Source organism: Xenopus laevis, chromosome 7S, assembly GCF_017654675.1.
Source record: "Xenopus laevis strain J_2021 chromosome 7S, Xenopus_laevis_v10.1, whole genome shotgun sequence".
Lineage (NCBI taxonomy): Eukaryota > Metazoa > Chordata > Amphibia > Anura > Pipidae > Xenopus > Xenopus laevis.
The window spans coordinates 46448539-46520627 of record NC_054384.1 but is presented as its reverse complement, the minus strand read 5'-3'; the positions used below and the strand labels follow the sequence as shown (position 1 = coordinate 46520627).

At 42.1% G+C, this 72089-nt stretch overlaps 2 protein-coding genes across 3 annotated transcripts; one reads left to right on the top strand and one right to left on the bottom strand.

Moving 5' to 3' along the window:
- The first annotated feature begins 22168 nt into the window (after positions 1–22168).
- On the top strand, positions 22169–25609 carry LOC121396334 (P2X purinoceptor 7-like). 2 transcript variants are annotated; one of them, XM_041571174.1, is made up of 4 exons: positions 22174–22217; positions 24282–24347; positions 24439–24792; positions 25325–25609. In XM_041571174.1, the coding sequence occupies exons 2-4, from the start codon at positions 24313–24315 to the stop codon at positions 25512–25514; spliced, it is 579 nt and encodes a 192-aa protein (XP_041427108.1). In that variant the 5' UTR covers positions 22174–22217; positions 24282–24312; the 3' UTR covers positions 25515–25609. The 2 variants fall into 2 exon arrangements, with proteins under 2 accessions (XP_041427107.1, XP_041427108.1); XM_041571173.1 differs by having other exon boundaries at positions 22169–22217; positions 24439–25609.
- A 1953-nt stretch (positions 25610–27562) lies between these two features.
- LOC121396333 lies at positions 27563–32651 on the bottom strand. Its single transcript, XM_041571172.1, has 2 exons — positions 32219–32651; positions 27563–31908 (listed from the first exon to the last, which is right to left on the bottom strand). Exon 2 carries the CDS (start codon positions 30629–30631, stop codon positions 28754–28756), a length of 1878 nt encoding a protein of 625 aa, XP_041427106.1. The 5' UTR covers positions 30632–31908; positions 32219–32651; the 3' UTR covers positions 27563–28753.
- Between the last annotated feature and the right edge of the window lie 39438 nt (positions 32652–72089).

Sequence of the window (72089 nt, the reverse complement as noted above, 5' to 3'; positions counted from 1 at the left end):
GGCTTCTATATTTTACATCCAAGGTGCATGACTTTACATTTTTCAACATTGAATCTCATTTGCCGCTTAGCTGCCCAGATTGACAGTTTGTCAAGATCCCGTTGAAAGGATGCCGCATCCTGGATGTAATTGATTGGGCTGGATAGTTTTGTGTCATCTGAATAAGCAGATTGAATATAATTATTCTTTAATTTTTAGTATGATGTAGAGAGTTATATTCTGGGACAACTTGCAATTGTTTTTTTATAGCAACTATGCATTAAGAGACTGGAATATGAATAGGAGAGGCCCTGAATAGAAAGATAATACATAGTAGCAATAACTATAAATTTGTAATAGAAACAGTCAGAAGAAATCAAATAATGCTATAAAAGAAAAAAATGAAGGGCAATTTAAAAGTTAAGTCATTCTAATAACATACTATAAGTTAATTTAGAGGTGATTCAACCCTTTAAGTGAAAGAAGTTTTTTTTCTTAACTATTACTATTGAACTGTATTAAAATGAAAATAGTATAGGTTATTTACAAAATTTTAAGAGTAATACAAAAGACTACAGGCGAGGAAAAAGGGTATATATACTAAATGTGAGAGACACATACTAGATGTTTGCACCACTAAAACCATTAGGTAATATATTTGGTTACTACTGTATGTTATTGTATGCTTTTTCTATTTCTATTTTTATGTTTGATGAATGATGGTTTTGTGGGGAACTCCACAAAAACATAACTTGAGCTTTTTGAAAAGTAAACATAATTTCAAGCAACTTTTCTATATACATCAATTAAAAAATATGCAGACTTTTCATAATTTTTAATAGTTTCTGGCAGTTCCCTAAGCCTAGTCCCCTGATCTTTTGCTGATCTTTCTTTGCGGAGCTGGCGGACTACTGTTACTTTGTATCAACAGCCAGCTGTCCTAAACCCCACAATTTCCTGCACATGTGATTTCAATAAGGAATGGAACATCACAGTACAATGCATTGTGGGTTATGTACTGTAGTTCCTGTATGCTGTGTGGAGAAGTTGTTACAATTTGTAACATCAGTGTTTTAGTCCCACCTTCCCTGCAAAGATTTCAAATGATGCAGAAAGAGAAGAACTTTTAACCAGCTGGATTGCAGCATAGAAAAGACATTTATTCATACTATTTAATATGAATCATTAGATCCTACCGGGCAGCGATGTAACAATACCTAGCCAGGCCCCTGCTTAAAATCTTTGAAGGGCCTGGCTCAGACTGCAACTTCCCTGGCTCTGCCTGGTCTCTCCCCACCCGCTTGAGCACACACAAGTCTGGATGAAAGGAATTTATGTATATTATGAAAAAAGATGTCACTTTTTGTTGGTGTGTAAGGTATACATGTTTCCTCCTACCTCCATTACATCCTGGTCTTTGTACAGGCTGCACATCCTGACACGTCCAACTTGCACATCTGAATGAGACTGGGAATAGTGGTCAGGTAGAATGATGTCTACGTGCCTGCCCTATCCACCCCTTTTGGATAAAGCACTGCAGTGCAGGCAGTGTTCTATTAAGCAGGCATACCACAGGTCTTTGCACTCCAAATAGGAATGCAAAGGCCTATGGCTATTTACACCATGCAGGACATGTACAAAATGCAAAATAATGGCTGATTTGCACAATGTGTTCTGCGCTGCAAAATTAATAACAAGTTTATAGTTGTTTACTTTTTCTAGAGCTAAAATCAAATAATTTTATTTTGCAAGCCCTAGCTGTGAATGCCTGGGAGTTAAATAAACTGTCAGTGCTCTGTTTTTTACTGATTTTTACAGATTTGATTGAAGCAGCTTAAAGGATCAGTATTAACACCAAAAATAGTGACGACTGAATCTGTCCTGTTTTGCTGTAGTAAAAATTTGTAAAACTATGAGAAAATTCACGAAACTGTGAAAATTTGTGAAACACATTCAAGTCTATGGGCGACATTTGTACTGTGGCAACTTTTTGTAGCAAAATATATTAAAGTCTATGGGTGACTTTTTGTCCACCATGCATCATTTTTGTTGCATGCAAAACTTACAGTGTCGAGAAATTTTGGTGCCATTCCATGAAACTTTTCATGTTTGGGACCCTCCAATCACCCTCCAATCTGTCAGTTCAGGCAAAATCCAGATGTGGGCCGCAGTGGCATAACTACCAGGGGCATGCCAGAGCCGTGATAACTGCTACCACAGACAGCTGGGCAATGGGAGGTGAGGAGCAGGATGTGATGTGAGCCTTGTCCCAGAGTGGCTGATTTTGGGAGAGAGAGAGGTGGGGCTAAAGACAGAGGAAGGAAGGGAGGGGGCAGCAAATGAGAAGGGAGAGAGCCTTGAACACTACTCCTGCAATTCCCTAACTCTTGTCCTTGCCCCTAGTGTCGGACTGGCCCACCTGGAAAAAAAACAGTTGGCCCCTGGACCTTGTGGGCACTAGGACATACTGCTTTGGTTTTGTGAGGTGTACGGTTTCTCCAGTTTGGCTTGGACCCGGACTTTGTGGACCTCAGCATTATCTCCATGCTGCTTCCCTGCACAGCTGCTTTTTTCCCGGTTCTGAAATGATTTTAAAGTTTAGTGAGGGGAGAGTGGGCTGTTCAATATGTGCCTGTTGGGATCCTGATTTTATATGCATCTTTGCTCACGTATATACAGTAGGTTAGAGAACTTGCCACTCTCTCTCCATTCCACTCTACGGTATTAGCTTCTCTTTTGCTCTCACTTTTTCCTCATCACATATCAGTGCAGAGAGTTCTGTCAAAATAAAAGCAATCAGATAAGACACACCGGGTCTGCATGTTTCCCATTAACCAATCACACATTAGCTGATCACCAGTACTCTGAAGGAGCTCTCTGCCTGTGATATGCAGTGTGCAATGAGCAAGACAAATGAAAAAACAGTCAAGCAAGTAATAAATCTAGTGGGGAGGTAGACACATTCCACAAAGGCACAGAGAAGAGGATAAAATGCCCAGCAAGACAAGATAGAAGCAATAAATATTTATTTAAAGGAACAGCAGTGCTTTGATTTGCTTTGTTTAACAGATTAACACTGAGCAAAAGAAAAATGGTGGGTGAGGTGGAGTAGTAAAGTGTGTAGAACCTGAGATTGACAGCACAGAATGTAAATACAGAAGGGAATATTGGGTGCATTAGGAAGGGAAAGAGGCATTAGGAAGGGAAAGAGGCAACATTTTGGAATGTATGGGGTTGGTTTGCTGCTATCTGCAAAGATCTTTTACTAGCATGTAGGGGGTTAATGCAATTGTCCAAATGCATTTTCTGCAGTGACCATACTGGCATATCTGGATTATGGAATGCTCATTACTGGCTAAAGAAAGTCTCAAATTGAATGGGGACAGGTACATGATAAAGAGGACATTGTTGAGACAGCCGTGCCATTTGCACTGGCCATTACATACTGCACCTAATAATCAGCTATCAGCTTATATAGTTATGCAGGGGGCCCTCTGAGTCAGGTCCTCTGGTGAGTCCCATGTGCCCCAGTCCGACACTGCTTCCCCCAATGCCTGGACTTGTCCTGACAACTTGGATACAACTTTCCTCCTTGTGTGGAATTCTCTCTCTCTCTCTCTCTCTCTCTACCTATACACCTAGGTATGCCCTTGGGGTAACTAATAATAATAGTTAATTAATAACTGTAATATTTTACATTAATCACAGTTAATCGAGAAAGGCAGCTTTTTTTGCACATAATTTTTGCAGTTTTACACCAATATATGTGTGGATGAGTACAAAACCATTGTGTTTACATGTGGGCTGCTTTGATTTTTTTGCCTAGGCTGCTTTTTACTCCCAGTCCGGCCCTGCCTCCAGTGATCTGAACCCTACAGATATCTGTCTGAAAATCCTTTTGCCTGTAATCAGTATGTAATATTGCGTAAAGTAGTTCAGCTTGGAAAGAAAATGTTAAATTCTACTTACATTATAGCACATTAATAAATTGCTAGTTGAGAAAATGCATCTGCCAAAAAATGCTCTGTAAGTGTAAGAGAAAGGCATTAGCAGAGGCAAAGTAAACAGATGTGTTGAAGTATATAAATATATTAAATCAGGACATATAATATGAGAAACCACAGAACACTAATAAAGCTTGTATAACAAAATAAATTGTAAAAATTATGTGGTGACAACAGGAGTTTAAAAAGAGTGTAGCTGTGAAGCGTGGAGAAAAAATGTTATTCATAAATCCTTTTCTGCATCAGAATTCCAAAATATGTTTTCAATTTAGTTCTGTGTTTTATGTAGTTTTGTATTACAATAAAATTTGCCAAAACAGCTCTTGAATCTTAAATCAGTTTCAATCATTGTTTGTTGAAATTAACAACAAATATCCGAATGACTAAATTCCTGATAAACAGCTGAATTGTAGCACATTTAATCAATTTTCTGAATAGAGACTTCATTAATGTGTGAACACAGCTGCATCATTTCTTCAATCTACATTATTTAATATACTACATTATCTAATATATTAGTATAATTCCACAAGCTCTAATTTCCTGCAGAATGATTGACACCAAAAACATCTTATTTTGGAAATGCCTACATGCTGAGAACTCACTGTGAAGTTTACTCTCCCTTGGAGTTCCTCTTGAAGCAGACCATATGCTGTTGCCTCAGAAGAACCCACTTGCCTTGGCACTCAATCAGTCTGTCCATCTCTTGAAGAGTTTCAGTGCTGTAGAAGAACTGTCAAAACACCTATTAACTTGATGTCTTTTTTTGACCAAGCATCTGTGCCCAACGAGGAATTGGAGAGACAGCCAGTATGTCACTCTGAGAAAGTGCCTTCTCCCTTGCAAGAAATGTCAAATTCTGGAATTGGGGAAGGAAGGACACATACAAAATGACCTGTCCAACACCAGCAGATGTGAGGTCCCCAGCACTTCAGAATAAATGTCAACTCCTGGGACTAATTAAGAAAAAATAAAGAGCACACAGAAAGAAGATTTGTGCCATATTATCAACAACTTTGTGCCATATTGTCAACGGGACATCTGCCAACGACTTCTACATGAACTCAGCTGGTCTGAGTTGGAGTACTTTTTTTATTCTGACTTTTAACAACATTGGGCTTTAATGAATCCCCCTTTAAAAGTCTGAGAAAAAAAATCTAAATTTATATGCATATGTCATTATAAAGAATAATAGTAAACAAGGACTAAAAGTCATAACTAGTGATGATCGAAGTTTTTCACCAAGTTTTTTCTCTAAAATTACGCCCATAGACTTGCATAGACAATACATTTCGACAATTTTTTGTAGTCATAACTGCTTACCTTAAAGAAGAGTTGACATGGTTTTCCTTTCAAAATGCAAGCTAACAATAAGTGGGAAGATCCACTCATCTGGTGAGGTCCCACAACAGGCAATAGTTGTATGCCAAATTGTGCTGTTAAAATCATTTCCCAACCCAACAGGGACTTCAAATCATTTGGTCTTAGGCCTCATAGAGGCACACTGTGATCCAATAGAAGACAACCCTGCTGAATGCAGTCTTCAACCAAAAGGATATTTTTACTTCTCAATTAATTTTTGCCAGGGCTTTGAATTTGTCAGGAAGGCCATGATTAGATCAGTAGGCTGCTGAAATCGATTAGGGGTGGCTGAATACATGAATTAATCAGATCTATAAGCATGAATCTAGTTGGACTAGACCACAATTAGCAAACCCATGGGCAGGGGGTACAGCAGTCTGCACTGCTGCATGCAGCTATTTAGTTTTGGCTTTAAAGCATGTAATTAAAAAATATATCTGGAACGGTCCAATTCCTATGACGGACGAATGGCTAGTGTCAAGGGGTTGATATTTGTCACCCCCGCCCTCTATGACGCCATAACGCTATAGGGCCCAAGGCAGGATGGACTATAAGGGCTAATGGTCTACTGTGGACAATGTTCACTCATATAGCTTATACTAGGCCATACAAACAAAAGATCATCACTCTGTTACTTAAATTCCAGAGTGTCAGCATAACGCCAGCCTGTCTGGTGGGGCCCCTTCTTGCAGAAGTGCTGCTTAAATTACTGGAAATACCACAATGGCCTTGGTTAGCCAATAGCTGATTGCGAGGTTGTGGACCGTTGGAGCTAGGCACAGTATGTTACAACATTCCTTTGATAACATGTAAGACTAAGTAAATCATTTAGACATTAATTGTACAAGGAGGAATCAGACTATGTATGGTATTGGCATACTCCCATTTGTTATCACCCCCATCTATGACATCAAAATAGATATATAAACTTATGTTATATGGGAGTATCCTTGGAAAGCATTCGGGTACCACCCAGGTGACACACGACTGTTTCCCCAGGCAAAACCTATTGTCTTGTATTTTGGACACAATAAACTACCTCATTGTATTTGAACTTGCACTATTTCGTGGTTTTGCTTTACGTACGAGGTCATAGAGGTACGAATATAACAACATTTGGTGACCCGCCGACGTGATATTCCCGGATGCTGGACGCCCAAGTTTTTCAGTCGGATCTTCAGGCAAGTTGAGAGCTCCTGCTTCTACAGGTGACAGGAGACTACCCGTGAAGCTTTACTCACGGATGGATGATACCCGCGCGGAAGGCTCTGATATAAGGTGAGCATCAATGTACTTTTCTAGTCTATTTTTACTGCTTATTATTGTGTTAAGTGTTGTACTAACCAGTTCTGATATTCTGCCGTTCATGATAGGAATACGCTTTTTTCCTTACTGTTTTTGTAATTTGTACGTACCTAGTTCCTTATCATGAGCAGTTAGATTAAGAAGAAAAAAAAATTCTGTCATAGCAATTACACATGCATGTTGATGTATGAATGACAAAGGATCCCTGACTGTTGTGATTGAATGATTGTGGTTGAAACTGGAACCCACACCCTCCGGAATCAACCGAGTGCGTGAATAACTTTAGCTTAATCGTAAATTGTGTGATAGTGTCCATAAGGGAATCCGTGACTCTATCTCAGAGTCTGCTTGCTGTTTAGGAGTTTTTCTGCGGTTCCTGTTTATAGGGCGACCTAACAGGCCAGAAAACGGAAAACTAGGTTTTCTGAAGGAAATTCTTTAGTGTGTGGTGTGTGAATCACTTTCCTGTCTGTTTGAATCTGCATATGTCAAAGAGAGCCCTAGAAGCATCTAGGTGTCAAACATCTGCAGCTTCAAATCTATTTTCTCCCCTTACACTCTTTTTGTAAGTCCCACACTGTAAAAACACTACAGACACACTCCCACTTTCTTTGTTAGGGAGATTTCTTATGCTTTCAACAGAAGAAGATAGTAATTCTTCCAAGTACCACCTAGCGTTTGAAGCAATCTTATTTTTTTCGCCTTGTTAAATTTGGTTTTTCTTATTTACTATTGGAGGCGATATGTTTAATATGCTTAAACCTAAACCTCCCCCAGAACTTCTGGCTAAGGTGTGTGCCCAAAACCCCTTATGTCGTAAGGCTCTTGTAACATGTCACAAAGCATGGGTTAAGTGGGGTACAAGTAAGGATGCCACGTTTTCCTGGCCAGAAAACTGCAGCATTCTCCCTACAGATCTAGCTAGCCTGTTAGAACAGATCAATGTTAAATGTAAGGGCAAAGAATTAATAGCACATACCGCATGCCATGATGTCTGGCAAGCATATGCTCAGCAATACCCAGAAAAACCACCTGCATATGCCCTAGCTGAACAAGCCAACATAGACACTGCTCCGAGTTCAGCCAAAATAATATCCCGTCCTTAACATGGACGCACAGGAGCAATTACAGACTGCCCTAAACACGCCTATTGGCAATCCTAGGGTAGCACAGGGCTATACTGCCCCGGCACTTCCCCCACCAACAAACTTGCAGACAGTGCCACATGCCAGTAATGAGGACTCATACTGGTCAGACGTCTCAGGGCGTCTTAAGCTTAGCAAAACCAACCCCTTTCGTCCTATTGAGGATGCTGCACACCAAACCCCCGTTAACACAGCACCTCCTTGTCAGGGTTTTCAGACTCCTACGGGAAATCGCCCTGAAGTCAGGGCACCTACACCTCTCGCTAGCATGTCTTTTGACGAGGAAGAGGATGAAATGCCCATATTAGAAGATGCGGAAGCCCCGACAACTAGAGTCTTGGCAACTATTGTTACAAGACCAAAAAACACCACTCCAAAACAAAATTCCTTCTCCCCAAAGGATGTAGTAATCCGAGGAGAAGGGGGGATAGCACTTTTGTAGATCCATGGGTTGACAATCTGGCCGGCTGGTCAGAATCTTTGAAACCTAATGTTACCCCATTTCCTAGAGAGGGAGCTCTGGACACCCGTAACTTGAATACAGCACGCCTCTGTATCCGAGGAGGCATGGGAGATCCAAATTGGGATAGACAATACATGATTAATGGTCTTAGCATTTGGGAGAAATATGAAAATCTGAGCGCACTTGCTAACATTGTCTCACCCTCACCCAAACAGATGTATCCTCTTATGCATACTACCAAAGGACTTAAATATGTCCCTTGGAACTTTGCCGATGTGGAAGGGATAATCAGGGCTCTGCCGCCTCTGTTAAGGGGGGCAGACCCCTGGATATCTAAATTTGAAAGACTAACTGCCGGCATGTCTCTATGCTTAGGCGATCTAAAAGCATTACTAGCTCAAATTCTTGGACGCTCAGCGCAGTCCATATGGAACGAGGCAGGACTTCCTTATATTGTTCTGTCCTCAGATTCTCACGACGGAGCTGAATATAACCCTTACAGACCTAGAATTTTTGCAGCTCTCAGAGTTTGTTATCCCACTCACAAGGATTTCGGGAAACTAATGAATACTTCTCTCCCTGAAAGTGCAGACATAACTAAACACATTTCAGAATTCTTAGATCAATGGGCACAAGAAACAGGAATGGATCCTTACAAACCAAATGTAGTGCCACTTGTTTATCAGGCCCTCCATAAAAGGTTTCCCAGCCGCCTTACAGAAAAAACTAGATGCTATAGTCGGCTTAGATGCCAAATCATGGAAGGAGATTTATACTCATATCCTTCACTACCATAAAATCTATGAGGAAGTAAAAGGGCAGAGGAAGGATTTCAAAAACACCCAGCATAAACTCATGTCCTTGCAAATTAAGGAACTCCAAGAGGGAGAAATCAAGCCCGAAAGCAAGCCCGCAGAACAAACACCAGAACCAACACCCACCACTGAGTCCTATTCTTTCAGGGAATTTTTAAAAGATTTCCCTACCTTTTTTGCAAATGTTCAGTCCGGTGGTCAATTTAACAACCCTAATAGAGGGAAATCTGGTGATTTTAAAGCTAATAACACACCCAAGGGTGTCTGTTTCAACTGTCACAAGCCAGGACATTATGCCCGTGTATGCCGTAGTCCAAAACGATTTGGCAATCAGTATAACTCTCCTAACTTTCAATCTCGCAACAATTCCAATGTTCAATCTTTTCCTAATTGGTCTCCACCCAGGAACCAATCTCAATGACTGTCTATGCTTTTACGGGTTCCCATGTCCACGGAAGAACCTTTTCTCACTGTTTCTATAGCAGAAATGCCTACATGTTTTTTGCTTGACTCAGGCGCTACAGTATCTGTTCTCTCTGTACTTCCTGCTGGTTTAACCCTTTCTTCCCAAACAGTCTCCACTACAGGATTTGATGGTAAGCCTCAGCTAAACCAATTCACCTCTGAAGTTCCAGTGACAATTGGGAATATCACCTGTTTACATGCTTTTGTCTATGCACCTGCATGTCCTGTCAATTTGCTAGGCAGAGACCTGTTAACCAAAGCTAACATCATTCTTGATTTTGCTGTCTCACGTCCAACTGTATTGTTTGCAACTACTGTCCCTTCTCCTGCAGATTCAGTTGATCCATTTGAAGATATACCTAAAGCAGTCTGGGCCACACCCGAGTCACCTTTTGGTAAGGCCGTTTCAGTTGAAGAGGTGCAAATTAATTTACGTCCAGGGTGTGATGGCCCCAAGGTACCACAGTACCCACTTAAAGCCCAGTCCATTCAGGGTGTGGCAGATGAAATTAACCTACTTTTGCAACACGGCATAATTGAACCAAGCGACTCTCCTTATAACACTCCTTTGTACCCAGTACAGAAGCCAAATGGCTCCTACCGTATAGTCCATGACTTACGGAAGTTAAATGAAGTAGTCGCAGCAGAGTTCCCCGTTGTTGCCAACCCTGCCACTCTCTTACAAGACAACCCCTTAAAGGAATATAATTCAGTTTTGGATTTATCCCAAGCATTTTATTGCATTCCTTTATCTCAACAATCCAGACCACTTTTTGCATTCAACTACAACAATAACAGTTACCAGTGGACCCGCCTCGTAATGGGCGGAGCTGACAGTCCCTCGATCTTCAGCCGTGTACTCGCGACTGATCTGCAAACTTTCACTGACCTTTTACCTACTTCTGTTTTTCTAATACAGTATGTTGACGACCTTCTGCTTTCTGCAGACACTGCTGAACTGTGCCAACACTACACTCATGCCTTACTTTTGCATTTGCATACATGTGGTTATAAGGTCAATCGTTCAAAGCTGCAATTTTGTCAAACCTCAGTTACTTTTCTAGGCATGACACTCAGCAAGGGAGCCAAACTCATGGGTCCCCAGTGTAAGGCCCAAAGGCCTCAGAGGTAGTGAGGACCATGGGAGGAAATAACAATGTCCAAGTTCGCAGTACAGATAAGGATGAGACGAAAGAATGGTCAAACAGGCAACAAGATCAGTCCAGGCAGAAGAGGTTCAAGGTCGAGGAATTCAGGCAAAGGTCGGTACACGGATAACAAGGATTTTCACAAGATCACACCCAGGAGTAGCAAGCTAAAACCTATAATTGGGCACAGGTGAATTCCCAGAGCTCCTTAATATAGTCCCAGATTTGGCGCCAATTTGGACGCATCGGCGTCATAACGTGAGCGCGGACGCGCTGGCGTCAGCGACCGACGCGCTGACGTGTGCGACTGACGCCGGCGCCAATTATTGACGCCGACGTCCATTCCGTCGCCGGCGACCAATCAGAGTGCGGGAAGAGGTCAACATCATCTGGCTGCGTCCGTGAGGAACCAGGGAGCCGCCATCTTGGACGCCATCTTGGCCACCATCTTGTAAAGCGATTTCGGACTCCATTACAGTACCCCCCTCCCTAGGGGGGGCCTCAGGACCACCTGGGTTAGAAGGAAACTGCAGATGAAATTTTCGGACCAGGAGAGGAGCATGGACATCCGAACTTCTTACCCAGGAACACTCCTCAGGGCCGAACCCCTTCCATTCAATGAGGTATTGTAGGGTACCCCTCGAAAGCCGGGAGTCCAGGATTCTTTTCACCTCAAATTCCTGATGACCATCCACCATGACAGGAGCTGAGGAGGAAGAAGAAGAAGAAGTACCTGCAGGTTTGAGCAAGGAGACATGGAAGGCGTTCGGAATCCGCATTTCCGGGGGAAGTTGTAAACGGACCGCTACCGGATTGATGATCTCAGCGATGGAGAAAGGACCAATAAACTTGGGACCAAGTTTAGGAGAGGGGATTTTGAGACGAATGTTCCGTGTAGACAGCCAAACCTTGTCACCGGGTGCATACGGAGGGGAAGGAATTCTTCGCTGATCGGCGAATTTCTTCTGGACCAAGGAACTTTTCTCCAGATTGACGACAGTGGCGTGCCAGATGGCCGACATGTGAGCAGCTTGGTCATTGGCAGCAGGGACATTGGTGAGTAATAAGTCCTGAGGAAAAGCCAAAGGATTAAGACCATACATACAGAAAAACTGAGATTTTCCAGAAGAAACATGTAAGGCATTATTATGTGCGAATTCAGCCCACGGAAGTAGATCAGCCCAATCGTCCTGGCACAAAGATACATGGCATCGGAGGAATTGTTCAAGGGCCTGATTAACCCTCTCTGCCACTCCATTAGACTGTGGGTGGTAAGAAGAGGAAAACTGAAGAGAAACACCAAGGGCTTTACACAGGGACCTCCAAAACTTGGAAACGAATTGCGATCCACGGTCAGAGACAATTTCGGCAGGGAAACCGTGGAGGCGAAAAATGTGTTTAATAAACAGTGAGGAAAGTTCAGGAGCAGAGGGGAGTTTCCGAAGAGGAGTAAAATGTGCCACTTTGCTGAATCTATCAATCCCCACCCAAATAACTGTGTAACCGGAGGAATTAGGGAGATCCACAATGAAGTCCATAGATAGATGAGTCCATGGGCGGGAGGGAATGGGTAGTGGTAGGAGTAACCCCTTGGGAGGGGAATGTCCAGACTTGGATATAGCACACACAGAGCAAGAAGAAACAAAGTCTTTGACATCCTTTCTTAGAGAAGGCCACCATACAAGACGAGACAGGAGTTCAGTGGTCTTTCTGATTCCCGGATGACCGGCCTGTTTGGAGCTGTGGGACTGAACCAAAATGGAATGACGAAGTTCAGGAGGGACAAAGGCAACACCAACAGGAGTTCCAACAGGAGCAGAAGATTGAACAGACAATAATTGAGAGGCCAAAGAGGGAAATAGAGCAGCGATGATCTTTGTAGGGGGCACAACGGATTCTGGTTCTGCAGAATTGAGATCTTCGAGAAGAAAGCTTCTGGAAAGAGCGTCCGCCTTCTTGTTCCTAGCACCAGGCCGAAAGGTTAAAATGAAATTAAAGCGAGAGAAGAATAGTGCCCACCTAGCTTGACGAGGATTGAGGCGTTTGAGTGTCTGAATATACTTTAGATTTTTATGGTCTGTATAGATGGTCACAGGAACAGAAGAACCTTCCAGCAAATGTCTCCATTCTTCTAAAGCAAGCTTGACGGCCAGTAACTCACGATTTCCCACGTCATAATTTTGTTCAGAAGAGGTGAATTTTTTCGAAAAGAAGGCACAGGGATGTAGTTTTCCATCAGAAGACGCTCTTTGAGACAAAATTGCTCCAGCACCGACATCTGAAGCATCCACTTCAATGAAGAATGGTTGGAGAGGTTCTGGGTGTCTGAGAATGGGAGCGGAAGAAAAAGAAGTTTTAAGAGTCTTGAATGCCTCCAAAGCTAAAGGTGGCCAATGCTGAGGCTTACCCCCTTTTCGGATGAGGGAAAGAATGGGAGCCACCTTGGATGAAAACCCCTTAATGAATTGTCCGTAATAGTTGGCAAAGCCAATGAATCTTTGGATAGCTTTAACACTGGTGGGGAGAGGCCAGTCCTGGATAGCGGAAATTTTAGCAGGATCCATTCTGAAGCCTTGTTGAGAAATGATGTAACCAAGGAAGGAGATGGACGAAACCTCAAAGGAACATTTCTCCAACTTGGAGAATAAATTATTTTTCCGTAGACGGGAAAGGACTTCTTGGACTTGTAGACGGTGCTCAGCAAGGTTCTTGGAAAAAATAAGAATATCGTCCAAGTACACCACCACGTATTGGCCCAACAAATCTCTGAAAATGTCATTTACAAATTCTTGAAAGACCGCGGGGGCGTTACAGAGGCCGAATGGCATCACAAGATACTCGTAATGCCCGTCACGAGTGTTAAATGCGGTCTTCCACTCGTCTCCTTCTCTGACCCAGATTAAATTGTAAGCCCCACGAAGATCTAACTTGGTGAAAAGACAAGCCCCCTTGAGTTGGTCAAACAGTTCAGAGATGAGGGGAAGGGGATAACGGTTTTTAATTGTAATTTTGTTTAAACCCCTATAGTCAATGCAGGGCCGCAGACCTCCATCTTTCTTTTCTACAAAGAAGAAGCCGGCTCCGGCCGGGGAAGAAGAAGGACGAATAAAACCTCTTTGCAGATTCTCTTGGATGTATTCCTTCATGGCACGGGTTTCAGAAGGGGAAAGCGGATAGGTGCGGCCTCTGGGAGGCATGGTTCCAGGAAGAAGTTCGACGGGACAATCATAGGGGCGATGGGGAGGCAGAACTTCGGCCGACTTTTTATTGAAGACATCAGAAAAGGCTTGATAAACAGAGGGCAGAGAAGAATTTGAAGACACAGATGAAACTTTAATGATGGATTTGGTGGGTAAACAATTTTGTTGGCAGAAAGGACTCCAACGGGAGATTTGAGAGGAAGCCCAGTCTATTACTGGGTTGTGGGTATTCAACCAGGGTAAACCAAGCACAATGGGAGTGGATGGACAGTCAATTAAAAGAAAAGACAATCTTTCAAGATGCATGGTTCCCACAATAACAGAAAGTTCATCTGTAGAGTGAGAAATAATAGCAGAAGACAACGGTCGATCATCAATCGCCAATGCACGAAGGGGAACAGCCAGAGATTGCAGGGGAATGGAGTGACTTTCAGCGAAGACTTTATCCATGAAATTCCCAGCTGCGCCGGAATCAAGGAAGGCTTCGGAAGAAATCGTCTGGGTTCCAAAACGAATCTGCACAGGAAGGAGGAAGCGTTGAGCAGAAGAATGGGGAGAGGGACCAATTCCACCCAGGTAAGTCTCCCCAGTCTTACCTAGGTGTTGGCGTTTCCCGGCTTCACTGGGCACTCATAGGCGAAGTGGGATTTTCCACCACAATAGAGGCAAAGTCCAGCAGCCCTTCTCCGAAGCTTTTCCTGTTCGGTAAGACGGGCCCGTCCGATCTGCATAGGTTCTTCCGTAGGCAGGGAAGAAGAAGCAGAAGCCGCAGGAGTTGGAGAAGACAAAGTGGAAGCCGGATTGGGAAGGAAGGGTCTTTGAAAACGAGGAGCCAGAGTAGGTTGAAACCTGTGGAATCTCTTGGTTGGGGAGCGCTCTCTGTCGAGCTCAGCTTGAAACTCCCTCTGCCGTGTATCGACCTTTATGGCCAAGGCGACTAGATCTTCCCAGTGGGATGGAATTTCCCTGGACACCAGATCATTCTTTATACGTATCGCCAGGCCGTTGTAAAATGCAGAGTGATACCTGTCATTATTCCACGAAGTTTCTGCAACCAGGGTGCGAAATTCGATGGCGTACTCCGAGACAGGGAGAGTTCCCTGTTGAAGATGGAACAGGCGTGAGGAAGCAGCTGTGGCACGACCCGGAGCATCAAACACAACACGAAGTTCGCGAACAAAGGACCTGGCATTGTCAATAATAGGATCTTCCTTCTCCCATAGCGGTGAAGCCCACTCCAATGCCTTCCCTTGCAGGCGGGAGAATATGAAGCCCACCTTGGCACGTTCGGAGACGAATTGGCTGGGTGAGAGTGTAAAGTGGACCTCGCACTGGTTGATAAACCCGCAGCAAGCTTCGGGGTCACCACTGTAGAGTGGGGGAGCCGGAATGCGGGGCTCGGAGACCTGGAGTGGAGCCACGGGTATGGGTACAGGAACTGGATCAGCAGGTGTTAGGGCCGACAACTTTGCCAGTACTGTTTCCAGGGCCTGACAAAAATGAGACTGCTGTACCTCATAGGACTGCATCCGAGAAGCCAGACCACGAAGCGCTCCACCGACATCAGGTGGCGCTGGATTTTCCTCCGAAGGGTCCATGGCCCAATTATAATGTAAGGCCCAAAGGCCTCAGAGGTAGTGAGGACCAAGGGAGGAAATAACAATGTCCAAGTTCGCAGTACAGATAAGGATGAGACGAAAGAATGGTCAAACAGGCAACAAGATCAGTCCAGGCAGAAGAGGTTCAAGGTCGAGGAATTCAGGCAAAGGTCGGTACACGGATAACAAGGATTTTCACAAGATCACACCCAGGAGTAGCAAGCTAAAACCTATAATTGGGCACAGGTGAATTCCCAGAGCTCCTTAATATAGTCCCAGATTTGGCGCCAATTTGGACGCATCGGCGTCATAACGTGAGCGCGGACGCGCTGGCGTCAGCGACCGACGCGCTGACGTGTGCGACTGACGCCGGCGCCAATTATTAACGCCGACGTCCATTCCGTCGCCGGCGACCAATCAGAGTGCGGGAAGAGGTCGACATCATCCGGCTGCGTCCGTGAGGAACCAGGGAGCCGCCATCTTGGACGCCATCTTGGCCACCATCTTGTAAAGCGATTTCGGACTCCATTACACCCAGGTGCTCACTGATGTCCAACGTATGCATCTACCTACCTCAGTCAAAGAATTACGCAGTGTTTTGGGTCTGTTTAACTTCTGTCGCGTATGGATTCCTGCTTACAGTTCTCGCATACTTCCTTTCAGAAAATACCTCAAAGGCAATCCTCCTGGCTATGCTTGTGTCTCTCTGTCTCAATCTGACTCTACAGCTCTTGAATGTCTAATGTCTGATATTTTGCAGGCCCCACAACTCCATTTGCCGAACAGCTGTGAGCCTATCTACATGTACGTTTTTGCAAACGCAATCTGTTGGGCGGCAGTAGCCACCCAACAAGAGGGATGTATTATAGGACACTTTTCAGGAATTTTTACACCCATTTTTACGTAACATATGCGCTTGTGCAGCATCTGTAGAAAAACTCTATTCACATGTGATTGTTCCCAGTGTTATCATATACACCTCACATGACGTGCCAGCACTACTCAAAAGTAATACATTACACTTTGTGCCTGCACGCGTAGGACAATGCACGGCTGTGCTCCTACGAAGTCACATTTCCTTCAAAGGAATGCCTCCAACTAATCCTTTCAATAATCTTAAAGACTTATTGTTGTTCTCGGCTGAGAACCATGATTGTACCTCTGAGGAAATTCCAGAGGAACGTCCCTTTATGGGTATTGTCCCAGAAACACATTTACCACATGTTGTAATTTTCTCTGACGGTTCACAGACAGAAACACATACGGGCTTTGCCGTGTGTCAGATAGATCCTGACACCAAAGAAATGATACAGAAAAAACAATATGCATTACCACCAGATACATCAGCCCAATTAGCAGAGATAGCCGCCGCCTTAGAAGGTTTCCGGCTCATGAATGACAAAAACTGAGTTCTGTATACAGACTCAGCTTACGTCACTACCACCATACATACAAATGCATCTAAATGGCACAAGAGAGGTTTTGTTACAGGAAAAGGAACCCCACTACAACATCATGACACGATTCTTGCTATAATGGAAGTACTACAGGAAAGACACAACAAAGGTTTAAAAACATCCTGTGAATGGGTAAAAGCACACCAACATAATGTCACAGATATTGTCACATACGGCAATCAGATAGTTGACGAACTAGCAAAACAAACCCACTAACCATTTTTGTACAAACACGAGCTAAGAAATATCTTTCCACTTCTAACCCTTTTGCACCCATCAGAGTAATGCAAGAAAGCGCCACTAGTGCAGAAACAGACAAATGGGTGGCTAATGAATGCTCTCATTACTATCACAATAACGAGCCTCCATATATTTGGATGCACCCTTCAGGTGTACCAGCATTACCCATAGGTGAGTGCCACCTATTGGCCCACCAGTTACATATGCCAACAAATGACTTGATCAATACTATAAGGGAAATGTACTGGTGCCCAGATTTAAAAGATATTTGTAAAGCTGTGGTCAACACTTGTAATGTTTGTTTTACCAACACCAGTCATCAAACTCCAAGGATTCCTCCTGGAGCGATTCCAAGGCCTGCTGGCCCCTTCAGAGAATGGCATATCGATTTCACGGACATGGTAACTCCTTGCAAAGGATACAGGTATCTTTTGGTCATGATTGACCCGTACTCTCAATGGTTAGAAGCTTTTCCATGTAGGAAGGAAACAGTTCTGGTTGTATTTGATAATCTATACAATGAAATCTTTCCCAGACATGGGATTCCTAAATCTATTGTTTCGGATAATGGAAGCCATTTCAAAAATCAACTCTGTGAGACATTTGCAAATTGTACTGATATCAAGTGGAGGTACGTGTCTGTGTACAAACCAACCTCCAATGGCATTGTGAAAAGAGCTAATGGTCTCTTAAAGACACAACTCAGAAAATTGACAGCTGCCACAAATGGCTCGTGGCTGGAATGTCTCCCAGCTGCATTGTTCATACTCCGCAACCATCCTATTAGGCGTTGTGGACTTACCCCATTTGAAATCACTACCGGTAGACGTATGTCTCTTATCCACACCATCAGTACACGTCCACTTCCCAATGCTGACAGCCCATACAATCTCATACAGTGTCTCCAGTTAGCACACCAAATTTCTGAAGTGAATATTTCCAAGGCACCTGTTGTTGTCACTCCTTCTTTTCTTTTTCAGGTCGGAGATCTAGTCTACAAGAGAAATTTTACTCGTAGCCGTTGGGACCAACCTATATATTCCGGTCCTTTTAAAATACAACAGCTCTCCCCCACTGCCATATTACTTGAAAACCACGGGACATGGATTCATCTTCGAGACTGCTTGCCTTGTCCTTCTGTGTTTCCTACTTCCTCTCCACCCCCATAACAGCATTATGGGCTGACAATGAACTTTTAAAACTGCACAGTACTGCTGCCATGATTGAAAATAAGACTGACTGTTGGGTTTGCTCACATATTCCTACTCACAGCCTCGGTACCCCTATCCTTGGGGTCCCCTTTACATGGACTGATTTTGAAGACAGATATGTGATGGACTTTTCAACTCTTGATCCAGAATTGTCTAAATATAGGGAAATTTCTGGTAAAGGTGATGAAATAATGAAAGCACCCCCAGCTCTTATTTTGGCAGGAATAGTACGCCATCCTTCAGTATGTTTCACTGTTTTTAGTAGGAAAACACGGGTGACCATTAATGGTAAACAAATAAGGATTCCTAAAATCCTTATAGGAGAAACTACATGTAACTCAACCGATTTAAATATTACTCAGGTCCCCACACATTATGAAGCAGCCACCACATATGCACATTGTGTTGATGAAACAAAAGTATCTTCTACTATTGAGCCCTGCCTTTCTTGGGCCAATAAGAGTTTAGAATGGGATTTAGATTATATAGATGGTCCTGCTCACTATAACATAAAATTTTTAACACTTCAGATTAGAAATCAGGGTTTTCACCGCCCCATGGTGCTTCCTTCAGGGACTTATTACATCTGTGGTAAGAAAGCCTATGCTTGGTTGCCCATGGGAGCCGACGGTAGATGTACTATAGGAAATGTAGTCCCAGTTGTTAGAACTAGAACAGAATTATCTGCTACCTCGCTTATTGACACTCACTCATCCGCTGTTTTAAACCTTAAGATACAGAAAAGGGAACTCTTTAATGATAAAGATAAGGCTTGGGCTTTCTTCCCTGCCTGGACAGGTTGGGGAATAGAAATGATGGTTCGCCTTAATGAATATGCTTCCCTTCTTGACCGCATGATTAACAACACTGTAATATCGGTCCTTGCAATTAATGTAGAACTAGCTCAGATTTGTAAAGTAGCCCTTCAGAATAGAATGGCCCTAGATTATTTGTTAGCAGAACAAGGTGGAGTCTGTGTTTTAGTAGGAGAAGAATGTTGCACCTACATTAATGACTCTGAATCGCTGGTTGAATCTCATATGGCCAAGGTTTTCGAATTACAAAAACAAGCCAGGGATATTTCTAAAAATGGTTTTAATCCCTTTACATGGTTAGGTAATATTGGTGGATGGTTAAATGATTTCCTTGGAAGTTTCTTTAAACCCATCCTAGTTATTTTAGCTTTGTCCCTTGGCCTGTATCTTGTTGTTAAAGTAATGATATGTGCCATAAGCCGCTGTACCTCCTCCCCAGCTTCTGCTCTACTTTGATTTACATTTATAAGCTATAACTTTTCTCAGCCTTATAGGGGAGGTTTGACCAAAAAAAAAAAAAAAAAGCGGGATCTTAGCATTTTTAGCTTCATTTTAGTATTTTTCATTTATTTTCATTTTTTAATTTTTTACATTTTTAACTTTTATCTTACATTTTTTAATTTTTTAATTTTAATTTTTGATTTTTATTTCCATTTTTATCTTAATTTCATGGTATTTTTGAATCTAACTTGAATTTTAACCTTAATGTAATCAGTATTATTTTACAATATCAGTATTATCTTACTCAGGATGATTATTACTATGTCTCATTATCTCTATGCTATGATTTCCTTTTATTATCTCTCTGTAATGCTTTATTTTGCTTTATTTTGAAACCTAAGTTCACTATAATCATATATTTGCTTAAATCTTAGGCTACATGTTATATTCAGACAGCTCTTGCTTCATTGTGCGGTTCCAGCGGTTCCTAGCCAAGTTAGTTCCTCAAAAACAGGAAATACCTCTAGCCCTCTAGCTTCCTGTTTTCTTTGTTTTCATTCATTTCAGCTTTTCAGCTGCACTTCTGTATTGGTGCTGCCACAACAGTTGAACTGTAACTCACAACAGCATACACCACTGTCCCATTTATAATAGACCTCCCTTGTTCCTGGGGGTCCTCTCAGCACTCTCCCTGTGCCTGCAATTATTAATATGAAACGTCTTTCAACGTTTCAAGAGAGGTAATGTAATTAAAAAATATATCTGGAACGGTCCAATTCCTATGACGGACGAATGGCTAGTGTCAGAGGGTTGATATTTGTCACCCCCGCCCTCTATGACGCCATAACGCTATAGGGCCCAAGGCAGGATGGACTATAAGGGCTAATGGTCTACTGTGGACAATGGTCACTCATATAGCTTATACTAGGCCATACAAACAAAAGATCATCACTCTGTTACTTAAATTCCAGAGTGTCAGCATAACGCCAGCCTGTCTGGTGGGGCCCCTTCTTGCAGAAGTGTTGCTTAAATTACTGGAAATACCACAATGGCCTTGGTTAGCCAATAGCTGATTGCGAGGTTGTGGACCGTTGGAGCTAGGCACAGTATGTTACAACATTCCTTTGATAACATGTAAGACTAAGTAAATCATTTAGACATTAATTGTACAAGGAGGAATCAGACTATGTATGGTATTGGCATACTCCCATTTGTTATCACCCCCATCTATGACATCAAAATGGATATATAAACTTATGTTATATGGGAGTATCCTTGGAAAGCATTCGGGTACCACCCAGGTGACACACGACTGTTTCCCCAGGCAAAACCTATTGTCTTGTATTTTGGACACAATAAACTACCTCATTGTATTTGAACTTGCACTATTTCGTGGTTTTGCTTTACGTACGAGGTCATAGAGGTACGAATATAACAACAAGCAATAGTGACACTATCCTATAAAAATCATAGAAACATGTCAGTATCAAATAAATGCTGCACGGTAAATAGTCCACCTCAAAGCCCTCCTCATAGCCATCCCCAGCCTAGCGTACCTGTGTGCAGCTGACCCACTGACACCAACTAATCTTCCACGTTGCTTCAGTGACGCTGGGCTGGGGTGGAGCCATCCTTCCATAGGCTGAATTCCTGTTTTCATTCGTAATTAGCCTATGGAAGGATTGCACCGCCCCCAGCCCAACGTCACTGAAACGGTACAGAAGATCTTTTAGCAGTGTTGGAGGGTCAGGCTAAGGCAGGTTTGCGACTGGGGGCAGCTTTGAGAGGGGGCTTTGAGGTGAACTATTCCGAGTGCAGCATTTACTTGATACTGACACATACCTATGATTCATATGGTGTTCTACTGTGTACTCAGATTTGCTCCTAAAGTCCAAAAAAATATTAGAACATAAAATGCCTTCTAATGTAACTTAACCCAGTGACTGTGTATTTGGGCAAGAGTGCATGCTCTGCAATGTGAGGGACAGTTTGACAGTGTGTGTCATGCACTGTATATTTCAGTGCTATATAAAAAGTAATAATACCTAACAAACACATCTTGCGGCATAGGATAATGTTTAAAATATGATAGTTTAATTTAAGGCACAGCATATTTACAGATCTCACATCTTTTACGGATTACTGTCTATAGTCTAAGGGCCCTCAGCACCAGCCGCATACCTCTTTCACCCAACCACGATTAAGTCTAGTCAAGTCAAGTGGATTTTATTGTAATTTCAGCCATATAACATACAACAACTTGAGAGGGAGGGAGGGAACAGAAGAGTGGGTCAAGAGGCTGCTGTGTGGGAAAAAAAATGCTGCATGTGAGTAAACCGAACGCCTTGGCAAAAGAGCAACAGAAAGGGGGGGGAACAGATTCTGGATGGAAAAGAAAGGTTTGGGCAAGAGAGTCTGCGGGTGAGAGAGAGAAATGCTGTGGGGGGAAGGGAACAGAATGGCTGGACAAAAGAGCTGGGAGAGGGACAGAAAGGCTGGGGGAGAGAGACTGGGTGAGAAAAATAGTGAGACTGCTGGCTGAGAGAGAGACTGCTGGAGGAGAGACTGGGTAAGAGACAAATGCTGTGGGGAAAGAGACTACTGTGGGGGGGGGGGCAGAGACTGCTGTGGGTGAGAGACTGCTGGCTGAGAGAGAGACTGCTGGAGGAGAGACTGGGTAAGAGACAAATGCTGTGGGGAAAGAGACTACTGTGGGGGGGGGGGCAGAGACTGCTGTGGGTGAGAGACTGCTGGCTGAGAGAGAGACTGCTGGAGGAGAGACTGGGTAAGAGACAAATGCTGTGGGGAAAGAGACTACTGTGGGGGGGCAGAGACTGCTGTGGGTGAGAGACTGCTGGCTGAGAGAGAGACTGCTGGAGGAGAGACTGGGTAAGAGACAAATGCTGTGGGGAAAGAGACTACTGTGGGGGGGGGCAGAGACTGCTGTGGGTGAGAGACTGCTGGCTGAGAGAGAGACTGCTGGAGGAGAGACTGGGTAAGAGACAAATGCTGTGGGGAAAGAGACTACTCTGGGGGGGGCAGAGGCTGCTGTGGGTGAGAGAGACTGGGTGAGAGACTGCTGGCTGAGAGAGAGACTGCTGGAGGAGAGACTGGGTAAGAGACAAATGCTGTGGGGAAAGAGACTACTGTGGGGGGGCAGAGACTGCTGTGGATGAGAGACTGCTGGCTGAGAGAGAGACTGCTGGAGGAGAGACTGGGTAAAAGACAAATGCTGTGGGGAAAGAGACTACTGTGGGGGGGCAGAGACTGCTGTGGGTGAGAGACTGCTGGCTGAGAGAGAGACTGCTGGAGGAGAGACTGGGTAAGAGACAAATGCTGTGGGGAAAGAGACTACTGTGGGGGGGGCAGAGACTGCTGTGGGTGAGAGAGACTGGGTGAGAGACTGCTGGCTGAGAGAGAGACTGCTGGAGGAGAGACTGGGTAAGACAAATGCTGTGGGGAAAGAGACTACTGTGGGGGGGGGCAGAGACTGCTGTGGGTGAGAGACTGCTGGCTGAGAGACTGCTGGAGGAGAGACTGGGTAAGAGACAAATGCTGTGGGGAAAGAGACTACTGTGGGGGGGGCAGAGACTGCTGTGGGTGAGAGACTGCTGGCTGAGAGAGAGACTGCTGGAGGAGAGACTGGGTAAGAGACAAATGCTGTGGGGAAAGAGACTACTGTGGGGGGGCAGAGACTGCTGTGGGTGAGAGAGACTGGGTGAGAGACTGCTGGCTGAGAGAGAGACTGCTGGAGGAGAGACTGGGTAAGAGACAAATGCTGTGGGGAAAGAGACTACTGTGGGGGGGGCAGAGACTGCTGTGGGTGAGAGACTGCTGGCTGAGAGAGAGACTGCTGGAGGAGAGACTGGGTAAGAGACAAATGCTGTGGGGAAAGAGACTACTGTGGGGGGTGGGCAGAGACTGCTGTGGGTGAGAGACTGCTGGCTGAGAGAGAGACTGCTGGAGGAGAGACTGGGTAAGAGACAAATGCTGTGGGGAAAGAGACTACTGTGGGGGGGGGGGCAGAGGCTGCTGTGGGTGAGAGAGACTGGGTGAGAGACTGCTGGCTGAGAGAGAGACTGCTGGAGGAGAGACTGGGTAAGAGACAAATGCTGTGGGGAAAGAGACTACTGTGGGGGGGGGGCAGAGACTGCTGTGGGTGAGAGACTGCTGGCTGAGAGAGAGACTGCTGGAGGAGAGACTGGGTAAGAGACAAATGCTGTGGGGAAAGAGACTACTGTGGGGGGGGCAGAGACTGCTGTGGGTGAGAGACTGCTGGCTGAGAGAGAGACTGCTGGAGGAGAGACTGGGTAAGAGACAAATGCTGTGGGGAAAGAGACTACTGTGGGGGGGCAGAGACTGCTGTGGGTGAGAGACTGCTGGCTGAGAGAGAGACTGCTGGAGGAGAGACTGGGTAAGAGACAAATGCTGTGGGGAAAGAGACTACTGTGGGGGGCAGAGGCTGCTGTGGGTGAGAGAGACTGCTGGCTGAGAAGACTGGGGAAGACTGTATATTGGGGGGGCTAAAGACTGTGTATGAGGGGCTGAAGGCTCTATATTGTGGGGGGGGGGAAGAAAGCAGAGTATTTGTTCTGTCTTGTTGTTCATATTATATACTCTTTTACATTTTTAGATTATGGCACCAAAGAAACTAATTCTATTGAATGCAAAGGAACCTGAAGCACAAAGAACTAACATGGTTAGTATATAATATATGATTGGAAATGGATTCCTCCCTTTTCATACATTTGAATTTGTTCTGACTAACCTGTGTTCTATTTTTTGTACAGCAATCCCATGGGCAAGGTGATCCGACATGTTTTGGCAATGAGCCAGTGCGAGACACACCAAGTGTGCGCGACAGACCAAGTGTGCGCGACAGACCAAGTGGACATCAACATCAAACAGCAGATAATCGAATCAACTGAGTGGTGTAGGTGTGGCAATTGTGTGCCCATGAAAACTGTGGAGGAATCCTCTTGTTGCATGGAAGTATCATCTGTGGAAAAGAAATATCTACAACATGGGTGCATCTGCCATAGCAGGAAATTTTACCTGAGGTGTTTACGTAAATCCCACCTGGAATACTTGCAAATATTTTGGAACATGCAACGCCCCACAGGTGGAATAAGCAGCAACAACAGGCAAGTTCATCTGACTTTTACCTATAGATTGAGGATTATGGGAATCATTTCGGTGTGTTTTCCTTATGTCAAGCAGAAAGAATCCCAAGGCACACAGGATAAATGCAAGCAAGCTGCCTTGCGTGTTTTTTGCGAAGTGCAACGTTTCGTAGTCACGCCCCTTTCTCAAGCATGCATGAGAAAGGGGCGTCCCGAAAAGTTGCACTTCGCAATAAACCTTGGGATTCTTTCTGCTAGATTGTTTGTGAGGCGAGGCGGCCCATCCTCTACCTTTGTGCACCGGGTGTGCGGGAGCCAAAGTTGAACTTCCTTATGTGAAGAACATGTGTTCTAGACAAAACTGCTTTGTAAATGACACAATTGGTCATGGTTTTTTTTATCCACTTTAGCTCCAACAACGGTTTGCTTCATAAAGTCCTGCCAGTGTTAGCCCTATATAAAATAATGTCACATGACCTATCCCCTTGGCGTGTGATGACTAGTGCAGAGAAACATTTTTGTACAGATCACTAATCCTCTCTTTCTTCTACAGAAAATTACGACAGACTTCCTATTGGTCATTCATCGCCTGGATTTATGGCTTCTTAGGGCCCAAGAAACGTGTGCCTATTCCAGCCTGTGTCGTTCAAAAAGTCCGCAGCACTTATCCAGACCCCAAAGGCCAGTACAGAGGATTTCTACAGGCATTTGACTATAATGCTTTTGATATGGCTCTGGACTGATGACTTTTGTGATTGTTTATTTGTCATTGATGTTTGAATTTGTAGTATTTATTATTCTTTATGATTTTTTTTCAATAAAAAACGTACAAACATTAGTTCTTTGTTCTTCTTTTACTCAAACAACATGATAAAGTGGACATAGATACACACAAGTATTTGTAACACAAGTTTCCTAAAATGCAGTTGGGAACATAGGGGTCTACATTTTATCATATAGGGGGTGCTTAGATCGTTACAAGACAGGTTTCATAAAGTACACTGGAACACATTACAAACATCGCTTAGCAACAATTACATTTCACAAGTACTGTTCATTTACCATTAGCGGCAGAGGTTGGGGGGGGGGGTCAGCTGTTACTATAAGTACACGGAGCGTTGTGGGGGGGTCAGCTGTTACTATAAGTGCACAGACCGTTGGGGGGGGTCAGCTGTTACTAAGTCTGCAAAGTGCTTTGGGCTACAGGGTCTGCTAATTTTATTAGTGCATACAGCTGGCATATACAGGGTCAGGGGTCTACACAGACCGTTGGGGGGGGGTGTGTCAGCTGTTACTAAGTCTGCAAAGTGCTTTGGGCTACAGGGTCTGCTAATTTTATTAGTGCATACAGCTGGCATATACAGGGTCAGGGGTCTACATTTTATCATACAGTTTTTTTTACAACAGGGGGTGCTTAGATCGTTACAAGACAGGTTTCATAAAGTACACTGGAACACATTACAAACATCGCTTAGCAACAATTACATTTCACAAGTACTGTTCATTTACCATTAGCGGCAGAGGTTGGGGGGGGGTCAGCTGTTACTATAAGTGCACAGACCGTTGGGGGGGGGTCAGCTGTTACTAAGTCTGCAAAGTGCTTTGGGCTACAGGGTCTGCTAATTTTATTAGTGCATACAGCTGGCATATACAGGGTCAGGGGTCTACACAGAGCGTTGGGGGGGGGGTGTCAGCTGTTACTAAGTCTGCAAAGTGCTTTGGGCTACAGGGTCTGCTAATTTTATTAGTGCATACAGCTGGCATATACAGGGTCAGGGGTCTACATTTTATCATACAGTTTTTTTACAACAGGGGGTGCTTAGATCGTTACAAGACAGGTTTCATAAAGTACACTGGAACACATTACAAACATCGCTTAGCAACAATTACATTTCACAAGTACTGTTCATTTACCATTAGCGGCAGAGGTTGGGGGGGTCAGCTGTTACTATAAGTACACGGAGCGTTGTGGGGGGGTCAGCTGTTACTATAAGTGCACAGACCGTTGGGGGGGGTCAGCTGTTACTAAGTCTGCAAAGTGCTTTGGGCTACAGGGTCTGCTAATTTTATTAGTGCATACAGCTGGCATATACAGGGTCAGGGGTCTACATTTTATCATACAGTTTTTTTTACAACAGGGGGTGCTTAGATCGTTACAAGACAGGTTTCATAAAGTACACTGGAACACATTACAAACATCGCTTAGCAACAATTACATTTCACAAGTACTGTTCATTTACCATTAGCGGCAGAGGTTGGGGGGGGGGTCAGCTGTTACTATAAGTACACGGAGCGTTGTGGGGGGGTCAGCTGTTACTATAAGTGCACAGACCGTTGGGGGGGGGGTCAGCTGTTACTAAGTCTGCAAAGTGCTTTGGGCTACAGGGTCTGCTAATTTTATTAGTGCATACAGCTGGCATATACAGGGTCAGGGGTCTACACAGAGCGTTGGGGGGGGTGTCAGCTGTTACTAAGTCTGCAAAGTGCTTTGGGCTACAGGGTCTGCTAATTTTATTAGTGCATACAGCTGGCATATACAGGGTCAGGGGTCTACATTTTATCATACAGTTTTTTTTACAACAGGGGGTGCTTAGATCGTTACAAGACAGGTTTCATAAAGTACACTGGAACACATTACAAACATCGCTTAGCAACAATTACATTTCACAAGTACTGTTCATTTACCATTAGCGGCAGAGGTTGGGGGGGGTCAGCTGTTACTATAAGTACACGGAGCGTTGTGGGGGGGTCAGCTGTTACTATAAGTGCACAGACCGTTGGGGGGGTCAGCTGTTACTAAGTCTGCAAAGTGCTTTGGGCTACAGGGTCTGCTAATTTTATTAGTGCATACAGCTGGCATATACAGGGTCAGGGGTCTACACAGAGCGTTGGGGGGTGTGTCAGCTGTTACTAAGTCTGCAAAGTGCTTTGGGCTACAGGGTCTGCTAATTTTATTAGTGCATACAGCTGGCATATACAGGGTCAGGGGTCTACATTTTATCATACAGTTTTTTTACAACAGGGGGTGCTTAGATCGTTACAAGACAGGTTTCATAAAGTACACTGGAACTCATTACAAACATCGCTTAGCAACAATTACATTTCACAAGTACTGTTCATTTACCATTAGCGGCAGAGGTTGGGGGGGGGTCAGCTGTTACTATAAGTGCACAGACCGTTGGGGGGGGGGTCAGCTGTTACTAAGTCTGCAAAGTGCTTTGGGCTACAGGGTCTGCTAATTTTATTAGTGCATACAGCTGGCATATACAGGGTCAGGGGTCTACACAGAGCGTTGGGGGGGGTGTCAGCTGTTACTAAGTCTGCAAAGTGCTTTGGGCTACAGGGTCTGCTAATTTTATTAGTGCATACAGCTGGCATATACAGGGTCAGGGGTCTACATTTTATCATACAGTTTTTTTTACAACAGGGGGTGCTTAGATCGTTACAAGACAGGTTTCATAAAGTACACTGGAACACATTACAAACATCGCTTAGCAACAATTACATTTCACAAGTACTGTTCATTTACCATTAGCGGCAGAGGTTGGGGGGGGTCAGCTGTTACTATAAGTACACGGAGCGTTGTGGGGGGGTCAGCTGTTACTATAAGTGCACAGACCGTTGGGGGGGGTCAGCTGTTACTAAGTCTGCAAAGTGCTTTGGGCTACAGGGTCTGCTAATTTTATTAGTGCATACAGCTGGCATATACAGGGTCAGGGGTCTACACAGAGCGTTGGGGGGTGTGTCAGCTGTTACTAAGTCTGCAAAGTGCTTTGGGCTACAGGGTCTGCTAATTTTATTAGTGCATACAGCTGGCATATACAGGGTCAGGGGTCTACATTTTATCATACAGTTTTTTTTACAACAGGGGGTGCTTAGATCGTTACAAGACAGGTTTCATAAAGTACACTGGAACACATTACAAACATCGCTTAGCAACAATTACAATTCACAAGTAATGTTACATTCACTAGAACATGCATCAGTTTTGAAATCTTGACAAATGATGCTGAACAGTCAAACTTTTATCTGGTCTCTCTTCTGTTGCAATGTTGACCGGCATGGTGCTGTTTCTGGGATCCCAACTATGGGTCAATTTGCCCTCCAGTAATCTGAGCACATCCACCAACATTGGAAATACATGTGCATTGGTTGTGGGCTCATATAGTGCTTTAGCAACCCATTTCTTTTTGAATTTGGGAAACACAAGTCTATGTCGAAGTGAACCTACAGTGTCCCCTCCCTCACTGGGGAATCGGACACGAGCTTGCGGTCTATGCACATTTGCATTATGGGCTAGAGCTGCAAGCTTCGTACGGGCCTCCATTCCATCCATTGTAAAATGGATTCTTTTAGACCGGTACTTTAGGGAAAAGCTGTTATATACTTCCAATGCTCCAGTGTGGCGAAATTTTGTCATGTGCTCAAAGTCCTTTGTCATTGTCTTTGACAGGACTACTTCAGCCAGGGATAAATAGGCTTGAGAGTCTTTTTCTATCCATGGTCGCAGACTTCGCTCCTCATCTGTGTATTCTTTATGTGAGCATGCATGGTACTTTCTTCCATGATCCCATTCATGCTGATCTGTTATGTGCAGAACAACCGATTGCCACCTTTCGCGCATCATACATAAGTCACCATCACATTTGCTGGATGACCACCACAGATGGTTTGTTATTGCTGGGATCCATTCAGCTATAGCAGAACAGTTTCTCTTTCTGCTTGCAGCAACCAAACGTTTCTTCAAACTCTTGGCATAATGCCACATATCAAACTCATGTGCGATGCCTTTGTCTTTGTAGATCTCACGCATTATTTTAATAATTCCTGAATGACGGTCTGTTGCTATTGCAGTAACTTTATATGATTGAGCCAATAACCTGTTCAAGCACCTTGTGAATGCAAGTTTTTCCATAGCTGCAGAAGTCTTGGCTTCTGTTACCTGAACAACCTCGAAGTCCACTATTCTCTTTGTGTCCACTTCCATAAAACTGTACACACAATACTTGACACTGTAACCAGGGCTGTCACATTGTCCATCACCAGCAAGGCACAACTTTATGCCACTGAATGCATCATGTAGTCTCCTTTGTTCTTGCTGCCAGTGTACATCAATAACTGGAAAAAGTAACTCACGCTGGTATCTGTAGTATGTATTATGGGATATGAATCCAAGCCCCAATAAATCAAACATTTCTCTGACTTTATAAAAATTGCAGCCACTGTATAATATTGCAGCTGAACTTAAAACATTTCCAACTGCAATTCTTCCGATGCAAGGTTGACTTTTCCACAAGGTGTAGGTGTGTCCATTCAGGCAAACGACTGACACTGAAACAAATGTGCCTTGTGAATGTTTTTTAATTTCTATGAACGGAGCATTGCAAATATCTTGATTGTTGCACACAACACTGCAGGATATCTTTCTGATCAAAGAATCAAGACAAGACTCAAAAACAATAAATTTCCGTTCTTTCACAAAGCTCTGCTCATCTTCTTCAATAACAGTTGATGTGTCAGTTACTGAAAATTCATTACACTCATCTGTGTCTGGAACATATTCTGGGTCAGAAGCTGTGGAGCACTTTGATGTTACTGTACAACTTAGGTCTTCATGTACAGAGCTGTGAAGGTTTGGTGACATTGCAGTGTCATGCAAGGAGCCAACATTCACTAATTGCTGGGAATTTCTAAATCTTTTCATTGGGGTTGATTGTAGTATTCTTGGACGTGTGTCATAGATATGATCATGTTCAACCTTCCACTCCTCTCCTTCTGTGTTGAACTCATATTCTGGCCATTGTACCGCTTTATCCATTTGGAAAAGATGTGCTTCGGTGCCTGTGCTGGCATCAACCATTTTAACTTGTGTGGAGGTTAGTAGCGGTTGTTCGCAAACTGAAGTAGAGTGCGTGGCTGATAGTGAGCGTTGATCACAAACTGAAGAAGAGTGTGTGGCTGATAGTGAGGGTTGATCACAAACTGAAGAAGAGTGTGTGGCTGATAGTGAGGGTTGATCACAAACTGAAGAGGAGTTATTCTTTTGGTGCTTATTGTAACTTGATATTTTGAAAATGCTTGGTACGGCATCAGGTTTTAGTGATCTTCTCTTGCCTATCACTTTATAGCTTTCATTACTAAAGTGATCACTGCATACACGATAAGAACTCACTTAAAATCTCACCAAAATCTTGATTTGTATGTAGTGCGATCTGACAAAGCCACCTTTTAATCTTCATTAGACATACTGGAAAGGTGTGCATTATGATGCCTTTAGAGGACTTTTTGCCACTGCAGTGAGAGCAGCCACTCACAATGCAGCTGGGCATGATTTCTACTAAGGAAAAAAAAAAATCTATATAAGCATGTACCCAAAATCAGCATTGTTATAGTATACACCTACAACGGTGTACCCATGCACTTGCACCATGTGGAAGTGACCCCGATAATCTCTGCCTTGACTCCTCCCTTCACCCTTGTTTTGATAATAAAACACTAGTAAAACACATTATACTGTATATTTACCAGAAAATGTGTAAAGAACAATAACATTTATCAGTAATATTTTTACATCAGTGATGTACTTATTGTTATAGCAGACCCCAGACCATGGGTCCCACCCATGTATGAAATAATAATAATTGTAGCAGACCCCAGACCTTTGGCCCCATTACAGTAATAACAGATCCCAGACTATGTTCCACCCCCTCCAAAGAATGTAAGTAGTAGCAGCCCCTCCCCCAAAAAACACACTAGTAAAACGCAGTTCATTGTGTCTTTTATAACATTTTATTGATATATTTACCACAAAATATGTAAAGAACAATATAATTTATTATTTGTAAGTGATGCCTTTAGTTATAGCAGACCCCCCCAGTGTATTCTATAATAGTAGCGGCTGACACCAGACCTGATGAAATACATCAATTCGAAGAAATGCCCATCACACAAGTGGTACCAAAATAACAGACCTCAGATCAGAGGGGACCCAAAAGTGAAGTCCAGTTGACTGTCAAAGAAAACCTGGAAAGATGCAACCGATTCGATCTGCGAAGATGATCCAAGTAACACGATCCAAGTGAAGCGTTTCAGAAGAAGCAATCCAGACGAAGTGATCCAGAAGAAGCAATCCAATCCCTGGGAGTGCAATATAGAAATGTATTCAGAAAAGGTTATTGACATATATACCACAAAATGTGTAAACGACAAAATTTATCAGTAAGTAAGGCACATATACTTATAGAAGACCCGTACCATGCCCCCCCCCCAAATAAAACACTAGTAAAATGTGTAAAGAACAATATAATATATTATTAGTAAGTGATGCCTTTAGTTATAGCAGACCCCCACCATTGTATCCTATAATATTAGCGGCTGACCCCAGACTGGATGAAATACATCAATTCGAATGAATGCCTATCACACAAATGGTACCATAATAACAGACCTCAGATCAGTGGGGACCCGAAATTGATGCAGAGTTGATTGTCAAAGGTACTCTGGAAACCAGGAAGATGCAACCGATTCGATCTGTGAAGATGATCCAAGTAACGTGATCCAAGTGAAGCGTTCCAGAAGAAGCGATCAAATCCCAGTGAGCTGCAATGCAGAAACTTATTTAGAAAATTGTATTGATATATAAACCACAAATTGTGTGAAGAACAGTTATCAGTTATAGACCAGGTGCCCCCCCCCCTCCCAATGTATCCAATAATAGTAGAAGTGAAGCGATCCAAGTTGAAGTCAGGAAGATGCAACAGATTCGATCTGTGAAGATGAAGTATCCAATCCCTATAAGCACAACATAGAAAATTATTTATAAAATGTGTAAAGAACAAACAGACCCCAGACCAGGTATCCCCCCTGCTATATGTACCAATAATAAAACCAGACCCCAGACCAGGTATCCCCCCTGCTTTATTGCAGCAATAATAAATACAGACCCCAGACCAGGTACCCCCCCCTGCTATATGTACCAATAATAAATACAGACCCCAGACCAGGTATCCCCCCTGCTATATGTACCAATAATAAAACCAGACCAGGTATCCCCCCAGCTTTATTGCAGCAATAATAAATACAGACCCCAGACCAGGTATCCCCCCTGCTATATGTACCAATAATAAAACCAGACCCCAGACCAGGTATCCCCCCTGCTTTATTGCAGCAATAATAAATACAGACCCCAGACCAGGTACCCCCCTGCTATATGTACCAATAATAAATACAGACCCCAGACCAGGTATCCCCCTGCTATATGCACCAATAATAAAACCAGACCCCAGACCAGGTATCCCCCCTGCTTTATTGCAGCAATAATAAATACAGACCCCAGACCAGGTATCCCCCCTGCTATATGTACCAATAATAAAACCAAACCCCAGACCAGGTATCCCCCCTGCTTTATTGCAGCAATAATAAAACCAGACCCCAGACCAGGTATCCCCCCCTGCTATATGTACCAATAATAAATACAGACCCCAGACCAGGTATCCCCCCTGCTATATGTACCAATAATAAAACCAGACCAGGTATCCCCCCAGCTTTATTGCAGCAATAATAAATACAGACCCCAGACCAGGTATCCCCCTGCTATATGTACCAATAATAAAACCAGACCCCAGACCAGGTATCCCCCTGCTTTATTGCAGCAATAATAAATACAGACCCCAGACCAGGTACCCCCCTGCTATATGTACCAATAATAAATACAGACCCCAGACCAGGTATCCCCCCTGCTATATGTACCAATAATAAAACCAGACCAGGTATCCCCCCAGCTTTATTGCAGCAATAATAAATACAGACCCCAGACCAGGTATCCCCCCTGCTTTATGTACCAATAATAAAACCAGACCCCAGACCAGGTGGCCCCCTGCTATATGTACCAATAATAAAAAGCAGACCCCCAGACCCTGTGGCCTCAGCTCTATAAAGCTATCAGTAAATAATAGTAAATAGACCCCAGACCATGGCCCAAATTAGCAATAGCTAAAGGCAATGACAATATCATCAGAACCCAGACAATGAGAGGATTAGCGGGCCCCAGACCTGTAGACACCTGTGACATATACTATTGTATCATCAGAACCCAGACAATGAGAGGATTAGAGGGCCCCAGACCTGTAGACACCTGTGACATATACTATTGTATCATCAGAACCCAGACAATGAGAGGATTAGAGGGCCCCAGACATGTGGCATCTCACCACATACACTAATAGGATGTCTGCAATACAATGCATGTGGCCCCAATGTATGCACTAATAATAGTAATATCAGACCACATAGCCCCCCTATCTACTGCAGTAACCATGTGCCCCCACTCTATGCAGCTTTTAGTACCCCCCCCCCTGCTTTATGTACCAATAATAAATACAGACCAGGTATCCCCCCAGCTTTATTGCAGCAATAATAAAACCAGACCCCAGACCAGGTACCCCCCCTGCTATATGTACCAATAATAAAACCAGACCAGGTATCCCCCCAGCTTTATTGCAGCAATAATAAATACAGACCCCAGACCAGGTACCCCCCCTGCTTTATGTACCAATAATAAATACAGACCCCAGACCAGGTACCCCCCAGCTTTATTGCAGCAATAATAAAACCAGACCCCAGACCAGGTACCCCCCCGCTATATGTACCAATAATAAAACCAGACCAGCTATCCCCCCAGCTTTATTGCAGCAATAATAAATACAGACCCCAGACCAGGTACCCCCCCTGCTTTATGTACCAATAATAAATACAGACCCCAGACAAGGTACCCCCCTGCTTTATTGCAGCAATAATAAATACAGACCCCAGACCAGGTATCCCCCCTGCTATATATAGCAATAATAAATCCAGACCCCAGATCAGGCGGCCCCCCTGCTATATGTAGCAATAATAAAATCAGACCCCAGACCAGATGCCCCCCCCCCCTTTCTGTGGAACCAAAATAACAGACCTCAGATCAGGACCAAAATAACAGACCTCAGATCAGATGACCCAAAAGTGAAGCAAGTCCTGCGTAAAGATTCAGCAGCGTGTTCCTCCTGTCAGCAGCGTGTTCCTCCTGTCAGCAGCGTGTTCCTGTCAGCAGTGAAGAGAGAGCAGCCAAAAGACGTCCGTTCCCTTGGAGATGCAGCTGGGAAATGAAGCCGCACTACTGACGCCATCTGAAGACTCCTCGGTTGCTAAGTGACGTCACTTCCGGAAGTGACGTCACGGAACCGGAAGTCGGTCCCGGAAGAGAGCCACAGCAGCGCGCACGTACAGCAGATGAAGAAGAACAAGGAAGAAGATGGCGGAGACCCCTTGGACGCCGTGGGACAGTGCCGGTTTGCGATTTCTCCAACCTCTTACCCTAACAGCAGGAAAGATCAGCATATTGTAGGTAAGTTATGTATATACTTTCGTTTTTTCAAATTATGAAAAATTGTGTTACTGGTCCTTTAAAGGGGTTTTTCACCTCTTGGACAATAAAGCTAATTTAAAAACCCATGTCATAAAAAAAGTTTTTGAAATTTATTTTTATTATTATTATTGCTTTCAGAGATATATACCATAGAAGTGGATCATCTCTGCAAAAACTCTCAGTTCTCTCCTTTGTGTGCTGTATTGCATCAGCTATGCGTGATGTTGTCTACTGTTCTGTCCTGCTCACTGTCTGAAGTAAGATTGACAGGCAGATAACCCTTCTTCAAAGCACCACACTGTGTAAGTTGTTAACTTGTTTAATGGGTATTTAAAGATGAAAGGGTAAAACTGAAATACATACAAATAAAGAGGTATAAGTGGCTGGACTGGTGAAACAATATACATACAGTACACATGCATATACATTACACAGATGTAATAAATCTGCTACCAAACAGAAACAAACTTCTCTATCTAAGATGCAAAAGCTGAGTATATTAAGCAAATAGAACTGTATACACTCACCAACAATACTGCATAGGGCCTGTTTAGCATGGAGAAAGCTGAAAGCACATGAGATGAATTGCACAGGCTGGAAACACCTACTTCCTGTGACCTGGAGTTATGACATCAGAGGTCAATAACTAACTTTATTAAACAAATAACTAACACCAGGAAATATGTACAAGTGTCCAGTAGATGGAGCTGAAGGACTGCTCATACCTGTAATCAAATGAAAAAACATATACCTGTCCTAACAGTACACCTTTGTGATCTGTGATCATGTGACAAACTCTGTGTTAGGAAAGCCCTGGAGTTATAAACGCAGGGGCTGCATGACAAGGGATGCGAATGACCAGCAGCCAGATTACACTGGTTTATATTTAAAGATTGTCAGAATCAGATGTAGCTGTGAGTGGTTGAGAAGGAATGAGTTAAGGCAGGGGAAAGCTGGGCTGGGGGTGTAGAAAGAGAGGGATGTGATGTCAGGGGAAGAAGCTGTTCACTTCCTAATCTTCTGAGCAGGTAGAAACATGAGGCAGAGCTCTCTCTGTAATATAATGTTATAAGCTGCAGTATATATACGTTAACTCCTCAGTAAACTGCTGGCTTTGGGGGTAGAACTATTTGGGAAGCTGTTTGTTAGTTTCTTGCTGTTTGTTTGCTGTTTTACAGCAGTTAACCTCACTATAGTTACTGAAGCGGCATGGAAGTCAGCCTGGGTCATAAAGGCATCCTCTTTATTTTATAGAAATCCAGCCTGTGACACTGAGCTGCTGCTACTGCAACTCATTAGAGTATACAGAGAGCTGTAGTTGCATTATACAGAGAGGGCAGTGGGGCTTGTTTTGGAGTCTAAATATATTCATACCCCCCAACTGTCCCGTTTTTCACGGGACAGTCCCGCTTTTATCCGCCTGTCCCGCTGTCCCGGAATGTGGCCTTAATGTCCCGCTACTGGGCATGAGTAAGGGCGCTAAAAGAAATCCACCCTACGGCGCAGTCAAGCTAAGGGCAGCCAACGTAGAAGGATAGTAGTGAGCATGCGCAGAGGAACTGGGGGAAAGTCTAGCGGTGAATCTTACAGGAAGTAGTTAGTATGTGAGCCGGCCAGACAGTTCGCTTTAGTTCGCGCTGCTGCTACTGCACCGATCCGCCTTCTGCTTTGCCGAGTCCAGCGCTACGAGAGGGCCGCGAGAGCCCCCACTATCCAACATGCCGAGCCTTCAGGTAATTCAACTAACACTTGTTCTGCAGCTGTGCAAGCCTGACTGGCAGGGACACTGGGCCGGTGCACTACCATCATGCGCTGTGTCTGTTCGTGTGTGTTAGTGTGTATGTGTTTGTGTTAATGTGTTACTGTGTGTGTTACTGTGTGTGTGTTACTGTGTGTGTGTGTTAGTGTGTATGTTGCTGTGTGTGTGTGTGTGTACTACTGTGTGTGTATTACTGTGTGTGTGTGTTACTGTGTGTGTGTTACTGTGTGTGTGTTAGTGTGTGTGTGTTAGTGTGTGTGTGTCTGTGTTAGTGTGTGTGTGTTACTGTGTGTTAGTGTAACACACACACACACTTACTGTGTGTGTGTTACTGTGTGTGTGTACTACTGTGTGTGGGTACTACTGTGTGTGTGTGTTACTGTGTGTGTGTTTGTGTTACTGTGTGTGTTACTGTGTGTGTGTGTGTGTTACTGTGTTAGTATGTGTGTTAGTGTGTGTGTTAGTGTGTGTGTGTTACTGTGTGTGTGTTACTGCATGTTAGTGTGTGTGTGTGTAACTTACCATACAATTTGTACAATGAACATGGTAATTAGGGGGTGTGGCCACAAAAATGGGCGTGGCCAAAAAAAATTACGCACAACGCGCGCCACAACTTTTTGTCCCTCTTTTGAGGGATGAGGTATGATATATTTATGTGCTTGGGCTTTGCTTTATTAAGTCTGCATATTGCACAGTATTTCTAGAGATATAGTTATAGCAGCCTGTCTTCAGGGTCCCACCTATAATTTTACTGGGCTTTATTGAGTTACAGATGTTATCTATCTGTATATGTGTATGTATATGTATGTATATATATATGTATATGTATGTATGTATATATATATATATATATATATATATATATATATATATATATATATATATATATATATGAGCCTGTAGGCTAGTCATATTTTTATATGTACAACATTCCAGCTGCCCTGTCATCATACCCTATAGATATATGCGTAGGGCAGAAGTAATTCTACTGTGGTAAAGGTATCCTGTCATCGAAAAACATGTTTTTTTCATAACGCATCAGTTAATAGTGCTACTCCAGCAGAATTCTACACTGAATCCATTTCTCAAAAGAGCAAACAGATTTTTTTATATTCAATTTTGAAATCTGACATGGGGCTAGACATTTTGGCAATTTCCCAGCTGCCCCTGGTCATGTGACTTGTGCCTGCACTTAAGGAGAGAAATGCTTTCTGGCAGGCTGCTGTTTTTCCTTCTCAATGTAACTGAATGTGTCTCAGAGGGACATGGGTTTTACTATTGAGTTTTGTTATTAGATACCAGGCAGCTGTTATCTGGTTACCTTCCCATTGTTCTTTTGTTTGGCTGCTGGGTGGAAAGAGGGAGGGGGTGATATCAATCTAACTTTCAGTACAGCAGTAAAGAGTGATTGAAGTTTATCAGAGCACAAGTCACATGACTTGGGGCAGCTGGGAAATTGACAATATGTCTAGCCCCATGTTAGATTTCAAAATTGAATATAAATAAATCTGTTTGCTCTTTTGAGAAATGGATTTCAGTGCAGAATTCTGCTGGAGCAGCACTATTAACTGATTCATTTTGACATTTTTTTTTTTCCAATGACAGTATCCCTTTAAGACAGTTCCCTCTGTGAGTTTATCATGGAACATGTGACAGAGCTCTCTCTTTTACATAAGATTATTAGCTGCAGTATATACACATTCACTCCTCCCTATACTGCTAGCTTTGGGGGGGGGGTGTTAGTCTCTTACAGTTTATTTTCTGTTTTACAGCAGTCAATTACACTGTAGTCACTCAGGCAGCATGGAAGGCAGCCTGGGCCCAAAAGGGTACCCTCTGTATTATATAGAAATCCCATGGGGCTTAGTCAGGAATAGGACAAAGTCTGACTACAGTAATATTCTGGGCATCAGAAATCAGCACATTGTATGGTATTTCTATAGCTATAGTTACTTGATTCAGCAGCCTACTATCAGATTCAGTACTCTATTTTACTGGGCTCGAGTTACTGATTCAGCTCAAGCTCATAGGACAATCCGCTGCTACTGCAGATGGAACCTACATATAGTAATTCTCTGTTAGAATGTCTAATAGGTTTCCAGATACCGAGGGAGAAGTATAAAGCAGCTTGGACCAGATGTAGATTACAGTATTTAAGGGTGTGTGCATATGCGGTATGGACGTAAAATGTCTCTATACACTGATACCACATGACCAAGGAATTGTATCCTGCAGGAAGGCACTGCTATCTACACCACCTCGAACAGTACCTATAGAATTCCTACTGCACCTGTTAGAACTCACCCTCACAGGAACTTTTTTAGATTTGAGAACTCTTTTTATCTACAAGTGGCTGGGACCGCAATGGGCAGTGCCCTCGTACCCTCATATGCCAACTTGTTTATGTTGGACTTTGAGAACACCCACATAATTCCATGACTGGGGAACTCCATATTGATATCCTTTCGTTATATTGACGATCTGTTCTTCATTTGGACGGATACAGAACCAGCACTGTTGGCATATCATCAGCACTTGAACAGTTTGGACACACCAATCAAACTCACGTTGAATTATGATATGACAAATATCCATTTTCTTGACCTAAACATTTTTATCCTGGACTCCAAACTGGAGACTAGACTATACAGAAAACCCACGGATCAGAATTCAATACTGCACGCTGCCAGCAACTATCCACCGTCAACAATTAGAGGCATCCCTTACTCGCAGTTCCTCAGGGTGAGCCGTAACAACAGTACAAAGAACACACCAGAGGCACAATTACAGGAAATGTTTATTCGGTTCAAGGAGAGGGGATATTCGGATGAATTCCTTCAGGGGCAATTAAACAGAGCGCGGCAGAACTCACAATCCGACCTACTGACAAGTGTACACAGAAAATCACCAGCTAACCCCTTGATATTCACTACAACTTTTTCTTCAGCCTCACAACAACTTTCATCCAACATCAGAGAACATTGGCCTATGCTGAGTATGGACGATTCGCTGTCTCTCCATTTAGCCCCAAGGCCTATGATGGGATACAAGAGAGACAAAAGCTTAAGGGACTTATTGGTCTTATTAAAGAAACCAATTGCCTAACACAGAATAAAAAGCTGGGATGTTATAAATGCCTGAATTGTGTGATGTGCCTGTTAATTAAACCTGATTTTCCGCACCCCGATACTGGCAAAAGGTTCAAAATCCATCACAGACTTACCTGTACCTCATCTTATTTTGTAATAATGATTGAGTGCCCAAAAGGCACGAAATGCGTAAGGCATTTGGGATGTTGTTCTAAATAAATACATTTTTTAACTACATTGTGGAGAGTGATCCAGTTTGTGCCAACCTTTTTCATTTGATATTCTGCCGCTCACTGTGGGTTTTCGGTGCATTTCCGGCCCATCTATACAGGGCATAGGACGGGTAGCTCGCTACACATCAGAATAATGTGGCAGAGTGGGGTAACAGTAGGACGCACCCTGTGTATAAGCAGAACTCTCCCATACAAAGGAGCATACCTAACATGGATAACAACATTTGCCTTTGTATCCACATGTATATACTGCTTCGCATAACAAACGATGAGTGACAGGCATCATATACAGGTGTCTTAGTGCCATATGTTACCCTATTTAAACCCCCAAACACTTGTGCACTGCTTTTCTTTCCCTGACGAAGGCTCCTGTGCGGAGCCGAAAAGTTGGATCACCAATAAATCTCCACTTTCATTTGAACTATTGACTTGATGTATTTCCTCAGAGTGCTGTCAATCCCTGCATTTTTTATATATATATATATAAATATATATATATATATATATATATATATATATATTTTGCTCTATCTGGGCACATTAGATTGTCACCCCCATATTAATATACACACACAAATTTGGAAGGGCTGAGTGTCGGGAGCCCCCACTTCATTACAACGGGGTGGCCGACCCTGCCTACTACTCCAGTGTGTACAGGCTGTTCGATGATATAAGGCATAGTACCCTGCCTCATCTTCAAACATACGTAGCCTTCTGTAGGTATATTCCCACTCGGACACTTTAGCCTGAGTGTACCACGGGCGTTAGTAGTGGCCAGGTTTCCTCCTTCTACCCCACAACTCAGGCTGTATGGAGTCACTGTGTTCCACACTATTTATTGTTGTGCCTTTATCCACAGAGTACCAGGTGAGGTGGGTTGCTATGCATGGACACCAAAGTGTGGAAGGGCTGTTGGAGCACGTGGCTCCACAGCGTTGAAAAACTGTCAGAGGGCGGGCTCCACAACATGCTCCGACATGTTGCTGTCGGAGCACGGAACTCCACCGCATGGAAGGGCTGTCGCAGAGTGGGTCTCCACAGCTTGGGGCTCCACAGCGTGGAAGGGCTGTTGGCGAGCTGGTCTCCTCAGTGTGGAAGGGCTGTCGGAGAGCGGGTCTCCACAGCATGGAAGGGCTGTCCGAGTACATCGCTTCACAGCACGGAAGGGCTGTCGGAGAGCGGATCTCCACAGTATGGAAGGACTGTCAGAGAGTGGGTTTCCACAGCATGGAAGGGCTACCGGAGCTCGGGGCTCCACAGCGTGGAAGGGCAGTTGGAGATCGGGTCTCCACATCGTGGAAGGGTGGTCGGAGAGCGGGTCTCCACATCATGGAAGGGTGGTTGGAGAGCGGGTCTCCACAGCATGGAAGGGCTGTCAGAGCGCAGTGCTCCACAGCATGGAAGGGCTGATGGAGCGCGGAGCTCCACAGTGTGGAGGGGCTGTAGGAGCATGAGGCTCCACAGCATGGGGCTGTCGGACCGCGGGTCTCTCAGCATGTTTTGGCTGTCGGAGCATGGGAAAGCATGTTTGGGCTGTTGGAGCGTGGGGTTTCCACAGCATGGAACGGCTGTCGGAATGCGGAGCTCCACATCATGGAATGGGGGCTGTCGGACCGCGGGTCTCCCAGCAGGTTTGGGCTGCCAGAGCACGGGGCAGCATGTTTGGGCTGTTGGAGCATGGGGTCTCCACAGCATGGAAGGGCTGTCGGAGCGCGAGGCTCCACAGCATGGGGGCTGTCGGACCATGGTTCTCCACAGAATGTTTGGGCTGTTGGAGCACTGGACAGCGTGTCAGAGTGAGTCCTTACAGCGTGATTGGCCTGTCTGATCGAGTCTCCACAGCAAGGTTGGGATGTCGGAGTAAGTCTCCACATCGTGGATGGGCTGTCGGAGCGGGTCTCCACAGTGGAGGGGCAGCTACGGGACCAGTATGGTAAGTGGTTGGTTGACCTTACCCTCTGAGCCAGGTAAAAACCGCATGGTAAGTGGTTGTTGACCCTACCCTCAGAGTTGACAGGGGCAGCTGAGGGCCCCCAGAGCAGAAGGGTAAATTTGGTATCTGGGATGGAATCAAATTGCCTACCATGTTAGCATCATAGTCCACCACATGGGCTCCTGTTCTTAGCAGTGAACTATTTGGGCTGATATGTCAGGCAGCCTAGTTGGCAGTTCACCTTGCTATAACCTGTCCAACAATTATACATCCACAGGGGAGTAGCTGGTTATGCCAGCAATTGCACATGGTCATAGATTATTTAAAGATATTTCAATGAAGCAATGTAGTTAGTTCTGTTTTGCATACCTATGATATTAAAAATATATATATATATATATATCCAAACGGTTAATAGCTTATTTTATGCCATCCTGTGGTACAGAATGTGTGATACAAAGGAAATGCTTGGATATCTTGTAAATATTTAGTTTTATTAACTAATAACCAATAGTTATAAAGTTATGGTGGGGACAAACCCAACTGAAGGTTTCCAGTTGGGCTCGTTGTGGTGGTAGGACCTTGCCAGAGTACTGCACAGGTAAATTTAGAAGAGGGAGAAAGGAGGTTCTCTCCTGTGACTGCACAGTGGGTTGATTGATACAGACGCTACTACTGCTTGTGCTAGGTGACAGCCTGCTTGGATTTCCTATCATCAACACACTGCAGATTCCGGACCGACAGCAGGGCTGCTGAACTTCTCTCATGGTGGGAGATGCAGCTCCTGCTCGTAGCAGAGTTTGGGGCCATCCTCTCTGTAGGTAGAGGCAGCATAATACTCAGTGAGGGATATAATGACATAGTGCTGATCTCAAGTGAGGAGCGGCAGAGCATAGTAGCGACCCCTTCTGGAATTCTGGCTTTGAATATTGCCTTGGGGTGAGGCTGGCAAGGTCCTATTTATTTGATAAAATGTTAATAAATGCTGCGGCCAATTTTTACCATTTCTGGCTCCTTGTGTTTCATTACTGTGTGTAACTAAGGAGTTCAATGGGATGGCTGAAGGCGACGGGTCAATTGAGGAGTCCCATTGTCAAGAGATGCAGTTTGCCAAATAAGGAAGTTCATGACTGAATCTGCACTAAACATGCTCTCTCTCCTGCTTCATTTGCATATCTTTTATCCGATTGGCTGAATCTTGCCAGCCAATGGCATTGAAGATATGCAAATGAAGCAGGAGAGAGAGAGATTCAGTCATGAACTTCCTTATTTGGCAACCTGCAACTCTTACACAGAGTGTGTCGGCCAGGACCGCCATCAGAAATCACAGGGGCCCCATACGACAAAATTTCCCGGGCGCCCTGCGCCCACCGCAAGCCCCACCTACAGGTCTGCCCACCCCACAGGTCTGCCCCCCACCACACAGCAAAAAAACAGGTCTGCCCCCCACCACACAGCAAAAAAACAAAAAAAATATTGGTGGCTAGGGTTCCCACATGTTAATAAAAAATAAAAAGATATTGGTGGTCAGGGCCCCCCATAAAAAAACATTTGTGGCCAGGGCCCCCCCATTAAAAAATATTGGTGGCTAGGACCCCACATGAGAAAAAAATTGGTGGCCAAAATTGGTGGCCAGGGCCCCCACCCCCACATTATAAGAAAATTGGTGGCCAAGGCCCCTTAAACGTCCATACCTTGCCGAAGTCAGCAGCTCTCAGAAAGATGGGGGGCCCGGCTAATCAAGTAAGTGTGGTGTGGCAGGGCCCCCCCTTACCCTCGGGCCCCCTACAACTCTCCCCCCTGTCCCCCCCTGATGGCTGCCCTGTTTTCTTGGCGAACCCATAACAGAGAAGAGAACTGAGAGAGTTTTTGCAGAGATGATCCATAGCTTCTGTGGTATGTATCTCTGAAAGCAAACATTTTAGGTAATAAAGATAAATTACAAAAACTTTTTTTTATGACATGGGCTATTAAATTAGCTTTATTGTCCAAAAGGTGAACAATCCCTTTAAAGGGAATGGTTTTTAGAAAATAGAGAAAATAACAAATACAAAAAGTATTGTAGAAGTGATACCTATATTGGCTAACAATAAAAAAATACATTGCAAGCTTTCAGAGCACCAAGGCCCCCTCATCAGGCAAAATACAAAGGAAAGCAAGAAAGGCACAAATTGCTGTGCCTTTCTTGCTTTCATTTGTATTTTCCCTGACGAAGGGGCCTTGGTGCTCTGAAAGCTTGCAATGTATTTTTTTACTGTTAGCCAATATAGGTATCACTTCTACAATACTTTTTGTATTTGTTTGTTTTTTATTTTTGCTACTGGCTAACATGGTACCACAGTTTTTGTTTTGTAGAAAATAGTGAGAAATTTTCAGATTTTAGTAAATATTCCCCACCATGTGGGAAAAGAATTAAAACATACAGTATTTTGATGAAAAGACTTGTCGTGGGAGGTTTCCTGGTGGTCCCCAGCAACCCACCCAGTCAGACTCTTTGAGATGTCTATAAATTCAGATAAATTCTGCATTGATCCTACTAAATTCAAATGAATGTGTAGCTAAAATGTATTTTCAAAGATACCAATAGTGTACGTATACTGTAGTTATTGTTGTTCTTTATTTAGATGTCACCTGCAGTGGTATAAATATATAAGCAGCAGACCATTCGACTGTGGGGGAACCTGATAAGATCAGGCTGCTCAGTGCTCATTGTAGATGAAAGAAAGGGGCACATTTATTGTGGGTCACTTGTGCATGTGAGTGCAACTGTGTGGTTGGCCTTAAAAAATGCTTGCTGGGACCCCAGGGCAATGAATTTATACCTCATAGAATTGCCATATTTTGTTGGACTTTACAGAGATTAAACTTTATTCAAATTAGTCCTTGCCTTACATTCCCTCACACTATGGTAAATTTTTTCAGGAGTGAATTAACTTGCCTGTATGTTTTTGGAAAATGAAAGTAAACCAGAGTATGAAAAAGAACTCTTTGTAGATTGTGCCCTGAGCCATTGTGCCATTAGTTACAATGCATATTGCCAATGGAAACAACTTAGTCAAATTAAGTCACTCTCTACTTTTCAGGTATACATTACTTGTCCCTTATTATATGTGCACACAGGGTTTTTTTTCAAGTGGATGGAGTCACAAGTATTTTTCTATTCATATGTCAGATAAGCACACTAAAGTATTAGACGCTATATATTTAATTCCCTTAAATTTCTAGGCCACCCAGGGATACATCGTTGCTTTGAAACTTCACTTAAAAGCATACCTCCCGGGGCGTGGCCTAACTGCCGATGTAGTGAGACGTGTCTATTCAGAGCTCCGGTGCAGTTTCTCCGTCACAGGCGATCCTGTGCCCCCACGGGCTCCAATTTTTCCCTGTGGGTGCCCGAGTGCCCCCAGATGCCACTAGATGGGAGGCGTTAAAGGAAAACTATACCCCCAAAATTAATACTTAAGCAACAGATAGTTTATATCAAATTGAATGACATATTAAAGAATCTTACCAAACTGGAATATATATTTACATAAATATTGCCCTTTTACATCTCTTGCCTTGAACCACCATTTCGTGACTCTATCTGTGCTGCCTCAGAGATCACCTGACCAGAAATACTACAACTCTAACTGTAACAGGAAGAAGTGAGGAAGCAAAAGGCAGAACTCTGTCTGTTAATTGGCTCATGTGACCTTACATGTGGTTTGTATGTATGCAAAGTGAATCGTACGATCTCAGGGGGCAGCCCTTATTTTTTAAAATGGCAATTTTCTATTTATGATTACCCAATGGCACATACTACTAGAAAAGTATATTATTATGATAATGGTTCATTTACATGAAACAGGGTTTTACACATAAGCTGTTTTACTCAGTGTCTTTTAATAGAGACCTACATTGTTTGGGGGGTATAGTTTTCCTTTAAGAAAACAGCCGAAGCAATGACCAGCATGCTGGATAAATATGTGCGGCATCTGAAACAAGATGGTGCTCGCTTGTGCAGGGCTGACCCTCCACCTCCACCCCCTCCTGATCCGGCCGGACCTGAGCCTCCTCAGCAACCAGAACCGACACTCCAGGAGGTCCTGCAGGCAATTCGGGATACGTGGACAGCAGTGGAGGTAAAGATTGATACTAGGGTGGAGGAGGTGAAGATTGATCTGGCACTACTCCGCCAAGATCTCCAAAACTTAAGAGAGCGCACAGCGGAGTCGAAGCGCTGGATTTCGGATTTAGAGGACGCTAACAGAGAGGTCCCACGTGCAATCGCTGATCTTCAGAACCAGCTGAAACTTTGAAAAGACACGGGCGGATGACCTAGAGGGGAGGCAGAGACGCAATAACATACGCGTTGTCGGCATACCCGAAAAACAGGAGGGTGCCACCCCTGAACTGTACCTGGAAAACCTTCTCAGAGACCACCTGGGGGCTGACCAAGTATCTCAGATGTTCCTGGTTGAATGGGCCCATCGTATTCCGTCGTGTCAACCTCCCCCGGGGGCTCCCCCGCGCACCATGATTGCCAAAATCTTTAATTACAGGGATCGAGACGCCATCTTGAGGCTGATGCGCACCAAAGGAGACATGCACGTCGGAGATGCCAAGATTATGATTTATCTGGATTATACCATGGAAGTCCAGCGGCAAAGAGCCAAATATACCGAGGTCCGGAGGAAGCTCCGAGAAAAAGGCATTCTCTACTCTACAATTTTCCCAGCCAAGCTGAGAGTGGTGGACGGCAACACAACAGATTTTTTGCGACGCCACAGGAGGCCATAGACTGGCTGGAACAGCGATAAGGCCCTCATGCATCCTACCCACCCCTTGAGGTGTGCCTACCCTTGGGGATTATGACCACTCTTCAGTTGAGGACTTGTGGCCTTGGGTTCGTGAGTATATACCCTCCTACCATGGTGTACCAAGCTGTATTCCTATTTACTGACTACCACTCATGTTTTCAACGGAAAGCCTCCCATTGTTACCAGCTGTTTTTATGTGGGGACACTAACCAAAACCCGGAGGACTGGGGGCGCGTGCTTTTGTTGAGTATTTTGTTTAACTACATAGTGTTTATGCTATAGTCGCCATGTCCCTGGCGGTGGCTATTAGGGTTTTGTTAGGGGTCGAGGCCCACCCCAGTTCACAGGGTGGGCAGGGCAGGCTAGGGCGTTGTGGGACTCCCCCAGGTTTTTCCCCCTTTCGCCCCCACTCCCTTTTATACTCATACAGCAGCGAGGTTTTGACGCAAAGTAGAATTTTCCTATTTAAATATGGCTAAGGTTAATTTGGTTTCATGGAATATCAGAGGCCTTAATGATAAAATCAAGAGGGCCCTCCTATTCAATGCATTGAAGCAATGGTCCCCACTGATTGTATGCCTCCAGGAAACCCATTTAACAGGCCAAAAGGTCCTAGCGCTGAAAAGGGCGTGGGTCGCACAGGCGTACCACGCTACCTTTTCCACTCATGCGAGAGGGGTCTCCATTCTAGTCAAAAAAGGCCTTAATTTTTTGCTTCATCAAATTCATGTGGACCACTATGGTAGATATCTTATCATGCACTGCACTATCTATTCCTTTGAATTTATATTGGTCAATCTTTATGTATCCCCTCCCTTCACAACGGAACTAATGGATACTGTAATGCAGAAGGTGGCGGCTCTTCCATTGGTCCCCCAGTGCTGGGTGGGTGGTCCTGATGTCCTCCGAGATGGCTAGCAAAATCGGGCACATTCAGTATGGAACTAGGTCAGTTTCCGACCATTCTCCCTTAATTATTTCTATACAACCCTATGCGGGTTCCGGGGATAGGAGGTGGAGGCTCAGCCTCTTGTGGCTGACACAGAAAGAGGTGGCGGATAAAGTTCAAGAGACGGCAGAAACATATTGGGTTGAAAACCAGGGCTCAGCCTCCCTTTCTATGCTATGGGATGCGTTTAAGGCAGTCTCGAGAGGTACCCTGATTCAATCCATCAATAGAGTGAGGAATGGGGCTAAGCGGGAGGTTCAGCAGGCATCTTGGGAGTTGGAGGAGGCGGAATTAGCATATATTGAGGCCCCCTCCCCTGAATTACATCACAACTTACTACAGGCCCACACTAAACTGAAATGTAAAATGACAGCTATTACCCAGAAAAAGCTACTATATGCCTCCCAGAGAGGGTTTGAGCAAGGAGACAAGTCGGGCAAAATATTAGCCTATCTATCCAGAGTCACTAATCCACAATCATCCGTAGGGTAATATCTGCTACCGAGCATCCGATCACAGATCCGCGTGAAATAGCAGACGTATTTGCTGAATACTTTACCAATCTATATTGCTTACAGGTGTCATACACTGAGGCCCAGCTAACGGAATTTTTATTGGGCATTCCCCTGCCTACATTACACCCTTCCCATGTAGCTTTGCTTGACAGTCCCATTACACCAGGTGAAATTTGTGAAGCTATTGCCTCTATGACTCCGGCCAAGGCCCCTGGTCCGGACGGGCTACCCCTGGAGTGGTACCGAACCTTGGGGGAGAAAACACCGGCCACACTTTGTGAAATTCTAAATCAGGCCAACCAAGCTAGTAAACTCCCGCCCTCCTTTGCTAATGCACTCATTGTTCTGATCCATAAAGAAGGGAAAGATCCAGCGCAATGCAGTTCATACCGTCCCATGTCCTTAATAAATGTAGATGCCAAAATTCTGGCAAAGGTGCTAGCGGTCAGATTGCAACAGGTTATTACTCAGTTAATTGGACCTGACCAGACCGGCTTTATGCCCAAGAGGTCCACAGATGTTAATTTAAGATGGCTTTATTATAATTTGCAGGTCCCTCATGACAACCTGGGATCCAGGGTGGTAGTTTCCTTAGACTCCGAAAAACGTTTGATTCAATTGAATGGCCATATTTATGGGCAGTATTGGAGTCCTTTGGTTTTGGTAAACAATTTATTAAGTGGATCAAGTTGCTATACAGTCATCCCACAGCTCAGGTATTAGTGAATGGTTTCATCACTCTGTCCTTTCCTCTTGAGAGGGGGACACACCAGGGTTGCCCCCTGTCGCCCCTCCTGTTTGCTTTAGCAATAGAGCTACTGGCCACTCAATTTCGTACTTCCACTAACCTAACTGGCCTGAAGTATGGCCGGATAGAGGAAAGGATCTCACTCTATGCGGACTATGTTCTAATTTATTTGGCGGACCCCGGTCCCTCTCTGACGGAAGTGTTAAACATCTTTGCCCGATTTACAATATATGCTGGTCAATTGGACTAAATCTGTGATATTTCCACTGGACCCAGATATAGACCCCCAGCTAGCGGCTGACTCCCGCCTTAAGTGGGTTGATTCCTTTAAATATTTGGGGATTACCATCCATCTGGATCCAAAACAATTTGTACCCTTGAACATTTTTCCCATTAACCATCAACTAACCACGGTATTACAAGCTTGGGGCAATCTCCCTTTAACGCTCTGGGGCAGGATAAATATTGTGAAGATGGTCTATTTACCCAAGTATTTATATCTATTTCATAACTCCCCAACGGTTATACCCAAACTAACCTGTAAGGCCATACAGGCTCTGATTACCCCTTTTCTTTGGTGTAATAAAGCCTCTAGAATCTCGTCACTCAAGCTAATGGCCACATCTACGAATGGAGGATTGAATCTCCCTTGCTTTTACGACTACTATATAGCTAGCCAACTTAGTTACATCAACTGGTGGTTAACACAAGATTTGAGTAACCCTAATGTACCTCTACAAGCCCGTCTAGTGGGATCCCTAGAAGCCCTTAGTAATTATATCCTCAGGAAACCAAGGGACTCACCTACATTACCCCCTTGCATGGTAACCCCTCATGCGGCTTGGTTAGTTGCTCTGAGAACATTCGAAACTCCATCCCCTATCCTGTCCCCAAGGCTGCCTCTCTGGAGGAATTCACACCTCCAGCACTTCTTTCCATCAGAGGCCATGTGGTTCTGGGCCCAGAACAATGTCAAATACCTGGGGGACATTGTGAGTAATGGGAGGTTCATGTATATGATTCCGTTAAGAGACAAGATGGGCGTTCCAGACCTTCCTATGTACCGTTATTTGCAGCTAAGACACATGTTTAGGGCACAATTCGGGTCTGGGGAGTTGGTATTGGGGGATCCCCCCCTTCTGGTCCAACTGAGGAAGGAGGACCCAGTTAAAATGGTTTCCCTGCTCTATGCCTGTCTGCAATCCTCCAAATCCCCCCCGTTCCGCTCCCTTTTCAGTCAGTGGCGGGCAGATAACCCAAGTTTGACTGAAGAGCACTGGGAGGAAGTAACAGATAGGCTTTACCAGTTCCTTATAAGCACCAGGGACAGACTTATTCAGTACAAATTCTTAATGAGGATTTACTTGACCCCTAATAGACCATCAAATGGGGAAAATACCCCTTCCACTGTGCAAAAGGTGTGGAGATAATGATGGCTCTCTCTGGCATATGATATGGATGTGCCCTATAATAGCTAGTTACTGGGCTAAGGTGGTAGGCTATATAGTTGATATGCTGCTATTACCCCCTCTGGGAAAACCAGAAATATGCCTCCTGGGTCTGTTAGATGATATGATACCAGCCAATAACACCAGGGTCCTGGTGAGGACATTGCTATTTTATGCTAAAAAGGTAATAATACTGCATTGGATGGCCCCTGCTCCTCCCAAGAAAGGGATCTGGTTTGCCTATGTTAATAAGATGCTGCCACTATTAAAGTTGACTTACGAGGCTAGAGGGCAACCTGAAAAATTTGATAAGATATGGGGTGTCTGGATGGAGACACATATGTTAACCTTGCCATAACTGTGTGGTACATATATTGCTGCTCTTTGACTGTATTCAGAGTATGAAGTCATGACTGCTGCTGTAATTTTATTTTATTTTGTTTTATTTTGTCTGCTCCCCCTTCCTTTCCTTTCTGTATCCCCCCCTTTTTTGAAAGTTTCAATAAAAACACCTGTTAAAAAAAAGCATACCTCCCAACTTTCCTGTTTTTAAAGGGACAGACCCTGTTTTGACAGCTAAACCCGCAGTCCCTCATTTGTACTGGAAAGTCTCTGTACTGAACAGCCAGAAAAAGAAACAACGTTTTTAACTTAATTGGCTTTTGGCAGAGAGCCCAGAACAGCCACAGCTGCAGATAAGATACTTTTGTAACAATTTCTAGATAAGCAAATAAGTAATTATAACAATATAAGATAATGTCTCTTGGGAAAAGTTAGACTCACAGCTTAAAGGCCAATTTACCTTCATTAGCAAAACTGTAATAACTGGAAAAAAAAACACAGAAATATGTTCAAACTTTCAAAACCTGCCAAATTTTGTAAAATGAACATGGTTATTAGGGGGTGTGGCCACAAAATGGGCTTGGTCCTTTTTTTTGTCCCAAAATATTGGGAGGTATGCTTAAAAGTTCTGTATGTTATTTAGGAATAAATAAGTTCCCTAAAATCTGATTCAGAACTAACTATGAGTAACAGTATGAATCATAACATCTGTTGAAAATCTATTTGTATCTATAGTGACATGCACGCATCTGCCAAAAATAAGGTTTGCTGAGATTTAATCATATGCAGAATTGATGGTTAGAGAAGCAGGGTAGGCCCAGTTCTTGTTACAAACTTTACCTACATGATGCCATATGATCTGTGTAAGTAGTATAACACTAACTTGGTTAAGCAGACCAAAAAGGGGTCAATATCAGGTAGTGCTTAAAGCATGGGATACATGTGAATCAAACACCCCAGGCTAGGGCCTTTGCTAAATGGAAGATTTCAGGAATGGTATAGTGCAACTATAACTCTCTGTGCAACAACAATAATAGAAATGGGCACCAGGAGGTTCTTGAAGTACAACAAAATAACTTGTATTTGTCCAAGACAAATGATTCACAGGTTTTACTTACAGTGGTACAGAGGCATTGGCAGCATATATAAGCACACCTGCTCACACAGAGCTCCCAAGGAAGATGCCGGGGAATTTCCTCCAGAGACAGTGGAACAGTGGAACTCCCTAAAGCTATCGTCCACCTGGATAGAGGCACCCTCATGATCTCAGCTGCTGGAACTGGATCCTCAGATAGGGATCAGGAAACTCATTAGACCTAGGCTGTGTCCCTATCTAAAGGCCAGTCTTGTCTGAGAGGAGAGATACCTCCTTGATATCCCTGCCACTTACTAGCTTTATTCACGGGGGTCCCTGCTCCACTACTTAGACACTAGAGAACCGGGTCCCTCTAGGCACATGGCTTTTTTGGGCCTTGCTGTACCCAGGCTCCCCTGGGCACACCCAGCTGGATCAGCATCCAGCAGCCAAAGAGGAAGATCCACCCCTTCAGACTTACTATACCAGAGTGTGACAGGACATGGTCACAGCGCCTCCTGGACAATAACATAACTATGCAAATTACCTCTAGCTACATGGGGATCTGCCCAGCAACTAGGGAAATGAGGAAGTGAAAGGAATTAAAGCCATAGGTGCACATTTAACAGTATGGGTCCCTACAGTAGCTTCCCATAATAACGTATGATGATTAACAAAAGTTGATGATGTTATCACAAAGTTTATCTCAAGGTCATCCTGAAGATGTCAACAGTTTTACTATATTGCAACAAATGAACCATCCAAAAAAAAAAAAAGGTTCTACAATGATGTTTTCAGTTAAAAAGTTCACCATAATACCATAGATTATGCAACTGATTTTACACTGTGATATGTAAAAAAAACATTTTATATCATTGTTATAAGTTAAGACCACAGAACCTGTCATTGTCTTCATATATAATGCAGGACTATTTTTAGATTAAACCTTGTTTAAAGACAGATTAAAAAAAAGATTATTCCAAATATAGGTCATACAGTACAGATACTGACAGAATCAAAATAAGATACAATCTGTCATTCACATGTCCTGGACAAATGACAAATGCCTGTTAGATATCCATTGACACCATTAACTCTTTCAGATCCCTGCATTGGTTGAACTGCGCTTCATGTGAGTGTCCACAAATATGACAAGTTGTGGAACAGATCTTTCATTACACTGAGTATAAATAGTATGATTTATCAGGGCTGCCAATCTGAGTGATTGATTATTTACTGCCAGACAGAAGAGTGACATATTAGAAAAGTTTTGTTAACAATGTCTATTGCTCGTCATTCTGCCACCGAAGCTCATGATTAATGTGTTGTCAGCCAGTTATCCCACACCCCAAGCTAATGAGGGAGGTATTTATCATCTTCATCGAGTGGCACATGTCAGCACGAAAGGAACACAAGTACTGGAAACAATATGGTTTTCCTTATCCAGACTGATGGCTGTGACAAGTCTGGAAAAGTCACAAAGCAGCTTTGTGTGAGCACTTACTTAACAAAGAGAGGAAGGGAGACAAATAGGGAGAGAAAAAAAGATGGAAACATTTTCATTTGCTTTGTTTTCAGTGGTAGGGCTTGGCAAAATCTAACATAGACATGAAGAACCTAGTCCAAGTTTTATGTATATTTATATCACGTTTAACACTTCGAACCAAACTAATTTGCAATGGTATAGAGTAGCACTCTTCTAGGTTGACATTTTATTGGCATTCAATAGTACCCTGACCTACATTAACAATTGTGTTGTACAACAGCATACGTTCCTGAATGATAATCCTGATTTTACAAGTCTTGTATTAAGCAGAACTTTCTAAAAAAATCCATGACATGAATGGAGCTTAAACAGTCAATATCCTTTTAAGGTCAAGACAAACAAAAGTAGTTAAAAACTTGCTATCACATACTTAGTAAGAGTATGTAGACAAAGGGGTTTTTTTTTTCATTCATTTCACACACAACTTTGAGCTGCAAACTGTATATATATAGTGGCATAAGTATGACTAGCCTAGCCTCCAACCCCGCAAAATCTTCAGGGGAGCCCGGTGAGCACAGTCATAGCTTACAGACATTGAGCCACCCACACTACGTGCTTCTCTCTCATTGTATGCTACTCACCCAACCACCACTGGCATACTTGTGGCGGCGGTGAATTTTAGTGAAATTGTGAGGGGGACTTTATGTAATAAAGATTTGTTCTATGTCTGGTTACACAAAATAACTAGCTAGGCATTTGCTTTCAAATAGTTGACCACTGAATTGTAACTGTAAATTGCAGAATATGGCAGTGTTATATTAAATAATAAATGAGAATTGGTTATTATGGGTTAAAAGGAAAGTTCCCTTTAAGATATACACAAAACAAATTGTGGATTGTATAAAGAATTTTGTGTTCAAATACATTGTTTTGTACTCACTTCTCTTGCCATGTATTTGTTACAATTGCACACATTAGAGGGAACATTAATTGCTAGTACTTGATCTCTCCACTCTAGGGAGATACCATGAGAAATTAGTACTGAAGGAATGTTTTATTAATGTTTTGTTACAAACAATAAATCCAGTGAGTTTAAACTCTTTGTTTGCTTTGTCTTGTTTTATTTGCAGAAGAGTAATATGAGGTTAAATATGTGGATGTGTCTTAGGAAGATCTTATTAACTGACTTTTTGAAGTTGGGTTTTAAGCTCTTAAGAAAGTATATAAGGCTGTTCTACAATTGTTATTCAAAGATGTAATTTTTTTTAGTGCCCTGAAATTATTCAAACAAATGAGAATTGGGATGGTGGTTGTATCACTTTTATTGGGCACTAACGTGTTGGAGACTGATGTGTGTGGGTAATAAGTTAGAGAAATTAATAGAATGTAAGCAATGTCCCTGTCATTATATACTGGTGGCAGGATACACAGTCATATGTTTATGATGACTATTCATCTAAGCCAGTTGCATTTACTGTCAATGAATATTACTGCATTGTTGCTTGTACCTGTTATTTGCATGGAGGTCTTCTAAAATAAATTAATGTATAGTATGCATAGTATTTGATATGCACTTGTATATTCATTAGTTTATGCACAATTTTTTAAATTCATATTTATTTTTTTCTTAGTCATTCCCTTATACAGTTATAATTTCATGGAGACCATATTCTGATCATACAGTAGATTTGTAGGCCGCGCACTCCTGGGTATCAGCAAAGATCGCTCGTCTCCAAATTATTTAAAAAGGTAAATTCTTTATTAAGACATACAATCAAATAACCATAGCGTCAGACGCTATGGTTATTTGATTGTATGTCTTAATAAAGAATTTACCTTTTTAAATAATTTGGAGACGAGCGATCTTTGCTGATACCCAGGAGTGCGCGGCCTACAAATCTACTGTTGGACCTTTTGACGTTCCCTCCTAGTGACGGACTCGGGGCTGGCTGCACCCGGGTCACTTCTCCTGCAGGGTAAGATTCCAAGGATTGTCTTTAATTGTGTAAACTCTTGCACAGCGGACTAGGAGTACCCGGTGTTCAGATTAAAGAGTGGGGTCCGGGGCATAGTGCACCCGGACCAACCAATGTTTACGGTGAGCAGGGTTCAGTCTGCATTAAGCTATTTAGTTTGAATCGATACCCGCACTATTGTCGTATTTATTAAGATTAAGCAAATGCTTAGAGCCGGATTTGCTTCTTTTGTCATATTCTGATCATTACTCCCTAAATGTGCCCCATTCTAGCAGTATTTTTAGTAATTACAAGATCCAAAATCATCATTCCTGGTAGGTTCCTGAACTACCTGAGACAAAAAGCTAACATTAGTAATATTCACAACCCCATTTTCTGACTTGACTACCTACCCCATTGCTCTTTCTAAATCCATGTTCCAGTGGAGCTTACAAGTCTCTATCAAATTCATACATAGGAAAAGCTCTTGAAAGAGGAAATAAGGCATAAGATACTTGAATATATTGCAGATCACAGCCAATACTATAAGTTTCTACCGAAATGGTTTTATTTTGTTACAGAACTCTTTGAAGCTCACCAATTTTAGTGCGATCTGACAAATCTGTCAAATTATGGTGAGGTTAGCACTAAACGATTGTGCATCTAATGATTAATTGTTAGACACTGGTCAGAAAATCGATCGGGCAGAAAGATTTTCAACGTTCACAGTGAAATGAATCCATTGTCCAATTTTTTGCAGGGCCAAGCAGGCAGCTCCCCATAATTTTCTTGGCACCAACTAGATGATATTGCTTGAAATGGTCTTTTTAGTTAAAGGACAAATCATACATTTAAATAATTGTTTTAGGATATATTCTATGAAGTTTTGCTCGTGTGTATTACCACCTTGTAACTAATTTATTGATTGCCTCATTAGTTTGAGCTGCTTTGATGCTTTATGTGTAAATTAAAATATTCTTTACCACAAATCTTTAGATAAGGTAACCTTTAATTCTTTCTCCTAAGCTATGATTTGTGGAGTGGGGCATTCATTTTTTAATGGGACATTAAGTCAAGTTTTGAACAACCTAGATAGTGGTTTTCCAATGTTGGAATTATTCTTCATAGAAGACTTTAACACCCGAAAACTCTGGGCAGGTTTGAGATGGAGTACTTTTTTGTTTGGACTTTTACCAGCATCAGGGTTTGATAAATCACAGAAAATTTTATTTTTTCTTTCTACAAAGAAAAAAAACTGCAACCAGAATTTTAAAACTGCAACCAGAATTTTTAAAACTGCAACCAGAATTTTTTAAAACTTTAAAACTGCAACCAGAATTTTTTTTATCAAATAACACTTTCAATGTTCCACCTATTAAAGGTTTTTTTCTGTCTCCTTTGGTATTTTTCCTTATCAGTCAATAGTTTTCTTTGTGTAGGGTTCTAATCCACACCAGTCTTTTTTTCCTTTTTTCGAAACCCAACCAAGGATGCGGGCTAGATGCGTGGACACATAGTACAGATAGACATTAGGTAAGGCTAGTACACCTTGTTCTTTGGGTAAGGTAAGAAGGTTATATTTATGTCTAAGATTGGTCACCCCCCCCCATATGAATCTTGTAATCATAGGGGCACATTTACTAAAGGGAGCATTGACAAAATGACAATTTGCCTAAACGAGAAGAAGACAATTCACTAGCAAAGAGAACTTTCGTGCCATTTCGCCAACTCAGACAAACGATCTGAAATTGATCAAAATATAAACTTTCTTATATGTTACCCTTTTTGCCAAAGTCTACTTTGTCTGGTTCTATGAAGATGAAGCTACATCCTCAACATTATTATGTCAGTAACATCATATCCTGTATTAAAAAAGTCATAAAAAAAGTTTCATCATATTTTAATGTGGGATTATGTTTAAAAGCTGTAACTGTTAAATATATGTTATTAACACTTTTTTAATTTGAAGGTCATGCCACATTAGTTTTAGGCTCATTTTTTTTGTATATTCTTTAAAGTAAGTAGACATTTTCTTTTACATCAGTATTCAAATAGCAAGAAAAGCAAATCCAATAATGTCATTATACAAAATGTATTCATCTTGTTACATAGAGGAAAGTTATACATTTTACTTAAACACATTATCTCAGTAACTTACATAGGCATATATAAGACAAGTAGAAAGCCTATTATGTGAACTGCAAAATGATATTTGTCTGCTTATACCTATCATGTTTTGATCTTAAGAGCTAAAGAAAAACTATTATAGATATCTTAAGGTGATATCTTAAGGAGTCTACAATGTACAAAGCCATTAAGAGAGTAAGGAAGAGAATAAAACTAAAGTTAGGAAAGACAGGAAGAGGGGTGCTCAATACAATCATATAACAGTTATTACTTTATTCTTGCCCAGAATTAGCCACTGCAGTTGCTTATGTGTAGAGAATTGCTCCTAGTCTGGTGGATTCCATTCTTTTGATTTAGATTCTGTGAATATTACCCAAGATGACCATGTTTTCACAAAACAATCTTGGTGTCAATGTGCATAGCTTTAAAGTTCCTCCATTCTCATAATTGAACCCATCTCTACAAACCATTCTGTGATTGTAAGGGGTGGGGCAGGGGATATCCAATGACAGTATATCACAGTTCTGGCAGCTTCTAAACAAAAGTAAACTCTTGTTTTTTATAGCGGGGCCAGGCAGCATTGATAGTAGCCCAATAGCAGGGTCCAATGGCAAATCTATACAAGCAACTTTTTTAATTACTTGAAACACAGATTTCCAAAAAGGTGCAATTAATTGGCACTGCCACCATATATGTAACGGGAATCCACTGTCTTATTACACCTCCAGCACAGCTCGGACACTGTTGGATATATCTTATGTAACATAGTAAGTAAGTAAGGTTGAAAAAAGACACATGTCCATCGAGTTCAATCTTTTTTTTTTTTTTATTAACTACCTATCTGCCAGTTGATCCAGAGGAAGGCAAAAAAAAAAACTCATCTGAAGCCTCTCCAATTTGCCTTAGAGGGGGAAAAATTCCTTCCTGACTCCAAAATGGCAATCGGACTAGTCCCTGGATCAACTTGGACCTTGAGCTATTTCCCATAACCCTGTATTCCCTTACTTGCTAAAAAGCTATCCAACCCCTTCTTAAAGCTATCTAATGTATCAGCCTGTACAACTGATTCAGGGAGAGAATTCCACATCTTCACAGCTCTCACTGTAAAAAACCCCTTCCGAATATTTAGGCGGAACCTCTTTTCTTCTAATCGGAATGGGTGACCTCGTGTCAGATGGAAAGACCTACTGGTAAATAAAGCATTAGAGAGATTATTATACGATCCCCTTAGATATTTTTACATTGTTATCATATCACCCCTTAAGCACCTCTTCTCCAGCGTGAACATCCCCAATTTGGCCAGTCTTTCCTCTTAGCTAAGATTTTCAATACCTTTTACCAGCTTAGTTGCCCTTCTCTGTACCCTCTCTAATACAATAATGTCCTGTTTTAGTGATGGAGACCAAAACTGTACGGCATTTTCTAGATGGGGCCTTACAAGTGCCCTATACAGTGGAAGAATGACCCCCTCCTCCCTTGACTCTATGCCCCTTTTAATACAGCTCAAGACCTTATTTGCCCTTGTTGCTGCCGACTGGCATTGCTTGCTACAGCCAAGTTTATCGTCTACAAGGACTCCAAGGTCCTTTTCCATAATGGATTTGCCTAGTGCAGTCCCATTAAGGGTATAAGTGGCTTGGATATTTTTACATCCCAGGTGCATGACTTTACATTTATCAACATTGAATCTCATTTGCCACTTAGCTGCCCAGATTGCCAGTTTGTCAAGATCATTTTGCAAGGATGCCACATCCTGGATGGAATTAATTGGGCTGGATAATTTTGTGTCATCTGCAAACACTGATACATTACTTACAACACCCTCCCCTAAGTCATTAATGAACAAGTTAAATAAAAGTGGACCCAATACTGAGCCCTGGGGGACCCCACTAAGAACCTTACTCCAAGTAGAGAATGTCCCATTAACAACCACCCTCTGTACCTGATCCTGTAGCCAGTTTCCTATCCATGTGCAAACGCCTTCATTAAGCCCAACAGACCTTAGTTTAGAAAGCAGTCGTTTGTGGGGCACAGTATCAAACGCTTTGGCAAAATCCAAATAGATCACATCTACTGCCCCACCACTGTCCAGAATCTTACTTACAACATCATAAAAAGCAATCAAATTCGTCTGACATGACCTATCCTTCATAAAGCCATGCTGATTGTTGCTCATAATGCCATTCATTAGGACAAAATTTTGCATGTAATCCCTTAACAAGCCTTCAAATAATTTGCCTACCACAGATGTTAAGCTTACTGGCCTATAATTGCCAGGCTCAGATCGTAATCCCTTTTTAAATATTGGAATAACATCAGCTTTTCTCCAATCCATAGGCACCATACCAGATGAATCTGAGAAAATCAGAAATAAGGGCTGGTCTAAAACTAAACTAAGCTCTCTTAGAACCCGGGGGTGTATGCCATCAGGCCCTGGAGCATTGTTTACATTAATTTGTATTAAAGCTTTTTGAATCATATCCTGAGTCAGCCACTGACTAGATTGAGCTGAACCATTCGTGCAGTTATAAAGTGAGCCTGTGAACCCAGACTCCTCTATTGTATACACTGAAGAAAAGAACTGATTTAACACATTTGCCTTATCTGTATCTGTTACAACCATACTGGTACCATTATTTAATGGAGCAACACTCTAAACCTGCATATGTAGAATCTCCAGGCATTTTTACATTCTAGATATAATTTTATAATTGGTCTCTTGTGTTCTACATGCTATCGAGAACTTATGAGACAAAAGGAAACTTATTCCATTGGTCTTCTGTAAATTCTACTTGCATGTCAAGTTCCCATTTTTTTGTAGATTTGGGTAAAACCGTTTTGTCTTTAACATCTATTTGTTTATATAGTGCCATACATAGTCCCTCTAATAAAGTGGTCCTTTTTTTATTTTGATGGGGATATATCCAATGCCAGAGCTGTGCATATTTAAAATAAGTCAGAAAAGAATCTGAGTTCCCCCGAGCACAGAGTTGTAATCTGTGATAAGGTATTATTTTCTAGTGCTTGAATACAAACAAAGTTTTCATTATACCTTCTACCCAGAAATTCCGCACTTGACATACCCAGTGGTAAACTTGGGTTCCCCACAATTGGAGTAAGAGGACCCTCACGGGAAATCAAACATGGAGTCTTAAGTAAATACAGGTCTGCCTGGGTTAATGTTTCTCTACAGATTTCTGGCAGATTAGTAGAGGGAGGTCTAAGCCCTTGCTGTAGCCACCAAAGTGCTTGCAAAAGTTCCATCAATCAGGGATTATTGAAGTTGTATCCACTTCTTATTAGTAGGGTAATAAAAACACTCTAATATTCTACTTAATGTGGAAGCTTGTAAAAAGTTTTTCAGATGTGGCAGCCCCAGACCACCTTGTGATTTTGGCTTAGTCAAAATATTTTTTCCTATTCTGGGTTTTGAACCAGCCCATATAAAAGTACCAAAAGCAGACTTCAAAATATCAGGGGTCCTATCGGATTAGTTTGGAACTGGTATAAGATCCGAGGTAGTATGTTCATTTTTATTAAACTGATACGACCAAACCAAGATAATGTGAGTGGTTGCTACCATTTAAGGTCTGATTTGTATGTGTCCTGTCAGAACCATATGGTTCAATGTTGAAAGTTTAGTAAGGTCCGATGGAATCTGAATTCCCATGACTCATTTTTCCATTTAAAAGGGTAATTAGCCTGCAAGGATCTCTGCGTCTGGCATTGTAGCAATACATTTAAGGCTTTGGACTTATCTATATTAATCTTATAGTTGCTAAATTGCCCATATTCTTTGAATTCCTGCATTAAGGATGGGAGAGACATGTGGTTGTGTGACAAAAGCTAGAAGATCGGCAGCATAGAGTGCTATTATATTGTGCAATATTTGGATTTTTCCTGATTGCTATAGCTAGATATCCAATTTGGTTTAAGTATCCCCGTAGAAAGCCCCAGCTGACCCTGTCAAATGCCTTTTCAGCATCCATCAACAGGGCCACCATGGGGATCTTATGATCTTATCTCCCATAACCCTGTATTCCCCACTTGCTAAAAAGCAATCCAACCCCTTCTTAAAGCTATCTAATGTATCAGTCTGTACAACTGATTCAGGGAGAGAATTCCACATCTTCACAGCTCTCACTGTAAAAAACCCCTTCCAAATATTTAGGCGGAACCTCTGGTACCTACTGGTAAATAAAGCATTAGAGATATTTTTACATTGTTATCATATCACTCCTTAAAGGAATTGTTCAGTGTAAAAATAAAAACTGGGTAAAGAGATAGGCTGTGCAAAATAAAAAATGTTTCTAATATAGTTAGTTAGCCAAAAATGTAATGAATAAAGGCTGGAGTGACTGGATGTATAACATGTCAGTCTGAACACTACTTCTTGCTTTTCAGCTCTCTTGGTTTACACTGACTGGTTACCCTGGTTACTAGGCAGTGACCAATCAGAGACTTGAGGGGGGGCCACATGGGTCATATCTGTTGCTTTTGAATCTGAGCTGAATGCTGAGGATCAATTGCAAACTCACTGAACAGAAATGTACCATGTGGCCCCCCTTCAAGTCGCTGACTAACTCAGAGTTATAGAGCTGAAAAGCAGGAAGTTGGATTCTGGCTGTTTTATTAGACATCTGTTCACTCCAGCCTTTAAATATTAAATTTTTGGCTAACTAACTATATTAGAAACATTTTTTATTTTGCACAGCCTATCTATTTACCCAGTTTTTATTTTCACACTGAACTATTCCTTTAAGGAGATCAAAACTGTAAGGCATATTCTAGATGTCTACAATTGGAAAAGCCATTGACAAACTACAGATCAAAATTACTAACATCTCTTCAAAGGAAGTAGCAATGCCCTTGGTATCAACATGTGTTTGGTTATTAGTATCTTTTATTGATTGTATCTAAGTTTTTGGTTGAAGATTCTTAATTGTATTGGCGAAATGTTTGTTACATTTATCCCTCAGCTCATAATGTTTTTGTTTAGATCTCAAATAAATCTTCTGAGAGTTCTGGTTTAAAAGTTGTCTTAAATTAATTCTCTTACTCTCAAAAAGTACTAAAGTTAACTGGGCCAGAGATTCTTTATGTGATTGTTCCAATGTCTCAATTTCCCTTATGAGTGCTAAACGATCTTTTTCTTTCTCTGCATATTGATATCAAAAAACCTCTAACCACACATTTAACCGTTTCCCAGAGGTTTGCTGGCGAGATGTATGGAATTAAATTTGTCTCTTCTATTTGTACTATAAAATCACTGTTTTCTCCTATGTTCCTCATGCAAAATTGTTTCATTTAAACTGTAATTCAGGTCTTAATGTTTGTGGTATAAAAAAACTAACAACAATTGGTGAATGGTTTGAGAGTGGAAAGGACATAATGTCTGCTTTCGTAAATAGATGTAATAACTGCTGATTTGCAAATATATAATCAATTCGTGAATAAACTAAATGAGTTTTTGAAAAGTGTGTAAAGTCTCTTATTTCAGGATTTAAAGCTTTCCATATATCAATTATCTGCATATCAGCTAGAAGCTTTTTAATTTATTTTAGCCCTTTATTCGATACATTACATTTCTTAGAGGAAGGGTCTGTTAAGGGAATAAGTGTAATATTAAAGTCCCCACCCAATATTAGAAAACCATCTCTCATTTCTTCTAGAAGTCTTAAGAATTTTGTTAGATATAGGATTTGTCCAGTATTTGTTACATAGACATTACCAATTGTTATTGGGTTCTTCACTAATATCCCTTTAATAATAGTGTAACACCCTTCCGGATCAGAAATAGTTTCTATGTTTATAAGGAAAATCCTTGTGGATTAATATACTAACCCCCAGTGATTTCTTTGAGGGATTATTTAAAGAAAAAATGTGCGGATAGTTTTTAATACAAAGGGTGGGTACTTGAGAGCTTTTGAAGTGGGTCTCTTGAAGTAATATTATGTCAGCTTTGTTTCTCCTACATTCCTGGAATACTTGACCTCTTTTAACTGACTAGTTAATCCCATTTACATTGTAGGACAAGACATTATAAACCCTGTTCACAGTATTCATTTCAAACAGTTAGGGAGCTCAAGTAGCTGCAAGTACATTGGGTAGTTTTACTTATCACCAGTTTGCATCCCCAGTGAAGAATAAGGAATACAGTAAGAAAAGCTAAAAAAATTAGACAAGAGTACAGGGGGAGAAAAAGATAAGATAAATGGTAAGTATGCCGCTAAAGACTTACATGGAAAACCTCCCATTGCTTATAGCTAACAACCACGGCAAAGATGAAATCACCTAAGTGTAAGGGTGACATGGAGGGGGGGGAAGGAGTCCAACTCTTCTAAGTTACAGTATATTTTAAAAAAAAACGAAAAAAAAACGATAACAAAACCAAATCTGAGAAGAACTGTTGTTGTAAACAATATAGTGACTCTTGACTGATATCATATAATATAAAGCATGGATAGAATATATAGTCCAATACTTGCTCGTTAGTCCATAACCTGTGGAACTATTTGCTAAAGTTATTAGATAGTAATCTGCTATACCAGTTGTACCTTAAAGTCATACTGGTTCTGAATGGTCAATCCTCTAAAGGGAGATCAGAAAATATAGGTAATATACTTATCAGTGAAGATGAGGATAACGTGTCTCTTCGCATGTAGTTAGATTGACGAGTAGCTATTCTTCAAGTATGAGTCTTAAGGGGTGATCCGACTTGTGACCACTCTCCCTGGATTTCAAATGAAAGATTTGGAAGTGTCAGTTTGAGTAGACCAACCTGGGAGGTCAATAGCCGAGAGCTGTAATTTCTTGAAGAAGTTGTCTGTATCTGCTGGATCGCGTAATACTGCAGGTGTCCCATCCTTAAAGGCTTGGAGAGAAAACGGAAAGCCTCATCTGTAGAAGATATTTTTACTTTTTAAGTAAGTCAATAAGGGATTTGAGCATTTTCCTTTTAGTTAATGTGATTCTGGATAAATCTTGGAACAACATAATTTTATTGTTCTCATAAGTCAGATTACTTATCACTCTCACTTCCGACAAAATTGTTTCTTTGAGGGAAAAGCTATGCAGGCAGCAAATGACATCCCTAGGGATGTCATATATGGTAGTTTCTTGTTGCTTAACATGCTTATAGATAATTGCCTTATTTTTGAGGGATTTACTGATGTTCTGTTCTACATTTTCTGTACGTGCAGACAGCGTTGTCATATCCCTTTTTAGTTCTTGAATATCTTCTTTAATCGATACAGCCACCTCTTGAAGCATAGCTTTTATATCATCCTTAGTAGGTAAATTTGAGATGTAAGATGCTAAGTCAGGGTTATCCTCTTCTTCACTTTCATAATCTTCCTCTAAACGCTGTTTGTGTCTCTTTTCATCTAAGTATTTCTCTTTCGATCCTAGGGTTGCCACTTTGTTACCTCTAGGGGTCCCTTTTTTGGCAAATAGTGGAGCTACTTCACCTGCTGCCATTTCCCTTGGGCTTTGATACTACAAAGTTACAGGTGGGTTAATCAATGATTTCTTCGAAACTGGAGAGTGTAATAAATGTGCTGCAGGAGATTTCACATCTGAAGGTTTTATTTTTGGGGGTTTGTCCTTAGTTTTGCCCGTTCTCCCCATTTATTTGCGCTACCTGCGCTGGTGGAGCCAAAGTACAAAGTCTTTTTACAAAGCTTGCAAAGGTGGCAAGGTTTGTAGGGGGAATTCCCCTAGCTAGCTACAGCTATGCCTTCAGCTTTAATCCAGCCTTGGTTTGCCCGTCTCTCCCAAGACAAACAATGATGAAGGCTGGGGATAGAGTTAGATGGGATTCAATAGGGTTAAATTAAGATTGAATTCTCCCCTTATGTGGATGTGGTCAACTGCTTTGCCCTCCTGTGTGTTACCTCGTAAAACCGTGCCTCTTGTATGTCCCTTTGATGAGGCTAACGCCTATAATGCTGATAATGCTGATGCTAGAGTATACTGGCAGTTACTGGTTTTTGCTGGAGCTTACTGCCTCCAGTGATCCTCTTTATTCAAAGGTGGGGCCACAGACAAAGGGACAAAAGGGCCAAAGCTTATCATGCAGGGTCGCAAGTTTCAGCGTCGGCAGAATCTGTCTGTAACCTGCCGGCAATCACTGCCCTGCTGTGCTTAAAAGTGACCACAATACTGTGCTGGGGGTGTGCGGCAATATGCGGCAAAGTGCGGAGTTTAGAAGCCGATCCATACTGCTTCATTCACAGACCAGAAGGGCAAGAGGGCCCAAACTTTCCCTGCAGGACCGCAGGTCTTAGCGTCAAAGACGGCAGCGTCGGCTGAATAAGTCTCAGCGTGTCGGTACCCAATAGCCTGCCGGCAGTACTTGTCCTAGTATAGTTAGGGTGTAGTTAGGGTGCTTAGGGTATCCGCAGTGCTGTGCTGGGGTATGCGGCGGGTTTTGCAGGGTTATGCGGCAATGTGTAGCAGAACGCCGAGTTTAGGAGCTCCGCTTCAGCTCCTTCCCCTGAGCCATGCCTCCCTCACGTCCTTACGTCCGCATGGGCGGTTCCTATTTTGCATTGCTACTTCCTTTCAAGAATATTATCAAAACCTATACAATATAAAACCTAGGCCTTTGTAAGTAGATTTATTAAATTAAACGGATAGCTTTATTGAGGAAGCAAGACTAACTAAACTCACACCACATCAAGTAGAGGATTTAGAAGCTCCTTTTTCTCTTAATGAGATCAATGAATGTATTGATTCCCTTCAAGTTAGCAAAAGCCCCGGACCAGATGGTTATTTTAAAAAGCATATAAGGAACTTCTTTCCCCACTGTTATTGAAATATTTCAATTCCATTTCTGATACCAATGGTTTTCTCCAACAATCTCAAGAAGCCCTTATCACAGTTATACCCAAACCTCGAAAGGACCCCCAGTTTTGCTCCAACTATAGGCCAATTTCTCTTATCAATATAGATATGAAGATTTATGCTAAAATGTTAAGTAACAGATTAAAAGTTTTTCTCTACAATTAATTCATACAGATCAAGCAGGATTTGTTCCAGAAAGGGAGGGAAGGGATAACACCTTTAACATCATATCATTAATTCATCACGCAAAATTAAAGAATATTCCCACTATTCTACTACTGATGCAGAAAAAGCATTCAATAGAATTTCTTGGGATTTTCTTGATAGGACTTTGGTATAGGTACAAAGACAAGATACCGCATAATGGCTCAAAAATTTGAGTTAATGGGATTTTATCTTCTAAAGTCCATATAGGTAACGGAACAAGACAAGGATGCCCACTTTCTCCTACTCTATTTGTATTAGTGATGGAAACATTACTGAATCATATTAGGCACAACAATGACATAGCAGGGTTAACAACAGCAGGGAAAGAATTTAAATGCGTAGCATTTGTAGATGACTTATTGTTATGCGTGACAAAACCCAAAATTTCTTTGCCTAATATATTTGCATTGTTGAATAGGTTTGGGAGTTTATCTAATTTCAAAGTCAATTATAAAAAATCTGAAATATTAAATATAAATATTTCTGCTAACATGGTTACTTACCTGGATGAAAATTTTTCCTTCAAACTGGCAAAATCCAGTATTAAATATTTAGGAATAATAATTCAAGAAGATATTTCAAAAGCCTTTCAAGATAATTATTTACCTTTTTTAACCTCAACACTTTGCCAAGTGGGAGAATTTAGGGTTGTCATGGTTGGGAAGAATACAAGCGGTTAAGATGTTTATAGTTCCGAAGTTCCTCTATGTATTCCAGGTCCTCCCAATAATGGTCCCTAAATCCTTTTTTGCTTCAGTGAAATCTTTGATTTCTAGATTTATCTGGAAGGGAAAAGCTCCAAGATTAAAATATGACCTATTAGTCTTGCCCAAAGACAAGGCGGGTTTAGGTCTTCCAAACATTTATCTATTTTATGTAGCTGTTCACCCTGTCTAGAGTAATAGACTGGATCATTCTAAAGCAGACGTTATTTAAATACCCCCTGGTAAACACGTTGTGGCGACTAACAAAGGCGACTTTAAAAATTTGGCATGAAAATAAAACAAAATTCTACCTATCCTCTTCGCCATATATTTTACAACCTTTAATGAACAATCCACAATTTATCCCTGGTATGGAACAGTCTCATTCAACAGGTGGAACTGGAAAATAAGTATTGGCAATTGTTTTTCTTTATTGAGACTATTAGCTGGAAAGACTGGTCAAGAAAGTTAACTCCTTGGGAACAAATGTTGATGTCCTCTCCAATCAATTCCAAACCACTTTCAAAGATTTATTATTTATTACGATCTCAACCCACTTCAAAAGAGTTAAAATTCTGTGTTTCATGGGAAAAGTAATTGAACGTAAAAATTGAACCATTAAGGTGGAACAAAATTTTTATGAATATGTTTAAATCCTGTAAGGCCTCAGAAGCAGCTGAAGCCACATTTAAATTAATTACCAGATGGCATTACACTCCAGTACAATTAAGCAAAATGAGTGCAACTCAATCCAGCATCTGCTGGAAGTGCAAAGCCATAGAAGGTTCTCATTTGCAAATCTGGCTCACACGTCCAGCCCTTGAACAATGTTGGACCAGTAATTTCTTTAATTAATAAAATCACTAAATCTAGTTTTGATATCAACAATTCCACATAAATGCTTCTGGACTTCTCCATTATAGATGACAAAATAATCTCAAATAATCTTACTTTACACCAAACTCATGCAGCAAAAGCACTTATACCAAAAAAATGGAAATCTCCAGAAGCTCCAACTCTTGTTGAGTGGTTTTCCACTGTTGAAGATATTAAACAGATGGAAGAAATGACCCACATATTACATAATAAGAGTATTCAGTTTTGGGAAGTGTGGCATCCCTGGATACATTTCTGGGAGACCTTGACTTCTAAATTCAATAACGCTGGTATAATCCATTGATGATATTTTGCTCATTAACCATTAAGTAAGTAGAATATTCTGTACACAACTATGGGTCTCTTTACACTGATTACACTTATTATACTTAATATGCTTATCATGTTTAATATGCCTATTATGTGTTTTAGACTTTCAATGCCTTTGATTTGTTATTAATTGCATATTGTTTACTTGTTATCAAGTCCCCCCTCCTTTTTTCTTTTCTGTATCCCTCTTTTTTTCCCCTTTTGTTTAAATATGTAAAATAAAGAATAAAAAAAAAATACTAACATCTCAGAGAAACTCTCTACACACGATAAAGTATTATCTTTTGCTTCTCTAAATGGTACAAAACCCACTTGATCAGGGTCTACCAGATAAGGCATGTATACTTTGAGCACTCTGCTATGATTAAGAGTATAATTTAATATCTACATCCAGTAGAGAGATTGCCTATAGCTAGTACATGTTAATGGGTCTTTACCAGGTTTTTGGATTAAAGAGATGTGTGCCTCTTACATAGGTGAAGGGGTACAGGGATTCATATCTAAGTTATTAAAGGCTTCTATCATTAAGGTTGAGATTGATTTACAGAATGTGGCTGAAAAACCTTCAGGGCTAGGGGCCTTTCCTGCAGGGATACTTTTTATGGAGAACTGTAATTCCTCTATGGACATGAGAATCTCTAAAAGATCAATTTCCTCTTGCTTACCAGGGATGTAGCGAACTGCCGATTTGGTGTTCGCGAACGCCGTTCGCGAACACCGGCAAAAAATGCGAACGTTCGCGGACAGTTCGCGAACTTCGAACACCCGCTAAAATCGTTCGATTCGAACGATCGAAGGATTTTCATTCGAATCGAACGATCGAAGCCATTCGATCGAATGCTTTTCATTCGATCGAATGCTTACAATCGTTCGAACGAATGGAAATCGTTCGATTTTTAGCGGTCGAAGGAATTCGAATGGTCGAATGGTCAAACGATCGAACGCGAACTCAAAATGCGAACATTCCCAAACGTTCGCGAACATTCGGCGGACGCGAACGGTCGAAGTTCGCGCGAACTAGTTCGCAGCAGAACAGTTCGCTACATCCCTATTGCTTACGTTGCGGCAGAGCCGTGTGTTCAATATACTTTTGCAGTTGTAGAAATAGTCTGTCCTTAACTTTTTAGTAGATTTGTCAATATTATATAGTTCTGAGAAGTATTTATGCATAATTTTCATTATTTCTTGATTTTTATAGACTATTTTGTCTGTGTTTTTCCTGAGGAAGAGTCTAGTTTGGGGTCCAAGGTCAAGTTTAGATCCCCTCCTAAGACAATTATACCTTCAGAAAAGCTCTCAAGCCGGGTCAGGACCTTTTCAAGATATTTTTGTTGGTCTTAATTTGGTGCGTAACAGTTAACTAATGTTAAATTGTGCCCAGGAAGATTTATCTTAAGGAAGACAAATCTTCCTAATGGGTAGATTAGTGAGTCTATCAGAGAGTATAAAAGATTTTTGTGAAGTGTTATCGCAACTCCTTTACTTTTGGAGTCTGGATTGTCGCTACAGAACCAGTTTTGATAATATTTATTTTTAAAAGGTGGCCTTTGACCCCGCATGAAATTTGTTTCTGTTAAAAAAACAATCATGGCTTTTTGCTTATGTAAACCTGTGAGAATTTGCGACCTCTTCATAGGAGAATTAAAACCCCGAACATTGTAGGGGCATATTCTAATGTTGGCCATTGTTGTTGCATTGATTCTGCTTACACAAATAGGGACAGCTGAGCAGTAGAGAGGAAGAAGGAAAAGTTAACATTGACAGCAATGTTTCTACAACTAAACATAGCAAACTTTGAATATCATAATGTTTTTTTTTTTGGTAACATACACATCACAAATTAGGCATTCCTGCCTGTAGATCTGGTACCTATGGGGGGCATAGGTTAGACACCTGATTCTGATATTATTTCTTCTTGAATGATTCTCTTGATCATCCAGGAGATTTTGCAAATGTAAAAAACGGGAGTCTTTTCAATATTTGAGAGATTTGTGGCATTGTATTAACAGATTTCTCCAGCTGCACATATCTTTCTCCCATTTGTTGTAATTCTGCTTGTACTACATTAATTTCAGATTTCAAGGCAGATTCTGTATTGAAGATTAACTTTTCAATATTCTGCCTAGATGGGAGTGATAGTAAATGTGCTGATAGTAAATGTAGGCCTGAACAGCCTTTCTGTGTAGTGTGCCTGCTTGTATTGGCACTGCATATTGCTGGAGAATTTGTCTCCTTCTCTTTTCCTGGCTTCAAGTTTGAGCTACGGTGCTGTGTGCGGTTATGGTCTACAGTCTGGTTATGATATTCTTTGTCAGTTGAGTTTTTTGTTGCTGCTCCTGCTCCTCTGGACTTTTCCGTCCTCTCCTCGATTTCCCCATAGCTGCTCATAGCGAGTTTGAGTCCAAAATAAAGCTTTAAGTCAGCTCATTTTTAAGACAATATAGATTCTTTTTTGTCTTTATTTTGCTTCATAAAAATGGTTTCATTCCACTTAGGCAGAATTACTTCTCAGTAAATTTGCATTACTGCATATGTTTATTTCATTGGATATACAGTATATACATAAAGCAGGTTAAAAAAATAACCAGACCTAGTTTTGAGCAGCTATATGAATAAGTAAATGATAAGTAAACTTTTTAAATATGTGAATGTAAAATTGATAAAAACATTTGCAATGCACATTCATTATTTAATTATTTTTTTAAATTTCAAGATATTAAGGGATACATGTACCCTGAATATGAATGAATTTTGATACAACAGCACCACCTGCTGGTCAATGTCTGATCATCCTGACCACCAAGTAGTCAATGAAGTTGTCAGGAGAAAGAAAGAGGGCTGTTCTGATGTTCTTCTAGTTAGGAAAAAAATAGAAATGTTTCTCAAATCTTTCCTATCCAAAAACAATTAGACCAGCCCTCTTTCTCTCTCCTGACTATTTAATGAAAATAAAAAATTCATAAAATAATGAATGTAAATTACAAAAGTGCTTAGAATAGCATGTTCATCAGTTTTACATTCACATATTTTAAAGGTTTACTTTAATGAAAATTCAGAAAAAACGTAAAGACAACCTGCTGTTCTTAGCAGAACCTGACTCCATTTACTTAATGTGCTGGATAACTGAGGAAGCATATCAGTGTCTAAGTCATGGGACACCATAACACCTTTTGATTAGTTTGTGTTTTCTAGTTTACTTCATATTTCAGTGTTACTTACATGATGTAAATTAGGAATATGTGACATCATAAGGCAATAATGTGACAAGAGCTCTGATAATGCTGGAAGCTGCAGGCCTGAAGGGGTGGGGCAGGGAGATCACATTGTCAGGAAGCTGTTTTTGCTCAGAGAGGTCAGGAGGAAGTGGAAGTGCATGCTAGGAAAGAGCTAACAGGAAAGCAGGGGCGCTTCTATAATGAGGCCGCCTGAGAATCTCGCCTCAGGCGGAAAAATGTGGGTCAGTCAAGGGGCGGCATTTGGACTGCTGCAGG

Bases quoted from the DNA above. Each gene is read 5' to 3' on its own strand.
- LOC121396334 (XM_041571173.1), top strand. From the start codon at position 24,313: ATGCAAAGGAACCTGAAGCACAAAGAACTAACATG. The intron at 24,348-24,438 runs GTTAGTATATAA...TTTTTTGTACAG, and splicing joins AAGCACAAAGAACTAACATG to CAATCCCATGGGCAAGGTGA.
- LOC121396333 (XM_041571172.1), bottom strand. From the start codon at position 30,631: ATGGTTGATGCCAGCACAGGCACCGAAGCACATCTTTTCCAAATGGAT.